The sequence below is a fragment of the Trachurus trachurus genome (assembly GCF_905171665.1).
Source record: "Trachurus trachurus genome assembly, chromosome: 13".
Lineage (NCBI taxonomy): Eukaryota > Metazoa > Chordata > Actinopteri > Carangiformes > Carangidae > Trachurus > Trachurus trachurus.
In genome coordinates this window covers 5,896,624-5,955,968 of record NC_139892.1, presented here as the reverse complement: position 1 = coordinate 5,955,968, position 59,345 = coordinate 5,896,624, and the positions used below count along the sequence as shown (strand labels likewise).

Genomic DNA, 59,345 nt, shown 5'->3' with positions numbered 1-59,345 from the left:
TTGGATAAAAAATAAATCCCTGAGTGTCTCCATGCTGCTGTTCTCTATCAACCTTTAGTGTGATACACAGTTACATTTAACTCTCATTATCTGGATGTGTTCATCTAGAAAGGTTTGTATCTGGATCAGACTGGTCCAGTCCAGCTGTGCTCTGAACAACTGGATAAAAGTAAAGACGGATTACATGATCCTGGAGGGAAAAACTAGGGATTACAACATTTTGAGCTCCTCTCACCTGCTGCTCTTCCTCCTCAGATGACGGACTCCGCCTTCATCTACGCCTTCACGCTGGTCTACGAGCCGGCGGCGTGGAGCCAGAGCGCCGTCATCACCCGGAGCCAGGGCGCCGTGGTCGGGGTGGAGTGTCACTACCCGAGGTGACCGGACCGGGACCAGAGGAACCAGACGGGAGGACCAGGCTGTGGTGTTTGTGTCTGTCTGTCTGGTGGAGAATACTAATAAAGTTTTATGGGTTCAAATCATTTAGATTATGTTTTAAAAACACACGTTGATCTGAGATGTTCAGTCTGGGGTCATGAGTGAGAAGAACATCTGCACCTCCATCACCACCTGCTGCTGAAGGAGGTCCAACTGGTCGACTGGACTTGCTGGATGGATTGATTGATTGATTCGGATCCCCATTAGCTATGCCTATGGCAATGCCAAAGCTATTCTTCCTGGGGTCAATACAACATATTTACAATGTATCAATGCAATTTATGTCCCATACAATACAATCCATGTTCAAATACAACATAAAACACAAAATACAAACAATTACACAACACAACAATACAAGACAGCTCCCCAGGTCAGTAGTGGTACTGTACGTAGTATTTACATATGATGTCAATACATGTCGGACATGACAGTCTGCTGCTCCTCAAGGCCCAGTTGTTCAAAAGGTTTTATCTGGATAAGGGTCATGCAATCCATCTTTACTTTCATCCCAGTTGTTCAGAGCACAGCTGGATTGGATCAGTCTGATCCAGATACAAACTTTACAAGATGAACAAATCCAGATAATGAGTGTTAATGTGACAGGTCTGTAAACAACAGGTAGAACAGCAGCATGGAGACACTCAGAGTGGATTGATCTGAAAATGGGATGTTTGTGGTGTTTTCTGTGCTGGGTTTTTTTTGTTTCTTCAATGTTTTTTAAACAGCCAGACCACATCTGGTAAAAATTAAAAAGAATATAAAGCAAACATACAGTAGGCTACATTAGTCAAATATGTATTGTGAATATTTCCCCATGTGTTTAAAATTCAAATTTCATTAAATTATCCAGTAGTTTGGGAAAAGATCTTTACTTCATCACTGTAATGGTTTAAAAACCAGGTGCAAAATATAAATCAATAAATGTTTATATAATGCATTATAAATATTGTTTGTTTGACCAGTTTTAATTTAATTTAAATTGCATTTTGTTCCTGAATCCACCAAACTGCGGGATAAGAATAATCCTGATGTTTTGGATCAAAGTTTTCCTGATCCTGAAAGTTTTCAACAAGACAAACTGAGGGTTTGATGCAGATTCAAACCAAGACTGGATCACGTGATCTAATCTCAGAATACATTTTTAGTTTTGAAACAACTAATTTTTAAGATTTGATCCAATCCATGATCATAAAACCCGATCAGATTTCTGTTGAACAGCCGGTCCCAGGTGACGATAAGAGAAGCTGCTCTGATGTGATGGTGAAACACTGGTGTAAGAAAGAAGAAGTGACGTTTCAACATCGTCAAAACACAAAAGTTTCAACACAGGTGAAGGAGGAGGAGGAGGACACACACACACACACACACACACACACACACACACACACACACACACACACAGTGGTCTTACCTGGAAGCCTACAGTATGTGTTCACACAAAAGAGGAAATGACCTCATGTTGCAATCTGCAGCTTCTAGAATAGAGTAGAGAATAGAGAATACTTTATTCATCCCTAGCAGGGAAATTCAAGTTAGTCCAGTAGCTCACACAACAATAACACAAAAAAGATGAACACAAAAAACATCATCTATGATGCAAACGTGATGAAACCGACCGTCTAACCAGATGTTGGTCCAGTGGTTCACTCCTCACAGCTGGTCTCAACCCTGCGATCTTTGTCCGCTGCTGCTGCTGGGTTTGTGTGTGTGTGTGTGGCTCATGATGGGATGGATGTTCTGTTTCCTACATGTTTAATCTTCATATAATCTCTGATCCACAGGAAACGCCAAAATAAAAGTCTGTTTCAACATTAACAAGAGAGTTGAAGAAAAGTTACTTTCCTAAGTAACTGATTACTTTTATATAGTAGTAATTCATTACTTTTTGAGAGAACTAACCAGTAACTGTAACTGATTACCAAGTTTCAGTTACTTTCCTATCACACTGAACATACAGTTAATGATCATACAGGAACTGGTCCAGGTCTGATGACCTCTGACCTCTGAGGCGAGTGAGAACTGATGGGGAGGAGGGATGTGTGTGTGTGTGTGTGTGTGGGGTGGGGGGGTGGGGGGGGGGGGGGAGCAGAGCTGCTCCTGTTGATCTTGGACTTTATCGACTCAGTTCTGGAAAATCTAGTTCACTGAGACGATCCAGCTGTTTGTCTTCAGCTCCTGAGTCACATGACCTGACACCACATCCTCCTCCTCCTCTTTCTCCTCCTCTTCCTCATGCTCTTCTTTTTCCTCCTCTTTCTCTTCCTCCTCTTCTTCCTCCTTCTCCTGTTGCTCCTCCTCCTCCTCTTCTTCTTCCTCATGCTTCTCCTCCTCCTTTTCCTCCTCCTCCTCCTCCTCCTCCTCATGTTTCTCTTCCTCCTCCTCATGTTTCTCCTCCTCCTGTTCCTCCTCCTTCTGCTCTTCTTCTTCCTCCTCCCCCTCTTCCTCCTCTTCTTCCTCCTCCTCCTCCTTCTCCTGCTCCTCCTCCACATGATGTTATAACCTTCTCAAACACAAATGTTCTTCTTTATGACAAATACACAACATTAATAAACAGTAAATGAACATGAACCCTGAACAATGTCATAGATTCAGTGTGTGTGTGAGGTCACGTTCCATGATGTTTTTATTACTGAGTACAGTGAACCAGTGTGTGTGTGTGTGTGTGTGTGTGTGTGTGTGTGTGTGTGTGTGTGTGTGTGTGTGTGTGTGTGTGTGTGTGTGTGTGTGTGTGTTTTGTGCGTCAGTGCAGCATCATGTACTGTAGAGAATATTGTGAACAGAACTGGTTGTTTGTCAGCTCAGATGGACCGTGTGTGTGTGTGTGTGTGTGTGTGTGTGTGTGTGTGTGTGTGTGTGTGTGTGTGTGTGTGTGTGTAGTATTGATTGGTTTGGACGTCCACCATTGTTTACCATCTGTCCCAACCGGCTGTAAGTCGTCATGGACGAGGCCGCTGTTGGTCGACGTCTCATCAGGGCATCGACCCAGCACACACTTCCTGACACACACAAGGTTGACACACACTTTCCATGAGCTGCTCTGAGGTCAGTGTAAATATTTGTCGTGTTTGATAAGTTGGTCACTTTCCACTTAAAGCAGAAGTAAGCGATCCGGTCGTTTTGGCTAATGCTGCGTTCCAGGCAGGCTTTTGAAACCGTAAATTACAGCTTCACGCCACGATTTACGACTTTGTAGCGTTCCAGGCAACCCACTCGTGATTTTCCGACCTGTTTTACCTGTGAAAGTCACTATAACGGCCACTCGTAACTTCCGACCCGTGAACTCCTACCAGATCGAACTGGTACGAGTTCACAGGTCGGAAAAACACGAGTTACGAGTTGCCCTGAACGCACCATAACAGTCCTCATCCCTACGTCACCACATTCACGGCGTCCCTTGGCTGCACACACAGCCCTGCATGCCGTTCTCTCTCCTCATTGGATAAAAACTGTAGGATACGAGAAAAGTTTTCTCCTCGGCTCAGAGCAGAGCAGAGGGACTGAGAGACCCGTGTTTCAGTCCAAACACTCTATGTAAGTGATTGCTGTCGGAAGATATAACTATTTAAGACTATATTAACACAAATATATCACTTACTTCTGCTTTAATGCAATGTCCAAACATGGAGCATACATTTAAAATAAAGTACAAAAACATAACTCAGGAGATCGAGATGTTTGTTTTAAATTATTTATTATTTTTAATAAAGCACTGCGAGAAGCTGGTGAGAAACGATATTTCATTTCAGCCTATGTATTTGTACATACATATGTGTGAAATGACAATAAAGTGTCTTGAGTCTTGAGGTACAGGGAAGATGGTGTTCAAACAAACAACTAAACAATAAGTACTTAATTTTTTTTTTCTTTTGTGCATAATTTATTCTTGTGTATTTTTATACTTTTACTTTTTTCATGACCACCCACACTGTGCAATATCTTTGACCAAGTATATACCCTATAATGGTAGAGAAGGGCCATGTGTCCTTTGCACTGTGATATTCTCTAAATAATAATATAATTAAATAATATTTTGTACATAACAGTACATATATTTTTTTATATATATATATACTCTTTGCTACTGTAGTGAATTTCCCACATGGGGGATCAATAAAAAGTCTTATGTCTTACTTTTTTATTTTTTTCATTGTCTCTTTTTCCTAACAATGGAATGAAGGGTAATTAAGGAAGTGGGACAGGGGATGAATTTATTTATGATTGTGGAAAAGGGGTGGGAGTCAATAAGCACAACTTCTTCTCACTCCTTTTTTTTAATATGTATGATTATGCTGTTGTGTTTTTGTTTCCAAACTTTGTTCTTCAACTTGTTTATGTTATTTACATACGAAGGAACAAACTGAAATTGTGCCTTATTTTGTTTTACATGTTAAAAAACTGATATTTCCTTAACGTCCTATGTGCAGATGGTGTATATGTGTGCTAACACTTGGTTCATACTGTACACTGTTTGTCATATATGACCTTGTATAGAGGGATTACACTGATCCCAGAGCAGTGGCCGGGGGGCGCTCGGCCTCGAGGCCGTTCACAGGGTTACGCAGGTCGGTTCAACCAGCAGCAGCAGCAAATGTGTTGACTTCACCTCCCACTTCTTCTTCTCGTCTGGCACATGGCGAGAAAACGAGGCAAAGGCTTACAGCTGATCTGTTGTCGTGGCAACAAGCAAAACAAGCTCAGCCTGACAGATTTTTACAGGCTCATTATGCTGGTATGAGTTCTGTGCTGGAGAGAAAGTGTGTGTGTGTGTGTGTGTGTGTGTGTGTGTGTGTGTGTGTGCGTGCGTGCGTGCGTGCGTGCGTGCGTGTGTGTGTGTGTGTGTGTGTTAGAGAGGGAGAGGGTGGGGGAGTCGAGCTGCGTAGGATACACGATGTAAAATTATAAACTAGTCATTTATTTCTGGAAACTGGGACATACACAGACCTAAAGCTCCATACAGTATAAAGGTAGATGTTTGTGTTAAAGCTCCTTCAGTATAAAGGTAGATGTTTGTGTTAAAGCTCCATACAGTATAAAGGTAGATGTTTGTGTTAAAGCTCCATACGGTATAAAGGTAGATGTCCATGTGTAGTGTGATTATAAAGCAGCTCTAGGTTCTATATTAATACTGTGAAAGTATCAAAGCATCAGTCCACAGAGAAATGCACACAGCCTGTATTCAGAAACTGAGCCTTAAAACCAGCCGTCAGGACTTCCTGTCACTTTGTGATGTCACAACAAAGCCCCGCCCCCTCACCACCTGAACAACACCATCCATCCAACAACTTGCAGGATTCATTCTGTGGCCAAACCATTCAGACTTTGCTCCTCTAATAACCAAGATTTTTTTTAAAGAAGCACAAATAAGGCAAATAAGCTTCTTGTTTCTAAGAAAACTAAACATTTTCATTCAATTTAATGGTGTTTCCATTAAGAAAAGAAGAAAACAGATCATTCTCTACATGTTTTGGATGCATGTGTTTGATTGATGAGGTATTTTTCTTTCTGTTTGTGACTCTTGGATCATCCAGCTGCAGCTGCAGCTGCTGCCAAAACAAAACACAGCGCTGGGCTCAAACCCAAACCTCCTCCAGATTTAACCCACGGTGAGCTGGAGCCCGGGGTCAGAGGTCGTCTCACTGACTCACACTCTTTATCCACTCCTTTGTTTGTGGATGTTTTTTTGTGGGGGTTCTGCAGGCGTTCTGCAGAGTCCTGTTGCTGCTGCTGCTCTGGGTTCTTCGGTGCTGTTTTCATATTTCTGCCAACTCTCCATCCGTCCTCTCGCTTCACAGACTTCCTGCCGGGAAGCAGATCTGACAGTTAACAAAGACTCTGCACAGGCTGTAATCCCTCCCTCCCTCTCTCTCTGTCTCTCTCTCCCTGTCTCTCTCTCTCTCTCTCTCCCCACAGTGCAGTCAGAGTTCAGACATGTGGACTCGTCTCCTCGGACACCTGAGCTGCTCACAGGAGCAGGTATGAGGAAGAAGAAGTCTGTGCGCTGGAGCAGAAACACACTGTGGTCAGGTTCACTCCTGTGTTTGCACTAGTTTGCACATCAGTGTTGTGTAATATTTCGACATGCTGGGACTCGTGTACCAGCCTTGTGTGCTTTGCTGCAGAGGGGGGGTGGGGGGGCGACTGCAGCATCTACACTAAAAATCTGAGTCACTTGTCTTCGGCTGTTCGTAGTATTTGTGTTCAGCTTCCTCTGAGTTCATTTAGAAGAATCAAGAGGAAGCAGAAAAACCCGATGAGTCAGCGGCCGAGGCCTCACGAGGCTCCTCGCAGCTGATTGGTTGAAAACTGGAGCTGTGTCAGAGGAGCTGCTGCTGCTGCTGCTGCTGCTGCTGCCGCCGGGGTGGAGGGAGGCTGGAGGCCTGAGCTCCGCCGGCTGAGATGGAGGTCGAGGGGAAGGTGGTTCATGGAGACGGACGCAGCGACAGCAGCTCGTCAAACAGATCGTCCAACTCTGGTTTTACTCATGAGGGAAGAAGAAAGAAGCAGGTCTGTTGAAGCTGCAGCTCCAGGCCTGTAGGGGGCGCTCTGAACGGAGCACTCACTGACTGCTAACTATGTTTTTACTGTTGCTCTTTACAATAGTGTGAAAACTGTAGCTCCTCTTTCTTCTCTCAAACTCCTCTGTTTGTTCAAAGATGAAGAGGTCATAGACTCTGCGGCATCACAAAGTACAAGTATGGGCCCAGAAAACGACTTTGGTAGAAGTTAAAGTTGCTTTTTTTTTTTTTTTTAACAATATCTTGATTGGATTTTCATTTTTTAAAATAGAAAAAAATATATATAAAAATATATATAAACATATATATACGTACAGCAACACAAAAAACAACAACAGAGCTGTGTAAAATGGTGCCATGGTACAGAAGTATATAAACATCGAGTTTTCATACTATACACACTTCCATTAAAGTTGCTTTTTTGAGAGTATTACTGAGTATCTGATGTTCGCTGTACTTGAGGATCAACAGTAATTCTCTGATATTAAATGTACTTTTTTTTTTTTAATAAATAAAATTACAAATTACACACACAAACAAACAAAGCAAAAAAACAAACAAACCCAAGAAAAAACAACAACAAAATAAACAATGATAAAAAAAAATAAAAAAAAACCTGTATGCTGTTTCATATGGTACAACAGAAATAAGCTACTAATTCATCTTTAGACGCAAAAACCACAACAACAACAACAGCCAAAACACTCCACCCTAAACAAAGTATATGCGATTAAATAAAGGTCCCCCAAACAAATGCCAGTAAAGAGAAAAACATAATTCTGCACAAAGATAGGCTACACCTCCAAGCCATAATTTAAATAAAGCATAAATTAAAATAACCCAGGAATATAGGCAATAGCATTAGACCAAACAGCTAATGTCTCAATTTTTGCACCATTAACTTTGGCTGTAGAGTTTTCCAACAGACAGATATCATAAAACATTGCAACCCAGACTTTATTCATTACAATACTTGGTTCAAACCAACTTTTAAGAATGGTCTTTTTTGCAGCTGTTGAGGCAGCAAGGATGATTCGTTTCTGTGTGTATGGTAGTATCACGTTTGGGTTGTAACCAAAAAGCCAAAATATTAAATGTACTTGAATAATGGAAGTAAAAGTAGGAGAAAATTAAACTTTATTGTTCCTCTTTAATAGTCAATCTTCAAAGTTCCCACAGCTTCTTTGACTTTTCCAGGACTTTCCAGGCACAATTCCTTCAAATCAAGGTCCAAGCAGCATATATATTTCCAGCACAATTTAAATCTGATTTTATTAGAAACAAGTAACAAAGAGGCTCCAGGGAGATCTAACAGAGTAAAAGTTAAAGTTGCAACAAAGAAACAGAGTAAAGTACAGATTCAGTATTCAGAGTATTTATACTTTATGACATCATAATGCTGCTCATGACAAAGACACCAGAAACAGAAAATAACAATAGCAGCGACGTGCAGGTGGAGCTCAGAGCACAGGTGTGGTCACAGACAGCGATCAGGTCCAGAGAAGGTGAAAACTTGGCTGAAGAAGTAATTTTAGTCGTGGCATCGTCGAAATTAACGACCCCCCCCCCCCCCCCCCCCCCCCCACTCCCACTCTGAGGCTGAATCTCTGACACGGCACAATCAGCCGGTCTTTACTGGAGCAGCTCATCGTCCTGATTGAGCTCAAGTTTCACCGATGAGGCACCAGCCGAGGCCCGAGCTCCCCGAGGATCCACCAAAGTGGGAAGGAAATACAATAAAGTGTCAAGGCCAATTAAAGTGTAAATGCATTAGGTGCAGCTCGGCCCGGGGCGGCGGCGGCGGAACGATTCGAGGAGAGTCAGTGCTGCTCGTTTTGCATAATGTAAAAACACTACTGTCTGGGTCACGAGTTCTGGTGCATCAGACTCCACCCGAGCAATTACGGCCATTACTGCGCTCTCTGTGGAGGGTCTCTGTGAGTGACGTTTTAATGGAGGGCAGTGCTGCCATCATCCAGAGATGTGCTTCATCACATCAGCCATTAGCAATTAGTTTAACATTTTAACATCTGAACACATCAGCGATGGTGCAACATCGTCGTGAGGGACGGGTCCAAGACGTGAACATTAATACGAGTCAGTGGAGCTTCCAGCTGTTCGCTCCGATGACAGCGGATCAATGAGCAGCTCATCTGCCGACTGACGACTCCATGTGACCTCAGGAGGCTGCTACATGTTTGTGGTTTAAAGGGATAGTTCACCCAAAATTGAAATTTCACTCATTATCTACTCACCCTCATGTGGACTAAGGGCTGGGAGAAGTTTCAGAGTCCTCCGTGGCTTCTCTGAGTTACAGGGGGTCTCGGCGTAGCAGTGCATGTCCATGTAATGGTTGCAAATGGATACCAATTGTCTTCGTAACAAAAGGACACACCAAAAAACATCCAAATACCTCCATGCTGCTCGTCTGTAATGTCCGTCTTGTATTGAAGCCCCAACATGAGAAACTGTCCCGAAAAAAATTAAATAAGTCTATATTTCAAGCTTGTTTGCAGCGGAGGCTCCTCTTCCTGGTTCGTCAAATTTGGACGAACCGGGTAGAGGAGCCTCGAGAAGCTTCCGCTACAAAACAAGCTTGAAATATAGTCTTATTTAATTTTTTTCGGGACAATTTCACATTTCGGGGCTTCAATACAAGACGGACATTACATACGAGCAGCATGGAGGTATTTGGATGTTTTTTGGTGTGTCTTTTTGTTACGAAGACAGTTGGTATCCATTTGCAACCGTTATATGGACATGCACTGCTACGCCGAGACCCCCTGTAACTCAGAGAAGCCACGGAGGACTCTGAAACTTCTCCCAGCCCTTAGTCGACATGAGGGTGAGTAGATAATGAGTGAAATTTCAATTTTGGGTGAACTATCCCTTAAAGGTGGATGCTCATGTATATGTGGCGGCCACAGAGCAGCGGCCATATTGTTTCCAGGTCACCCTAATCTCACCAACACAGTAGTCTGGATCCTTTAGAGGTCGCAGCCGACACGGTCTACAGAGGCAACGGCTTTGGAGGGCATCTCCGACTGCGGCGGCGCTGCCTCAACCGTTGGTCAATGGACGAACGAAATTTTAATTTGTGCCTAAAGTTTTATTTACAAGATTAAACTAAGGACGCGTTCTCCAATCGCGCAGCACCTACATACACACACACAAAACAAAAAGCAAATAAAACCCAGCGCTGTCCATGGTGCTGTGACACTCGACCCCTGAACCAGCTACAAGCACTGATCCACGTATCTGTAGACGGAGCCTAAAAAAGTGAGATCAGGAAAAGGATGGATGGAGAATGACCTGTTATTGTTATATACCAACGGAAGAATTAAATGTGTTAATTCAGGTGTTTTAGCTCTTTTCTCTGGAGCGGACAAACACAATGAGATCATGAATCAATGACGGAACATGATTTAACGATTAGTCGACTAAAGGCAAAACCTGACGAATCAAATTCAACTATGACAATCCTTAGTCTTAGACACCCCAACGTTTTTACACTTCCAACAGCTCGTCGGCTCAGTGGGCGACCACACGTCCATGCCGGGGTTACCATGGCTACAGCTGCCTCAATGTTCTAGCATGCTAGGTGGCTAATTATTAAACGCACGCAAAGAATCTTGGGATACGAGAGGCCACAAAGGAGAGGTGAGATGTGTCCTCCTAGAACCGCTGAGAGAAGGTCATATTGGGAGGAGGAGCCTTCGAATTGGGACAGGACTTTTCCCAACGCTGTGACGTCATTGTCCGAAAGATGAAGCCCTTGAACTGGGACACAGCTAGAGTGTTTTATTGGATCAATGACCTCCTTGTCTCTTCGCTCAGAGTGGAGGACGTTGAGGAACATGGAGGACGTTGAGGAACATGGAGGACGTTGAGGAACATGAAGGACGTTGAGAAACATAGAGGACATTGAGGAACATGGAGGACGTTGAGGAACATGGAGGACATGCAGACTGAATGTCCTCCTGTTTCTCTCTTGTCCCTGTGAGGACAAAGCGCCGCCACCTGCTCTCTGCACCGCTTCACCTTGTTAGTCTGTGAATAGTTGTGTATCTGGGCCAAGAGCTGCTCCTCTCAGTGTTTGGCTTCCTTTTGCTGGCAGGGGTTGAAAAGCTGTTGACTAATCAGCACAGATGCTCTGCCGCTAATTGGGACGCAGCCGGAGGGAGCTGGTTGTTTGGGACAGAGACGCCTCAGGGGATCCGGAGGAAACAGGCACAACTTTAGACATGGTACAGTGGTCAGTCCACCCCGTCCACTCTGTCCAACCTGTCCACCCGTCCACTTAGTCGGCCCTGTCCACTCTGTCCATTATGTCCAGCCTGTTCACCCATCCACTCTGAGTTGACCTCGTCCACCTCGTCCACTATGAGTCCACCCTGTCTCATTTTAATTTTATTTAATTTTATTTTATTTATTTATTTAAAAAGGACAATGTACATTAATAACATCAGTTCTTTTCTCTTTTTAAGGAAGAGAAAAGAGGAAGCCCAACGTAAATGTACCGGAGTTAGCAAGTAGCTAATTTTCACCCGCTGTCCTCTGGCAGTTTACATAGAAAGGTAACACTTTACAATAAGGGTCCCTTAATTAACGTTAGTTAGTACATTATTAAGCATTAATTAAGTGTTTACAGATATATTAACAATCATTATTATGTATTACTTACACATTAATTAATGTAGCCTATTAGTAAGCAGTTAATTAATGTTTACTATTCAAAGTTAAGCCTGCCACACACATAAAGATAATCGGGCTGATTTTGCCCCGATTTTCCCCCTTCCGACCACGGACAGACACCGCCCGATTATCTTAAGGTCTTAAGATTATCTTATAAGATTCTCTTGTAGTGTGTGGTGTGTTAAGAGTCGAAATTGCCCCGACAATCGGCTCGGAAAACGTTCGGCGCCGATAATCGTAAGTATTAAACATGTTCAATATTTACGATTATCGGGGCCGACTTCGGTGGCCGTTTCAATCAAAAGTCATCTTGTGTGTGGAGAGCCGGTGTTGTGCGGAGAAGCGCCTGCTTGCCGAGCTCTGCATGCTGCTCGCGGCAACAAGCCACTTCTCCACACAGGACCGGCTCTCCACAGAGACCCACAGTGCAGCCCTGGCAATACATGAGGTTCACACAGACATTCACGCACACGGGAGGTTTGATAGCTGATAGCAAAGACAGTAGCGCTCGTAGCCGGCAACAGCCGGCAATACAGCAGCCATGTTTAAACGATCATGTGACCACCGCTCACAGCCCGTCATGTGACAGCACGGGTCCCTATTGGACAGCCGCTTGACTGCTCGGCGTCCGGAGCCACAGACACACACAGATGGTATCGTTGTAGAGGCTGAAGTGTCCCGCTTTCATTAAAAAAAAAATTACGTCGCTCTCATTGTCCATTCCGGAAATAGACCCGAAAGAGTAGCTACAACGACACCCCTGGTATCGCTGCTGATGCCGGATTGTTTTCTTACCAGAGGGTCAAGATTCTGAAAAATCTTAATGTGTGTGGTGTGTTGTGTTTGGAATATCGCAGCACACCACACACAATACGATCAAAACTGTTCAATCACAGATTTTTTATCTTCATGTGTGGGGTCTCTCACAGATAATAAATCGGTTGAGATTTATAAAATCTTTATGTGTGTGGCAGGCTTAAGTTAATACATTTTAAAGTTGAATAATGTAATTAGTTATCATTATGTATGCATTACTCAGCATTAATTAACACATTAGTTTATTAATGCTTAATAATGTACTAACTAACGTTAATTAAGGGACCCTTATTGTAAAGTGTTACCCATAGAAAAGATTTCATTACAATTAGACAAGACACAGGTAAACAAGACAAACATAGAATCAGACACAGTATTGACAGATGAAGTAAAACAGACAGTACAATGAGAACTCGACAGAGCAAAGCACAGAGGTACGAAGAAGTGTTCTAACAAACATTCAAAACAGGCAACAAAACAAAAACCTGACATACAAAACAAAACATGGAGACGAAGAGGTAGAATAAAGTGCTATAGTGGCAATGCTTTACACTGTAAAGTACGTTAAGTGCAGTAAATCTGTTAAAATGAGATGTGAGTGCAATTTTGACTGCTTTTCAGCCAGTTTTTTAAATGTGTTTTGAAAGTGGTGTATGTATGACATTCTTGTCTTGTTAGTGGTAAACTGTTCCAAATGTGACTGCCTTTGACTGACAGTACTGACTGACTAAAGGTGGTGCGTCTTAATGGTATTGCACAATCCCCTCTTGTGGTAGCCCTCATGCAGGTGTTGGGCCAGAAGTTTCATTTTGATGTCATCTTGTTATCTTTTTAACCAAACAAACAACCAAACTAATGTCATATCATTTTCTGTTCTGTTGCCCCAGTAATCAAAAAAAAAAAAATTAAATTTTTTTTTTTTTTTTTAGCCTCATTTAGCTTAGCCTAACATTTAGCTATGTGTTACCTATCTAACTTGTTCCTAAAGCTACATAACATTTTCCAGACTGTCAGGAACTCACAATAACTGAGTCAGAGGGTGAATCAAAATCTGTTTATTCACAAAAGGTCAACTTTTCAAATAATCAGGCAACAGTACCGATCTCCTATAGGTCAGTGTTTATCAACGTTGGGTTGCCTGGAATTCAAATGGGGTCGCCTGAAATGCCTAGTAATTGAGAAAAAAAAACCTGATAAAAATATTTTTGATTAAAACATCAACTATACTTTCACTTTCTCAAATATAAATTGAGTTCAAATAAAATGCAGCATATAAAAATATCTTGATTGACAGCCGTGATCTCGGGGTCGCCAGAAATTTATGATGTCAAAATGGGATCACAAGCCAAAAAAGGTTGGGAATTAACCACTGCTGTAGGTGTAGACTCGAAGGTCCCGAAGACTGGAATGCTCACAACGATACGACAAGACGATGTGGCACAGGAGGAATGGGGAACATATGGAAGATAATGAGGGTTAAACACAGGAGAAACACAACGAGGCAAAGACAGAAAACTCAACTAAAAGCCCAACAACAGACAGTTGATGCTATGTGGTCCTGATACCAGACACAAAATGTGATCGATCTTCTCTGTTTGAACTGGGATTAGCCTCGGTCAAAGCCAAACTAAACCCAGTAGCTAGCTCTGTTTGTTAGCGTCTGTTCTATAAATGACTTGTTAGCTCAGCACTTTGACCTTGACCATTGTTGGACTTCGCATTTCCTCTCATTTTCTCATGACCCCCGTCCGGTCTGGTCTCACACTTCGCCGTGGGCCCCTGAGTGAATGTCTGAGGAGCCTGCGCCCACATAAACCACAGCAACACTGACCAACAATTCAGCCGAGTGAAGGTGTCAACTGTCTATTGATTACCCATATATCTGCCAGGATCGATCAATGCGTGATTAAATATTTACATAAACATCAGATATCAAGTTAACTAATGTGGAGGTTCCTGCTCGACCGCGGCTGCAATCAAGTTCTTGCTTTAAACACTTTACATAACTCCGTCTCTCTCTCGTGGAGGCGATATCTCAGTAACACCCTGATGGAACGAATCTTCATTTGGACTGAAGGATGAACTGATTAGAATTTGGTGCTTAGATATCAAAGGTCAGGCCTGTAGTAAATCTGAACCAGCTACAGTGAACCTCTTTAAATCTGGCGACACAAACTCTCAAACTGATATTTAGTATTTAGTATTTATTTGTTTATTTCCGGCATGTCAATTAAATCATCATTATCACACTTCATCTTAGTTCAAATAATACAATACACATGGCCGAAAGGGAAAGCGGGAGAAGCTGAAGCTTATCTAGTCCCGCCCCCATTACCCACAGAAATCTTCATCATAATCTTTTCTTTTCTTTTGCTTTTTACATTTTGACATAACATTTTATTTTACAAAATGTTATGTTTGCCACTACAGTATTACTGTACAGTATTACTGTAGTGGCAAACAAATTAGACTGAACTTAGTTCTAAAGCCACTCGAAATTTTAGCAGAAGGCAAGGTTCAGTTGGCTTGACTCATATATGTTACTCCCACATTCACATAATCACCGGAGCCAGGTCGTCCTTTTGTAGGTTTTATTTCACGACGTTTCATTAGTACACATCCAATCTTCTATTGGGTTTACAACGGTCAGATAATGCTTCCAACTGCAACATCCGTCAATAACATCTTCAAGTAACATAAACGGTCAAAAAACCTTTTTATGCTGTACCTACAGCACCTCCGCTAATCAACGTACTGACCTCTGATCTTGCCCTTTAGTCCTATTCAAAAGCGCATGCGCAGTGCTTACTTCAGGAGCTATAGGACTTTTCACAACTATCCAAAAAAAGCCATAACATAACACAACAAATACTTAAATATAAAACACACCATGAACTACAATAAAGATTTCAACTCTCTTCACAACAATATTGGCTCCTATAATTATCTATAACCAATGGGATGTGATGTACAGTAAATGGGACTATAGTGGCGGAGGGTTACAGCCATGGGGAGGTGGCTCCAGTTTACTTGTCAGTTTGGTTTTATGTCTGTATATTTATCTTGTTGAGTGTGGACGTGAAGCTACGGCGACACCTGAGGATCAAAAATCTAAATAAAGAACACTTTATTTAAAAGGTTGACATTTGTGACGGTGTCTGATTTTTTGGCCTCAGATTTCCCGTATTGGCTCTCGTGCACTTGTGACCCCTGAGTGCTCGTGTGTGTGTGTGTGTGTGTGTGGACGATGGGAGCCAAGCGTCCACCATAATGGCCTCATTGATCAGCGGACGTTTTCCCTGTCGTCCCTCCATCGCCACCAGAAATACTGAAATACTGAAAACAGAAAAGTGATCTGCTGCTGAGAGCCTTGATCGCCCCCCATCAGCCTCTGATGAGCTTTTAGTCCTGCTGCCTCGCTCTGTGTGTGTGTGTGTGTGTGTGTGTGTGTGTGTGTGTGTGTGTGTGTGTGTGTGTGTGTGTGTGTGTGTGTGTGTGTGTGTGTGTGTGCGTACATCAGCTCGTGTAATGGACTCAGTGGATTTATGAGTGAATTCTCTATTGTCTGAAAGATGTTCAGGTTTCAAACAATCAGGAGGACGAGGAAACACCAGAGGCAGAACGAGGGCAGCTCACTCAGACGTTATTCATTTTTACATATTTATGTTGTGTGTGTAACATAAACAAAACGTGGAACTCTGCAGTTGATGTGTAAACGCATTAAGATTATTACACAGAGCATCATTTGAGACTAAACTGGAAGGAGAGCACAGAGTGTCTCTTGTCTTTAAATGGTCACGTGTCATGGAGATGGGTTTCATTTTTAATGTTTCATCCTCTGCTGTGAGAGAAGAGTGTAAAACCCTGAGGGTTGATGTGTTATATGTGTTATTGTGTATATCTATATCTGGATATCTTCTCTAAATTCAGATCAAATAAGCAACATTTATAATGTAGTATATAGCCTATACATTATATATATATATATATATATATATATATATATATATATATATATATATATATATATATATATATATATATATATATATATATATATATATATATATATATATATATATATATTGTTTTTTTTAATTGTTTTTTTAAATTGTTTTTCCTTTTACAAAGCATTTTATAAAGTAACACAACATGAACATGGGGGGTTTTCTGTCACAATATTACAGCAAAATAATTAACCAATCAAGTACAACTTGATATAGAAAAGAAGCTTAAACAAAAGAAGGACGTTTCAGGGAAATGTACATTTTCCATTGCTTCCAGATGTCATTGAATTTGGATTGCTGGAGCCTCATTGAAAAAGCGATTCTTTCCATTACATATACATCGTAAATAATATCATACCAGCCTATACATTATATTTAAATTAAATTTGAAGTTTGAATTTGAAACACATGGAAAAATATTCACACATTTTGACTAATGTACTGTAGTTGTTATTTTTATAGATTGGTCTGGCTGTTTAAAAGACACTGAAGAAACAAAAAACAAGACAGAAAACAATCCAACACCCCATTTTCAAATAAATGAGTGACCTCATGCTGCCGTTCTATCAGCCTTCAGTGTGATACACAGTCCCATTCAAAACACTCATTATCTGGATTTGGTAATCTTTAAAAGTTTGTATCTGGATCAGACTGATCTAATCCAGCTGTGTTTTGAACAACTGGGATGAAAGTAAGAGGGATTACATGATCCTGGAGGGAAAAACAAGGGATTTCAAAATCCTGATCATTTTGATCCAGATTTAACCTTTTGAACAACTGGGCCCGAGATAAAAGCCTGAACAGACAGGTGGACAGGAAGGAAACAGGTGTAAGATCATTACAGGAAACATGAAATAAAGTAGAGTACAGGAAACCACACAGAGGTTATTTAATAAGTCATAAAATGTGTTGTAAGATTAACTTTAATGGTCATAATTAGTTTCTTTCTTTTTCTCCGTCTACAGATGTGACTGAAATTAACCATCACTAACTCGACATTGGCCCCGGGCCCCAAACTCCAGGGGCCGCTGACGGCTCCAGGTCGCCTGCTGGTTTGTACTGGTTGTATTGTGTTTTTTTTTTTAATTCCTCCCCAAACCGGATCTGATCCGACAGCAGCTCCATCAACACATGCAGCTCCTCCTCAGGTCAGGTGATCTTCATGTGTTAAATATCGACATAGGAACGACACCTGACGCTGACATCACACAGTTAAAACACCTGGACGCTGTCTGACCATAATATCCTCTCATGATCAGTTCTCTGTTTTAGTTTCCCAGCAGCCACTGTTCCTGAAACATGATGTCATAACAAGAATAACATAATTAAGAATAGAGTCCAAACAGGAACAAGGAATCAACGACAAAAACAAACAGCGGTAAAACTCACAGTAAATATAGTAACTGTGAAAAAGTGAATGGAAATTACCAACAAATTCCTTATTAATGGTCATATAATCAGACTCTAATGTTCTTTGTTGATGCCAAATGTTTCATATATTAAAGCAGAAGTAAGCGGAATGTTTGTGTTAATATAAGTCTTAAATAGTTATACCTTCCGACAGCAATCACTTATACAGAGTGTTTGGTCCGAAACACGGGTCTGTCAGTCACTCTGCTCTGCTGTAAGCCGAGGAGAAAACTTTCCTTGTATCCTACAACCTTTATCCAATGAGGAGAGAGAACGGCATGAAGGGCTGTGTGTGCAGCCAAGGGATGTGCGTGAATGTGGTGACGTAGGGACGAGGACCAATAGATCCATGACGAGGGCGGGGGCTGCTAACTCCATCGGCTGACAAGAACGACCGGATCACTTCCTTCTGCTTTAATATCTCTGTTTGTAACAATATAAGACCTTTTAGTTTTCTATGACAAGAAGTGAAAACAACCTGTGGATGCTTTGAAATTACAGTTGCTTTATTTGTTATTAAAAACAATGGGCATTCAGTACCTGAGGAAATCAAGTGCATATAAATAGTTAACAAGATAATTATAATCAAATAGTAATTAAGATAGTTAAATTAAAGATTAAAAGAAAAATCAATATTATTGACTCTGGAAAAACCACTCTGAAATGCACTTTGCCATGGTTTCCTCACATAAAATACAGTAGGAAGTAGGAAATTGTACTACTGTATTATACTTGTATAATAATACAAATAATAAAAACAAATAAATGGGGATAGAGTGGTGGTGGGAAAGGTAAATGACTTGTGTTTATTTTAATCAGCTTAAAGCAGAAGTAAGCGATCCGGTCGTTTTGGCTAATGCTGCGTTCCAGGTAGGCTTTTGAAACCGTAAATTACAGCTTCAAGTCACAACTTACGACTTTGTAGCGTTTCAGGCAACCCACTCGTGTTTTTCCGACCTGTTTTACCTGTGAAAGTCACTATAACGGCCACTCGTAACTTCCGACCCGTGAACTCGTACCAGATCGAACTGGTACGACTTCACAGGACGGAAAAACACGAGTCTACGAGTTTCCTTGAACGCACCATAACAGTCCTCGTCCCTACGTCACCACATTCACGGCGTCCCTTGGCTGCACACACAGCCCTGCATGCCGTTCTTTCTCCTCATTGGATAAAAACTGTAGGATACGATAAATGTTTTCTCCTCGGCTCAGAGCAGAGCATAGGGACTAACAGACCCGTGTTTCGGTCCAAACACTCTATGTAAGTGATTGCTGTCGGAGGATATAACTACTAGTGCAGTAAATCTGTTAAAATTAGATGTGAGTGCAATTTTGACTGCTTTTCAGCCAGTTTTTTTTAAATGTGTTTTGAAAGTGGTGTATGTATGACATTCTTGTCTTGTTAGTGGTAAACTGTTCCAAATGTGACTGCCTTTGACTGACAGTACTGACTGACTAAAGGTGGTGCGTCTTAATGGTATTGCACAATCCCCTCTTGTGGTATCCCTCATGCAGGTGTTGGGCCAGAAGTTTCATTTTGATGTCATCTTGTTATCTTTTTTATCACTTACTTCTGCTTTAACTCTGTATGTATATATTTTGATGGATATGTATGTATTTATTTTTTATTTTGCTTGTTTATTTTTGGATGGGGTGTGCTCTATGGAGTTGTTGAGAGACTACTGTAAGAAAGAGATCAAATCAAATCAAATCAACTTTATTTATATGGCACTTTTCATACGTTGTAACACAAAGTGCCTCACAGAAGATAAAAACAAAACAATTGATATAACAATTTTCCCATTTCAACTGCAATATTTTGCATCATTAACATTAATATATTCTATGGCTGAATGAATTCTGGATTAATACATTTATTTCAAACATGTCTAAAATAAAATAATAATTATAAAAACAAAACAATTAAGAAAATAAAAATAAAAGTAGGCCTATCATCAAATCATAGTAGTATACACACAAGTTTGAAAAAGGAGTAGGAAGTATACACTTAAAAAAAAAACTACCCCTTTATAAGTCATTAGGTTTATACATTTTTCATATTATCGCTAATAATATATGTAATTAATCATAACTTCTGTTCTAAAATCAATATTTACAGAGTAATTGTTTTATTGATTAGCTGCTGACTGAGCCTGTACTGTACCTTTTATATCCGCTGTAGCCCCGCCCAGTGGCGTGTGGGCCAATCAGCGGCGCCGACACACGGCCCCTCTCGGAGTTCTGGACCAATCAGAGCTCGCCTCTCTCCGTCAGCGCAGCAGCAAGTTGTAGCTGTAGTCTCCCTCCTTTACCTCGGCTCAGCTTCAGCTTCAGTCCAGCAGCAGCAGCGGCAGCAGCAGCAGCAGCAACGAGCCCGACGACAGAGCCTCTGTTGCGGGCTGAGTGCACGGAAAATGCCCGGAAAGTGAGCGCGGAGGTTCGGTTGGGACTGTCCGGATTTGGCGCTGGATCCAGTGGAAGTTTATTTTGCGAACGACAGATAGATAGCAGCATTAGGTAGGTAGGTTATTGAGCGCCGTGCTGTTGTTGCAGTGTCCGTCTCTCTCTCTCCCCGTCTCTCTGTCTCTGTCTCTCCTCAGCTCCGGAGCTGCGACTGTTCAACGCACATTTTTCCACCGCGGGGCCCTGAACGACCTCCTCCGACCGACGTTTCCTCGTCTCCAACAACACAACACGACACAACACGGCCGCTCTTCCCTCCCCGACGGCGGGTTATGTAAGGCGGCTGAGCAGCGGGGGGGAAAGACGGTTCCCTCCGCCGGGCGCTGAGCGGGGGGAATCGACCCTGGGCTCGCGGTCGATAACGATCGCAGCCAAACGAACGAACGAAAAGAGCCATTAGAGTCCGTTAGAGACATGACGGTCGGTCGGTGGGTCCGTTATGTTCCGCCCTCAGGGGGGTTGATCAAATCAACCACCGGAGCTCGGTTATTAACGTTGCAACACCTCGGAAAACACCGGAGACTTTGTTGGGGTTTTGTGTGTGTGTGTGTGTGTGTGTGTGTTTTTTTTAACGGATGTGGAGAAGAAGCCAACTCATGTCCGCAAAAACACCCCAACTTCAACCCATTCCCCTCGGTTCTGTCCTCGGCTTCCAGACCGGGCAGGGTGCGGTGAGAGCCCGCTGGGGAAGTTCACTAATCCTACAAATAATACAGATCATATTAATAATAATACCTAAACAGAAGATCCGAGATTGCAGGAGTCACCTCTGGCGGATCTGCAGCTTTGATGCCGAACCGGACCGCAACCAGCCCCGTAATGGCCGAACACGGTCACCGAGGAAGAGAGGAGCAGACACCGTTTAATTGCAGTCACTGTAAATTTATGGGGTTTGGTTTGAGGCTGGTCTGCAGCATTAATAGATAATGGAGTGTGTGTTGGGGCTGGGGGGTGACATGTTGTGGCCTGTGAGTGCAGTGAAACACCACGGCCAGGCCCGGTTCAGCCCAAACCCCCGAACAGACACCGACCGGTGTTAAAAGAATAGTTCACCCAAAATTCAAATTTCATTCTCATTATCTACTCACCCTCATGTGGACTAAGGGCCGGGAGAAGTTTCAGAGTCCCCCGTGGCTTCTCTGAGTTACAGGGGGTCTCGGCGTAGCAGTGCATGTCCATATAACGGTTGCAAATGGATACCAACTGTCTTCGTAACAAAAAGACACACCAAAAAACATCCAAATACCTCCATGCTGCTGGTATGTAATGTCCGTCTTGTATTGAAGCCCCAAAATGTGAAATTGTTCCAAAATAAATCAAATAAGTCTATTTTTCAAGCTTGTTTGTAACAGAAGCTCCTCTTCCTGGTCCGTCCAAATCTCGCGAGATTTGCGCCGGCGTCATTTAATGTTTTTTGGAACAGTTTCACATTTCGGGGCTTCAATACAAGACAGACATTACATAGGAGCAGCATGGGGGTATTTGGATGTTTTTTGGTGTGTCTTTTTGTTACGAAGACAGTTGGTATCCATTTGCAACCGTTATATGGACATGCACTGCTACGCCGAGACCCCCTGTAACTGAGAGTGAAATTTGAATTTTGGGTGAACTGTTCTTTTAAGTATTGGCTGACAGCATCATCATCCGATCAGTGCAGCGGCCTGTGGTGGTGAACACTCAACCATGCAAACTAAACTGGGTCCAGTGGCAGCAGCAGTGGGCCGGTTGGCTGGTTGGTTGGTAGCTATGCAGCCGGGGGAACATCTGCTGCAGCCAGGTGGTCCGAGGGGTGGAGGCCGGGGTGGGGTGGGGGGGTTTCCAGAGTTGGTGGGTTCAGGCTCCGCTCAGTGGGTCGTCCTCCACAGCTGCAGCCGAGGCCACTGCAGGGCCCCGGGCCGCCAGGGGACACCAGCACAAAAACACCTAGGCTAAAGATTTTTCCTCCGTCTGAGTCATAGTTTCCTTAAACAGTTGCACAAAACACCTTAAGATTTTCCTGAATTTCCTTCCAAGCACTTGAGTTCAGACTTGAGGGGAGTTTCTTGAAGGTGAAAAACAGTTCACTGTAAGATTTTCTCGGTTTGAATTAAGGTTTCTTACATGAAACACCTTTAAGGTCTTCACCGATTTAATGTGTTTTATTCTTAAAGCAGAAGTAAGCGGAATGTTTGTGTTAATATAAGTCTTAAATAGTTATATCTTCCGACAGCAATCACTTATATAGAGTGTTTGGTCTGAAACACGGGTCTGTCAGTCACTCTGCTCTGCTGTAAGCCGAGGAGAAAACTTTCCTTGTATCCTACAACCTTTATCCAATGAGGAGAGGGAACGGCATAAAGGGGCGGTCCTCTCTGTGTGTGCAGCCAAGGGATGCGCGTGAATGTGGTGACGTAGGGACGAGGGCGGGGACTGCTAACTCCATCGGCTGAAAAGAAGTTAGCCAAAACCACCGGATCGCTTACTTCTGCTTTAACAAACATATTAATGTCAGTGAAGTTGTTGCACAAAAGACCTTCAGTTAAGATTTTCTCAAGTTTCTTTACATATTGTTTCTCAAAACACCTTAAGCTAAGATTTCCTTTACAACCTTTCTTTTAAAATATAAGGAATAATTGCGCAAAACCCCCTTAAAGCAGAACTATGCAACTTGGCCGGAAATAGCTCGCTCCTTCGTTGGTTTCTCTTTTTTTCCCTCTCCGGGGCTCCCCCACAGTTCTGGGAGGCACATGTCACTGTCGTAAAAAAAAAAAAAACTCGCCGCCCCACCTCCTCCACCCCCTCCCTACACGTTCTTGTGTTTACTGCTGAAGGTAGAGAGCGGTGTTTGCTAAGCACGGAGCTAACGCTAACAGGGAGCTAATGCTAACACGGAGCTAACGCTAATACGGCCACACACAGACAAAGACACAGACATACACACACACATGAATAAAGGTTCCAAAACGCGAAGGCGTGTGTGTGTGTGTCATGATGTATTACATTATCTTATAAAAGATCCATGGTGTGTGTGTGTCTGTTAGCATTAGCTCCGTGTTAGCCACAAGCCGAACTTCATCAGTACAAACATGTTTCCATGGTTTCCTCCGACTTTCCGAACTCAAACCAATCACGATTCATGACATGCATGACGTCATCTGCGTTCTTATCTCGTACTGCCGTAAGGCAGTTTCTCGCGATAGTTCTATCCATTGATGAGATTTACACCGAGACGGAGGACTGATCTTGCAAGTGCGGTTTTCAGCCAGTGGGGGGGGTGAGCGCATTGGCCTAGACCCCATTCACCTCATAATAGGTCACTCTACCATCACAGTGACTCTGAGCCACAATAATTACAGCCAAAATCCTGCATAGTTCTGCTTTAAGGAAAGATGTTCACTTTTATTTAGGATTTTCTCTTTATCTTAGTGGCGTTGATCTCCATGGAAACAGTGGAGTTTTACAGCTGTAAAATGTCCTTCGCTGCTGAAAATGCCTTACTCTTTTCCCTTAACTGATGAGATCCATGAAGAGGACAGGTGTTTAAATGGAAGAGAATGAGGAAGAGGAGGGGGGAGGAGGCTACGACACCTTTCATCTCGTCACTCTCGGCCTCGGGCGACTCCATCGACTCGGCCCCACCGTGTCATTACGACTGTCGGAGCACTAATGAGCCAGCTGACTCCGGTGACCTCTAACGACCCACGGGGGTTAATTACCTGGGAGTCCACCGCTCAGTCTGGAGTGAAGAGGCCTCGTTAACCTGAGTCGAACTCCTCGTAAAGCACTCGGCCTCCCAACGACAGAACCCCGCTGAGCTGAGGCTTCCTTAAAGTGCAATTGAATTAAACCCCCTGAAGGGTTTTCCTTTAAGTTCAGAATTAAAAGGTCTTTTGCCTTATCTTAAGTAATCCTTTAATGTCAGTCAAGCTGTTGCACAAAGACCAATATTAGGCTTCCTTAAAAAAACACCTGCACAAAACATCTCTTTAATCTGGGTCATGGTCATTTCTTAAATCCTTGGACCTTAAGTGGCACTAAAGACCTTAAATTAAGATTTTCATTAGTGTCAGTTCGTCAAGAAAAAGACAGCTGTACGAAACGCCTTAGGTTAAGATTTTCCTTAAGATAAGGTTTCTTTAGACTACGTCCATGTCTTCTTCTCCTTAAAGCTTCCCGAGGCTGATCGGAGGTCAGATTGATCCCTGATCATTATTATTGATGACTTCAGTCGTGTTTTAAGCTGAAATCCTGACGAACAGCAGCTTTTGAACATCAGCGTCTCCACGGCAACACTCCCACAGCACTGTCACACCGCTTTACAAACTGCATTCATAGTTGACTACAGGCTGCCCACGCACACACACGCACACACACACACACACACACATGCACACACACTTCCTCCCCCTGTGATTGTTGCTGCTGGGTCGTCGTTGTTTACGAGCCCGTCGTCGTGGAGACGAGGCCGCTGCTGCAGGTAAAGCTGATTTATCTCGGCGCTGAATTGACTTAACGAGGGATATTAAAATTGATCGTGCTTGATACACTGAGCCGGTTGTATATCAGGTGTGTGTGTGTGTGTGTGTGTGTATGCGTGTGCGACTGCTGCGGTTTCGGTTGTGAATAACTTCCTGTTTGAGACGCACGTGTAGTTGGAGAGAAAACACTGCGGCTTCAACATGAAGCAGCTTCAGTGGGTTTTACACTGAAGGAAAGTTTTGTGTGTGTGTATAGTAGACTATATGTGTGATATGATCAGTGTTCGTGGCCTGTACCTTTTGTATGTAGCTATAACTATTCATGTTCAGTAGCTATGTGTGAATGGTGCATTCAAGTGCCAGACGGTGAGCCGGGTTTCTGAGGCTTGTTATTGTTGTTGTTGCAGCAGCTGATTAGAAACATTCCCAGAGTTCACATCACAGTAAGCTGATTTTGCTTCCTCACATGCTTGTTGTTGTTCAGAGGAAGTTGCAGCCGTCGCACCTTAATGAGGCGGCTTTCACACAGAGATCCTGTTGTTGTTGTGGCTGCTGCTGATTTCCTTCGTTCACACTTTATTAACCACTAAAGGTGTGGCGGTCTGAGGGCGGCGCCTGGGCGGAGTCAGACGCCACCAAGATGGCGACCGTGGAGCCACTGAGACGTTCTTTATTTTCAGTCTGTAAAACAAACCTTCCTGGCTCATGAGCTGCCAATCATTATGACACATCATTGAAACGCTACTTCAGACCTCCTCCTGGTGCATATTGATTATAGATAATTAAAATGAACAGTAATAACTGATATCAAGTGATGTAAACATTTTTATTAGGGGTGTGCCCAATAGATCGATGTGATACGTGATGATTCAATAACGATTATAGAGACCCCGAGGAGTTTGTATTTGGTTCTAAAAGAGTCTCATATTAATGTGGATGAATCTACGTTACCACTTGTTAATGGGTCCATTTTCGATAAATATAAAGTTTTGTCTTTATCGTTATTTTGATATTATTATTTAGTGGTCGACTCGCCCAGCATTTCCTACTTTCAGTTTCCCGGACGCTGCTCGGCAGGTCATGGGAGTAACGCCACCGAATCGCCGTAAGGTCGGAACTACGACGGTATCTGATCGTCTTCCAACCTCCGACTTTCATTCTTGATTAATAAAAACATTCTTGGCAAATGTTTTCGCTTTCGTCCGTCTTGCGCCGGTCCAAGAATTTCACCGTGCGCGCAGAGGCTCATGGGAAATGTAGTGTGAAAACACTTCGCTTCCCAAAACTCCTCGTTGTCCAGGTTGACAGGAAAACAACCTCAGCGCGCAGAACGAAAATAAAAGTGTGGACCAGTTGAAAATGGCTGCAGTGAACACAATGGTCAGTTGATGACTATTATCATTCAACTTTGACAATATAATATCATTAAAAAAACATAGCTAACCTAAACCTAATAAGCTAAACAGGTTGGTTGGTTAGATAGATTTGAACAGTTTCCTTCTTTTCCTTCTTTCCTTGAACCAGACCAGACTAGACGGAGAAGATGCATGAATCGTAATCGCATCAAACTGTGAGGTGTCTTGGATGGCACGCCCCTAATTTCTATCATCACTGGCTGTTAAATCCTTGACAGAATTTAGTGGCCTGACATCTCTGCAGTTGATTTAAAACTGTCCTGAGCAGGAAACGGTTTATAAACACTACGACAGTTGTGACGCTAAAACAAAGAATCAGAGGTGTTTTCGGCGTAGGAGCCTCGGCGTTGTGTCATGGACTCATGCATGGGGGTTCGTGGAGGTTTGTAGCTGTGAGGGATGACAGGCCTGAGGTCAGAGGTCAGAGGTCAGGCTGAGCAGGAATGCAGCAGATCAGATAACTCAGGTCTCGGCACAGTGAAAACACTGATTCACTGATCAGGGTGGATGACAGTTGGAGACCGGAGGACAGCTCTGTGGCTGCTCTGACAGTCTGACAGACTCTGGATCACATGACACCAGCACCACAGCCCAGATGTTTGCAGATGGATGGAGGACAAACAGACGGTTTGTTGGTGTCACCACTCGGCGTTTCAGTTTTTTTGAGAAACTTCAGCTTGAAATGAAAAAGGTTCTTGTGGCACGTGAGAGATGAAGAAGCCCGGCGTTGTCTCACAGTCTCCTTCTCCTTTTTCTCCTTCTGCTTCCTCCTTCTTGTACTTCTGCTTCTTCTGCTGCTACTACTACTACTATTACTACTAGTACTTCTTCTTCCTCTCCTCCTCCTCCTCCTCCTCCTCCTCCTCAGGTCCGGCCTACGCAGTGAGCGAAGCCTTCCTCCTGATTAAGTGTTGGTGTGCTTTGGTTTCACCGTGGCTCCGTGGAGAGCAGCCTCTGCTTCCTAATAGATCAATGTGGAAACTCTCCTGTGAGGAGGATCCAGTGTCGGTAACAGGAGAGAGGAGCCGCAATTAATTTAACACAAACACATTTCAGTGCTGGTGTGAGGTGAAACTCAACACTGCTGCGAATCTCAGCCGCGGTTTCTCAGTCGGACCCGAGGCTCCGGCGAAACCTGCAGAGTTACAAGAGGTTCTTTTTTTGTTTTTGTTTGTTTTTGGAGGAACAGTGGAGGAGCTGCAGCGTCCGCCTCCCTCTGTTGTTGCTGTTTTTGTCGGTTCATGTTTCTTCTCAAACTTGTTGGAACCGGCCTCGGTTGCCGTGACGTCATGTGTCAGATATTTTCAGCTGAGTCGGTCTTAAACAGAACAACGTGTCGGTCCACGGCCCAGAACCAGCAGCAGCAGCAGCAGCAGCAGCAGCAGCTCACATCTGGTCCGGTTTATTCTTCCATCGCTGATTTATTGATCTCACACTCTGTGTGTTCTCAGCTGGAAAGTCACGTGTTGATCGTGTTCAGGTCGCCACGGTAACAGTTGCTCTTCTTCTTGTACAAAAACATCATACTGTCATTACATGTGATGTGCGTTGGGTCTTGTACCGAACAATCCCTTAAAGGTCCAGTGTGTAAAATGGGGGTGAAACTATGACATCCAGCGTTGAGATTCTAGTTTGCAGCGCTCATTCGCTTGCTCGCACTCCCCCCTCCCGTCGGGAAAGTGACGGTGGCCTCCAAGGACAAAAAACCTCAGTTTGTTTGCTGTACAAACATGGCGGCGCAAGATGGCGACACTCTCTAAAGAAAGAGCCTTGTTATCCACCTTTTTCCGAACCTCAAAAACGTAAGCCGGTTTTGCTCTTCCGGTGGAATTTTATGTTTACGTTTCCATGGTTTCGGTAGTCGCGGTGAATGCATGTTTTTTTTTTTTTTCAGTGTAAATCTGTAAAACGCATGGATCATCACACCAGCTTTTAACAGTGGATATCACACAAATTGACATCCGTGTTAAAAGCCAGCGTTAATTAGATCCATGCGTTTACCGCAACTATGACAACGACTGAAAACCATGGAAACGTAAACGTACAATTCCACCGGAAATGCAAAACCGGCTTCCGGTTTTGACCACAGATGACGTTCGGAAACTTGTGGATGGTTTGTTGTGGGACATCCATAGCAACACTGATGATGACGATAGACAACAATGTTGTTAAAGGGATAGTTCACCCAAAATTCAAATTTCACTCATTATCTACTCACCCTCATGTGGACTAAAGGCTGGGAGAAGTTTCAGAGTCCTCCGTGGCTTCTCTGAGTTACAGGGGGACTCGGCGTAGCAGTGCATGTCCATATAACAGTTGCAAATGGATACCAACTGTCTTCGTAACAAAAAGACACACCAAAAAACATCCAAATACCTCCATGCTGGGGGCGGTGCGTGGCGCAGTGGTTAAGGCGGCCGCCCCATGTAGAGGCTACAGTCCTCAACGCAGGCGTCCCCGGTTCGAATCCCGCGTCGGGCAGACCTTTCCTGCATGTCATTCCCCCTCTCTCTGCCTCCCCCTTTCCTGTCTGTCTCACCATGTGCTGTCAAATAAAGGCAAAAACGCCAAAAAATATACTTAAAAAAAAAAAAACTCCATGCTGCTCGTATGTAATGTCCGTCTTGTATTGAAGCCCCGAAATGCGAAATTGTCCCGAAAAAAATTAAGTAAGTCTATATTTCAAGCTTGTTTTGTAGCGGAAGCGAGCGGATCAATCGATCGTCCGGGGGGGGGGGATTTCGGCGCGCCGTATTAAGTTTCGCTTTCACCACTTCTCTGTGGTGTGTATGTGTGTGAGAAGATGCGGAGATGAATGAAGGCGCTCGTCCGACGGGGTGGGGGGGGTCGCGGCGGCGGGGAATATCGCTGCATTTTTATTTTTTTAAGACGTTAGTTTAGGCGGCAGCTCTTTGTTGTTAAGGTGGCCGCCTTAACAGGAAAGCGTTGCGGGAAACCCTGGAGTGAGTAGATGAGATGAAATGAAATTTGTATTTTGGGTGAACTATCCCTTTAAGGTGCTCCTGTTAGCTTAGATAGGTTAGCCTATGTAGCAAAGCTGTTCCTTGAAAGCACCACAGCACCAACCCAACCCCCCACCCCCTGTGTCCTCCCCCTCCCCTCCCCTCGCTGGGACAGATGGTGCAGAGATGCAGCGTCCTGCAAACACAAACACATCACAGGACGAGATGCAGATTTCCCCTCTCACTCGTGCGACAGTGATGCTGCCTTATCTCACAGATGAGGACACACTCTCACTGGAAGCTAATCGATGCTAAAACTGAGATCGCCGTCGCTCCGTCTCTGGTCCGGTGACGGTTTGGTGCCGTCAGGACTCGGCACAGATGGACGTTGTTGTTCTCTGCAGCTCGTCAGCAGGACGCGGTGCCAAACGTCCTCCTCTGACACAAGAACATTTCTAAACATAGCTCGGATTCCTGTGTTTCCTCAGCCTCCGTTGTCTCTCTCAGGACAGTAAACGCCACTCAGCACTTACAGCGTTTTCCTGCGAGGTTATGAAGTTGATGATTAAAACTTCATGAGTTACAACGGAGCAGATGACGGCGCCATGCGTCATCCGGGCCGAGGTCCAGTCCCTCGCGTCATGTTCGATCCGACAAGTCTCGTCCTGACTCCACGGTTCACCCTGGTTTCTCTCGGTAACGATTCAGACAGTGGAAAGTTTAAGTGGAGACGCTTTTGTCTTTTTATAGCATCGCTCAGCTTCATGTTCAGACCCTCCGTCAGAGCAGCTCATGGTTGTTGAATCACTGCAGAGTCAGAACCGATTCCTGACCTTGTCACTGCCCATGATGTAATCAAGGCCTAATGAATTCAAGTAGCTCTGAGTGTCTTTACAAGTAGAAGTGGCCTATTGATGAGCAGCGATTTTCCTCAGAACCTAAATTTTCCTCAGTATAACAAGCTGAACATTGCTTATATGGGGCTCTACACAAACATTTGTTAGTTAACCCTGAAATAGTGTGTGTGTGTGTGGGGGGGGTGGGGGGGGTTATTGCCTTTAATCGATAGTACAGTGGAGATAGAGACAGGAAACGTGGAGGCAGTGAGGGGGAATGAAAGGGCTGCCCGACGCGGGATTCGAACCGGGGCCGCCTGCAGTGAGGACTGTAGCCTCAACATGGGGCGGCAGCTCTACCAAGTGAGCTAAACGCCGCCCCGTGACCCTTTCCCTTTGAAGTTGACTTCTATTGTGACCCAGAATGGGTCATACATGGAAATATTTCAACTTAAAAAAAAAAATCAGCGGACAGAAGCAGTAACTTGTTCTAGGTATATTATGACCAACACAATATTTGGTGAATTGGTCTTTCCTGCCACTACACTAATATTATGAAAAATAACTCTGATATGAACTATATCGTATTATTTAACTACTTAAATCACAGTAGTATACTGATTTGTTGAACTCATCCTGATGTAAACATTAAAACTCAATAGTTGGTAGCGCTCCAGAGAGAAGCTGAGAGAGGAGAAAAACTAGTTCTCCCTCTCCTTGTGTGGAGTGGACATGGTTTGCACAACTTCTTTGCATTTCAAGGAGCAGACACACGAGACATGTCTCGTTCTCAGGAGAGATCCTAAGACTCCGAAAACTAGTTTTAAAGCCCCACTATGTAGGATTAGTGGTACTGGTTGAGAAGGGCAACTGTCTCCTGGAGAAGCACAGTAGCCTAACTGAATTTGTTGTCGTTACCGGTAAAGTTGCCGCTGCCATTGGTGGTACCATTGCCGGTACCGATACTGTGCGATACTGTACCAAAAGCGTTTCTCTGGCACTTTAATTAGTTTAGAAACATTATTTATAAAAAAAAACAATTAGAAGAAAATGTGAAGCATTAAAAATGAACACATGAAGACTTAAATAACATGAAGTTTATTTTATTTTGAAAACATGACTTCAGTTTTCATCACCAGTTAAGGACAATCATACAAAACTCAACTGTGAAATCAAACTGATTCTCCTCATATGACTGAGGCCTGTTGCTATGACAACACTCCCTGTTATGATGTTAAATGTCAACCTTTAATGTAATTTAATAAGGTACAAATGTTTAGACATGTGGAACTGCATTATAACAAGATGTTCCTCTGTCGTTGTTTCACATACAAACAGCTAAATAGAAACCTTGCGTCTCTCTGAGCTGAGAACAGAAACCAGGTCAAAGGTCGATGGCGACGGTACTTTGCAGCATCCTTCATCCAGGTCAGGACGACCTCAGAATAAACTCAAACCAGACCAGACATGTGGTTTTGTATGTGAGGCACTGCAGAGCTCTGAGCTTCCTCTCATCCGTCACCACCACCACCCTCCGGAGTCTGGACTGTCCTGGATTGGGGAGGGTGGAGATGAGGCTGCAGGGTCAGCACACACACATTCTCCAATAAATGAACTGCAGAGGGAAAGTCCCACAGCTCACTGCAGTGTGTGTGTGTGTGTGTGTATGTTTGGTTGACACACATCAGATTTATTGTTCTAGTCTTCAGATCTTGTCTGTCATTCATTTTCCTTCCGAGCAGTGAAATCTTTGGAATAACTCGACCCGTCACCAGCTATATTCTGCAAGTCATGAAATACAGTACAAACATTCAAAAGCTCTTGAAACTCCAGTCATAAATGAAAAACAAGTTGTCATGGTGACATTTTTAGGGATTTTCGAATGTCAATCAAGCATTGACTGACACCAAGAAAACATTCCACCTTAAAAGCTGCAGCAGGAAAAGTCCGAGCTGCTCAAAGATTTAAATGGTTCGCTGATGAAGAAGAAAACAATTATTAGCCATTTACAAAGTATTACAAACATCAGTTGTAACTTTACAATAACCATTTAAGCAATGTTTACAGATGGTTAAAAACCAAATTTCCGAAGTGATACAAATAAATCTACATATTTAATCTATACATTTTTACAACCAATTTCTTAAATATAAATAATTTGGAAATCACAAATACTTAATATAGTGTTAAAAGTTATAATGAGTTATAATGAGTGCAATTATTACCGGTTAATGAATAGTTAATTAATAAGCACTATTCATTATAATTTCATTGTTAGGGTTACTATCTATTTACCATTTTATAAATGATGGTTAAACATTAATAAAGTATATACAATTTACAAACGGTCTATTTACCATTTATAAATGATGGTTATTGTAAAGTTTTACCGCAGAAATTTTGTTGCTGGAGATGCTATCTCGCTTAGCTTAGCGGGTTAGCTTAGCTTGACCTCTGGAAGTTTCCACTGCGGCTTCATTAACGCAACACAAGTTAATGAATAAAATTATTCAAAACAAACTTTCTGTTTCTTGTGTTTAATGAGCCTGCGGCTGACAACCTGCGACTACATGCTATGCTAACGGCTAGCTGCTGTTTCCATTGGGCTGGATGTTTGTCTGATGCTCTGTCAATTTCTCAGTGTGATCCCAGTTCACTGATCTGTAGAAACCTGTCACCGTAGCAACAGAGGTGACTCTCTTGACTCAGCACTAACAGTGTCTTTGTGTCCTGTGTCTCCGTCCAGGCCTCATGGAGCTGGGGACTCGCCACCTGCTGTGCACAAGGGAGCTCGATCCGTGCCCGGTTCCCAGTAAACAACCATAAAGGGTGGGAACCTCCATTTACCCCTCGGCTCCTCTTTCCCACCCCTCCCCCCCTCCTCGGTTGCCCCTGTGGTGATATTGTCCTCTTCTGTCTGCGGCCGGCGTCATGATTGGCAAGCTGAAACAGAACTTGCTGGTGGCGTGTCTGGTCATCAGCTCGGTCACCGTCTTCTACCTGGGCCGCCACGCCATGGAGTGCCACCATCGCATCGAGGAGCGCAGCCAGCCGGGCGGCATCCTCCCGCTGTCGGCGCTCGGCGGCAGCATGCGGACGACCTTGCGGACGGGCCAGAACCTCAGCACGCCGTTTATCTACAACAAAGACATGCCACTCATCTTCATCGGCGGCGTGCCCCGCAGCGGGACCACGCTGATGCGAGCGATGCTGGACGCTCACCCGGAAGTGCGCTGTGGCGAGGAAACCCGCGTCATCCCGCGCATCCTGGCCATGAAGCAGATGTGGAGCCGATCGGGCCGGGAGAAGATGCGTCTGGATGAGGCGGGCGTGACGGATGAGGTGCTGGACGCCGCCATGCAGGCATTCCTGCTGGAGATCATTGTCAAACACGGCGAGCCCGCCAACTTCCTGTGCAACAAGGACCCTTTTGCGCTGAAGTCGCTCGCCTACCTCGCCAGAATCTTTCCCCATGCCAAGTTTGTGCTCATGATCCGTGATGGACGGGCGTCGGTCCATTCCATGATCTCGCGGAAGGTGACCATCGCCGGCTTCGATCTGGGCAGCTACCGCGACTGCCTGACCAAGTGGAACCGGGCCATAGAGACCATGTACACTCAGTGCCTCGAGGCGGCGGACAAATGCCTCCCGGTGCACTACGAACAGCTGGTCCTCCATCCCGAGAAGTGGATGAGGACGCTGCTGAAGTTCCTGGATGTTCCCTGGAACGACGCCGTCCTCCACCACGAGGAGCTCATCGGGAAAGCCGGAGGAGTTTCCCTCTCCAAGTGAGTAATTCCTCCTCCTAACTCCTTCATTTCCTGTTTCCTGTCCCGGACACATCTGGTTCTGAGCCCCAGATTCTGATGGTTTTGAAGTGTAGCTTATCAGAGCGGATGCCAGTCGATCTTCTCCTGTTGACTGTGTTCGAAGAGATGGCGACTGGCGCACAAAAATCTGAAAATAAAAGTAGAGTAGACACATGAAGGCAGCACAAACAGTCACAAGATTCACAAAAATATGAAAATATGACATATTCATGGAAAAATATGTCAGTGGTCCGGTGTCTTTGAGTCCCTGTTCACACCTGTTCACACCTGCTTCAAAGGGCCCATATTATGCAAAATCCACCTTACACTGGTTTTGTAGAAGTTATATGTTCCCGTGGCCTTTCTATGATGCCAGGTGAAAAAGTCTGTCCACTCCCTTAATTGATTGCTTCACTTTTTTGAGATTGTGTGCCCAAACGGACCAGTCGGAAACGCAGCTCCTCTTGACGTCAAGAGCAGCTAACTCCACCTCCTGGTACTGCCTTGGTACTGCACCTGGGCCAGTCTATAAAAAGGTGTGTTCTCCCCGCTGAGATTTCTTTCCGGAACGATAAACAAACATGGCGATTGCGTCCTGACGAGCCATTGTTCCCAATGTCAACATTAGCACGTGGTTCCCAATGTCAACAATAGCATGTGGTACCGGTAGTGAAAACCCACACCCTCTCCTTGTGACAGGTGTGGAGTGGACATGGTTTGCACAACTTATTTGCATTTCAAGGTGCAGACACAGAAATGTCTCGTTCTCCGGAGAGCTACTGAGGGCTACTTTTAAATTAGATAACTGAGATTTAGTACCGCAGATTAATTTGAGGGCAATACACTACGAATATAACATGGTCGGACCACTTAGACCTGGTTGACTTGGACTTAGAAATGGTTAAAAAAACAGTATAATATGGGACCTTAACATGTGTCTATATTGACCATTTGTGATTGGACCTCACGCCTGGTCGTCCTTCAGAAGAGGTCAGTAGGGTGGACAGTCCTTCAGATGTAAGTAATTAAAGGGATAGTTAAACATTTTGGCAAATTGGTCCATTGCCATAATCCCTATAGTTTTAGTAGGTTTGTTGCCTTTAATGGTTGGTGCAAGCTATTTTAGAACAGCGGAGCAGAGCCGTGAGCTGCTCAGAGGAACGTTACGAGACAGTTGTTGTTTTAGAGGTAAATGCAGAGACTGCTTGCCGAAAAACTGACCCTGACGGGAACGCGCATCACCGGTTTTGCATGAATTTACCTCTAAAACAACTCTGTCTCGTAACGTTCCTTTAATTGTAGCTTGCACCAACAATTAAAGGTAACGAACCTACTCCTAAAACTATAGCCTAGGGATTATGGCAATGGGCCAGTTTACCAAAATGTTGAACTATTCCTTTAACATACAGTAGTATGTCAGCCAAAAACGATATGAAAATGGACTGGTCTGCAAAGAAACGTGATCAGAGCGTATCTACCTAAAACCCCATAGAGAAGAACTGCACAGTAAAAAAGTAACATTTGCTTCTCTCTGGTTGAGGTTGGAGGTTTTTTTCTGTGGAATCTGTAGTGACAGGAAAAGTGTTGGACATATTTCATATTGCAGTCATTTCTATGAAGTGATATAAAGTTAGAAACCAGTCACAGAGCCAAGTTCAGTTAAACTCTGACTGTTGTGTTTTCACTGGGAAAAATCTTGATGTGTTTACTGACCCAGTGTCTCTGCGGCTCCTCTGATCCACACACAGCTCTTTAATTACAACATGGCTCTGTGTGATGTTGTTCAGGAACAGATTCTCTCTTCCAGCTTTATTGTTGTTCTTCTCGTTCGTTGTTTATTGACGTCTCTGTTTTTACTAAAACAGTGTCTGTTTAGTCGTTGAGTGAGGAGCAGTGAATTCACCTCGACTCCTCCGCTGTTCAAGATGGCCGACTCAGTCAGGACACACAGACAGAAAAACAAAACATTTTTTTTTATTTTTATACAAAGGAACTTGAATAAAGATGCTCGATATAATTAGACACTGTCATTTCCCTCCGCCGACCAGCCCAGTCACAGGAAGTAGTCCCGGTCCTGGAGTTACAGTGATGAATAATGTTTCTGTGATGTCACAGTGAAGTTGACCTCTGACCTTTGAAGCACTAAATTCTAATCATTCCCCATACATCACAACTTCCTGTCAGGACTTTCAGAGTAAAACCAGGTCAGCGAACAGAACAATGGTACAGAAGTGTTGTTAAATTACACCTTAGTTGATCTTTTGAAATAAATAGAACTAAATAGAAACTACCGGTAAGCTAATTGTGGTTTAGCTGTGCTTAGCAACCACTGACCTGTCAAATTGAGTCGCTGACATATAAACTGTGACACAGCCCCACTACATATGCTACATATGGACAAGTGACACCGCCTGTAAATGCAGACAACATAAAGATGTGAGTCATGTCAGAATAAAATCAGAGTGGAAGCAGATGTGTGTTGCAGACGACATGTGTGTTTGTGTCATGACGACATGAGAAGCAGCAGCAGCGCGAGGCCGTTAATCACACACACGACTAGTCAGCCGTCTTCGTCACGTGACAGCTGATCTGGGAGAAAAAAACAAAAACTTCATAGTGACCGTGGTTCTGAACCGGCCTCGGATCCGTCCACGCTGAGTGTTTTCTAGCAGGAACCCCGGCAACACGTGGAGAACGGGTCCGATCACATTCCCACCACATTCACAGCAGAATGAGCTCGGACAAGTCTCCCAGCCCTGAGCTACTGAGCCTGGAGGGGGGGGGGGAGGGGGAGGGGGGGAGGATGGGCTATTAACATGAAGATGACTGACATGTAGGTAAGCAGAGTGCCCCCCCCTACACCCCCCCCCCCACTCCCCCTCCACCCCCCAGGAGGAGCTGGAGCTTCCTGCTGAGGAAGCGTCTCATTAGTGACGAGTGCAGCAGCAGCAGCAGCGCTGTCGGCCATGTTTTGGTTTCAGTGATGTGGAAGGTCGACTTCTGGAAACTGTTGACGGCTGCAACCCAACTCCTCTTCCAACCGCCCCCCACCCCCACCCCCCCTTCTGCCTTATACCACCACCCTCTTCCTGCCACGTGGAGGCAGAGCTCCCTCCACCCTCTGGCTCTTATTATTAACGTCCACTCAGCAGGTCTCTCTCCTCTGTCCTGAAGCTCCTGAACACATCATTGGGGATCCTCGTCTTCTTCATCTGTCTGAGGAGGAGGAGGTGGAGGATGGAAGTGATGATGATGATGTAGGTTGGGGGTCACCAAAAGAGTTCAACCACCATAATAACTATTATTATTATAACTACTACAAATGCTACTATAATTACTACTAAAAGTAATACTTCAACAACACAGCAGCTAACCACAGCAAATACAACAACTCCCACTATAGTTATAACCCTTTTCTTATTGGACACTCACTGATGAAGCTGTTTGAGGGATTTTTCTGAGGCCAGATTTTCCCTTAAAGGTCCAGTGTGTAAAATGGAGGTAAAACCGTGACATTTAGCGTTCAGATTCTAGATCGCAGCGCTCACTCACTCATTCGCTCGCACTCCCCTCTCCCGTCGGCAAAGTGACGGTGGCCTCAGAGGACAAAACAACTTCTTTGTTGTGAGACGACTGGGACTAATGGGAGTATTTCAGGAGCATGGAGCGATGAGGTGAAGATCTAAACCATTTCACCATAATGTCTGCTGTTTCTTCCTCCTCCTCCTTCTTTGTTGGTTTATTTATGAACATGAAACTCTTGAAACGTGCTCTCTGATTGGCTGGATTTTCCGTTCGGGCTGCCGTACAAACATGGCGGTGCAAGATGGCGACACTCTCTAAAGCAGTGTTTTTCAAACTTGGGGTCGGGACCCCACGTGGGGTCGCCTGGAATTCAAATGGGGTCGTCTGAAATGTCTAGTAATTGATTTAAAAAAAATTACTGATAAAAATATATTTTTAACTAATTGTTCTTTTTAAAATTATGATTAAAAACACCTTACACAATCTTAAACAACTGTATTCTATACTTTCACTTTCTCAAATATAAATCGAGTTCAAATAAAATGCAGAAATTAAAAATATCGTCGTCAGAAATTTGTGATGTCAAAATGGGGTCACGAGGCAAAAAAGGTTGGGAACCACTGCTCTAAAGCAAGACCCTTCCTATAAAAGAATAATTATAAGGCTACGAAAACCAAACAGATTTTATTTTATAGCGATTATACACTTGAACAAATATATTCATGGGTAGTAGATTCAGATTTAGCTAATAAACATTGACAATTCTTACACAGTGAACCTTTAACTTACAGGCTCTTACTGTCCTAAACGTTTTCAATCAGAATATAACAGAACTTGTCATTGCATTAGGAACAATGAAACAAGGTGTGTTCACAGTCATTGTGTGATAATTATTTGTTGTGTCGGATATCGACCAGTGATTGGTCACAGTCAGACGTGTGTGTGTGTGTGTGACGCAGTGAACAAACACAACACTGGTTCATCACTATCTACATGTATCTGCACTAATCAATCGATCAGAATCAGAAACCTCTGTCCAGCTGGTCAGCGGTCACTCGTCCCATCCTGTTGCTGCTCTTTAATATCTAATCACAGAGCGACTGGGAGGAGCCTCGTGTCAGTCATTAACATCGACCCACCGGCTCGTGGCTCTGAAGGTTGAAGCGATGGGTCCTCTGGTCGTCTGCACTGAGCTGATTGATTTTTTAGTTGTTGACCGAGGTCGTGTGAGAGCAAGCCGCTTCACCGCAGCTCAGAAATAAACAGCAAACTCTACAAACTATAAAGAGCAACAGAACCACACCCAGAGCAGCCGGCCGGCCCGCTGGTGCTGGTTCCTGCCATAAAACTGTACGACATGTCTGAGTCATGGTCGACAATAACCTCCTGGTTTTCACCCACATCACTGACCAGGAATCAGCTTTTTATAAAATCTGGAGCTTTAAATAATCAACGTTTCACTTAGTTTCACTCGGAGCAGAAGAAACTCAGTGATGGGGGGAAAAAATAAAAATCTTTAATACATGAACAAAATGTAAAATGTGAGAAAACAGATAAATGACTGCAGGAAGATCATGTCTTCAGAGCGTCTTCGTCGCTCCGTAATGAACATATAAAAAAGGCCGAAGCTCAGCGACAACCTGCTGATGTGACCAGAGGCCTGTTACCACGGCGACGCGGCCTGTTGTAGTGTGTTTGCAGTGGGCAGCGGAGATGACTCAGTGTAAACAGCTCAGTGTAAATAAAGGTTATTCATTCATTTATTGAGCCTGGCGTAGCTCGTCTGACGTGGAGCAGCCCCGCGTTTGTCATGTGAAGCTCCGCCCCCCCTTTCATTGACATCACATAGGCATTGATTTATTATTGATTAGGGAATAATCAGACATTAGGTTTTGGTTGCTCTCTGAAATAAGTGAGATGCAGGTGCTGTTCAGACTCTGTGGAGACTCTTCAGCTTCAGTCACAGCTCAGTGCTGAGGACCCTCCAGATCTCACGGAGGCCACACCATCTTCATCTTCAGTCTTCATGCTTACAGATAATTATCGGCCCTATATTGGCCAGCGCTCCAGACTGACTTTTTAAATTGGGGGAATTTTGCCCCTAAAATTTTCGTCTACTTGCGCATGTGCAGCCAGTAAATTTGCTGTGTTTTGTTTTGTTTTTAACACTGATGAAATATGAAAGAGGCAACTCAAATCTGTCGTTACAGGTGTTAAAGGCCAAGTTGATTTACATTGTGTGCCCCTACATTTTCTGTTTACACTCCTAAAATTTTAAGTTAGGGGCCACTGTGCTCCTGGTAAAAAAAAAAAAAGTTAGTCTAGAGCCCCGTTGGCTGATGATTATCGGCGTAATTATTGGCCAATATGCCGGTTAACCAACATTGCCTTGATTTAGTTCAGTTTCAGTCTTTTTGGGGCCAATGGAAATCAACTTTAGGGGGCCTATGTTGATTTGAAACGGTAACAAATGTTGATTTTTTTAAGTTTAACTGTGGTTGTCTTTGTTGTGATTACAACAGTAGTGATTATATTATTTGGTTAAGTCAGAGGTAGAGCTATAATGTTAAATTCATCTCTACTCACTACATTTAAGTGTTTCTTAACCTCCTGTGTTCATATAAACGATTAAAAATGTTATCGGCATCGGTTTCATAGAACAGGACAGGTCGTGTTGCATTTAACAGCTTGAGATGGAAAAACAGTTGTGAGGCTGAAACAAAGTCAAAGGGGTGGGGAGCGGTTGAGGAGCTGTTTGGGACCTGGTCCCTGGTCTCTGGTCTCTGGTCTCTGGCCTTTTAGTGCACACGTCATGACTCCACAAATTGATTCCTCATGAATCATAAATGAGTAGGGACCTCACCCAGAGACGCCTTGGTGAAAATCAACCAGCAGCAAATTGGACTCAGTTGTTTGTGGTGTTGTTGTTCGTTGTCCAGCTCAGGCTCACTCAGTAAGCGACTCTCCGTGTGTTTGCATCAGAGCTGCACCAGACATGTGATTTCAGTGTGAATGAACTTTCTGCTTAAACCTGCAGCGGTAACACTTTACACTAAGGTACACAAAATTAGAGTAGTTAATGAGTAACTAATGAAGAACTAATGAGGAACTAATGAGTAGTTAGTGAGGAACTAAGCTACACAAAATTACAGTAGTTACTGAGGAACTAAGCTACACAAAATTACAGTAGTTACTGAGGAACTACTGATTAATTAACTATTAGTTAATGGTCAGTTCTTCAGGAACCCCTGATCAAATTTCAGAGGAGTAGTTAATGAGGAACTAATGCGTAGTTAGTTAGGGAACTGAGATACACAAAATTACAGTAGTTACTGAGGAACTAATGATTAACTAACTATTAGTTAATGGTCAGTTCTTCAGGAACCCCTGATCAAATTTCCGAGGAGTAGTTAATGAGGAACTAATGAGGAACTATTAATGATCAGTTCTTCATTAACTCATGATATAATTTCATAGAAAGTTAATCACAACTTGATGATTAGCGAACTAGTTACTTCATCAGTACAGAATCATTACTCAATAAAATGTCCAGTAGTTAACCTTTATGACCTAAAGTGACACATAATGAGTGGTTTTTCATTTCTTCATCTTCATCTTTACATTAGTAGTTCCTTAAAAAAATCACAGACAGCAGGATTCTTTAGAAGATTTTATTCATTAATTTCAGACCACATACACATCAATATGACCATCCATTTTGCCTTTGAAATAAATATGATAGTTTGTCACATGTTTGGTAGGCTAAATGAATGTATCATGGGGCTGTGTAGTACTGTATACTGATCACACCGTGGTTCACAGTAAAGTTGTTTGAGGTGCACAAAATTTAGAGTAGTTATTTACTATGAAACAAATTTGGAATGAATGAGGAACTCACTATTATTTAATGGTGAGTTATTCAGTAACTCCTAATCAAATTACTGAGGAACTAACTATTACTTAATCATTAGTTACCCTTTTTGTGTACCTTAAGGTAAAGTGAGACATCAAAATGAGTAGGTAATGAGTACTGAATCATTACTTAGTCATTAGTTACCCTTTTTGTGTACCTTATAGTAAAGTGAGAAATCAAATTGAGTAGGTAATGAGTACTGAATCATTAGTTACCCTTTTTGTGTACCTTATAGTAAAGTGAGACATCAAAATGACTAGGTAATGAGTACTGAATCATTACTGAATCATTAGTTACTCTTTTTGTGTACCTTATAGTAAAGTGAGACATCAAAATGAGTAGGTAATAAGTACTGAATCATTACTGAATCATTAGTTACTATTTTTGTGTAAGGTACACAAACATTACAGTAGTTACTGATGAACTAATGAGGAACCAAAATAATCATTTGCCTCCATGTGCACCAAAATGACATAGAATGTAAAACAACAACAAAAACCTTTGTAACTTACTTGCTTAAAAAAAGTCATGTCTTTTATTTTGGAAACAAGATCTTCAATTCCGGTGGCTCACCTGTGCAGCTTTACTGTGAGGAGCAGTGAATTCATTTGACGACGATGAGAGAAGTAATGGACAGAGCAAGGAAGAGCAGAAGCTCCCATCTCAACTATATCAGAGACGTTCTATATCTCGAGGATGAGGATGTGACTGTACAGTATAAGTACATTTTAATGGTATCTCTCTCTTTTTTTTATATATATATATACAAATTCGGTAAGATTGCTCCTCAAATTTACTGTAAGATAACTTTGTCCAAAGTGAATTTAGCCCTCTAAAACCGACCGTAGTTTGGTTAACCGAACGTTACATTGATGCTACGCTTGCACATGTTTTACAAAACATTAAATAACTTATGAACCGTTTATGATAGAGACGAGCTGTGAACAGCATCTGAATCGGGGGGGTTATCCGCTTTCCGAGGGTCCTTGAATGGTGCCTCTACGACAACACGTGACACTGGAAGAGAAGCTAAACCGAGCATAGCATTGATGCTGAGGTTGCACATTTTTGTCAATATTTAATAACTTATGAACCGTATATGATAGAGACGAGTTGTGAACAGCATCTGAATCACTGGATTTTTTGAATGGTGCACCTATGACAACAAGGGACGATATGCGTCATGTAACCACATGGTAAGGGAACAGAGCTAAACTGAGCTAGCATCAATGCAACACTTGAGCATACTTTCATAGAGGCACCATTGAAGGACCCTCGGAAAGCAAAGAATCCCGCGATTCAGATGCAGTTAACAGGTTATTTAATGTTTTGTACAACGTGTGCAAGTGTAGCATCAATGCTACATTCTGTTAACCGACCATAGCATCGATGCTATGCTAGGTCACTTTGGAGAAAGTTAGCATAGTAAAATTTGAGGAGTCATCTTACACATCTTCCAAAAAAAAAAAAAAAAGACAGATACCATTAAAATATCACTGTACGGTCACACCCTCATCCTCGAGATATCGTCGAAATGGGATTTTCCTTCTTTTGCTTTTCCCTGCATGGTCCATTGCTTCTCTTGTGGCATGGTCAATTGCTTCTCTTGTGCCAAGTGAATTCACTGCTCCTCACAGTAAAGATGCACAGGAAATGATGATCTCGTTTCCAAAATAAAAGACAAATGACACTTTGTAAATGACCTTTATGATAAGAACATTACTTCATTTGTTGTGTTTATGTTTATTTATTTAGTTTCTGAACATTAGTCAAGGTCAGGGCTTTATTTCTTATATATTAAGCCGACGTTATATTCAGTGCTTTTATTTTGAAAGCGTCTCGCCGAGACCTCATAAACTTCCGGTGCTACGGATTTTACCGGCAGTGTGTCTGGTCTGCACTCTGCAAGGCCAGAGTGTCTTCAATGCTAAAAGTGTGCCTAACTTACATGAAACGCCCTAGCACCTGGCTAATAAGGGGCACAAGGTTTGTTTTTGTTACCTTTTCATGTTATATTTATGTCCGGCTCGAGTTTGGTCGCCGTTGATAGTCTCATGTATGTATGGAACATGTTGTGGTTAGCGGTAGCTATTAGCATTGGCCAGCTCGGCTTAGTTAGCTTAGCTTAGCTCCATCTCACTTCAATACATTGAAGTGAGATAAAGCTAAGCTAACTCGTTGATTGTTTTATTAATGCAACAGGACTGTTTTGTCTGTTTGATGTGAGGTCTGGTAAGGTTAAAAACAGTTTATTGGATTAAAAACAAACGGTTAAAAATATTTATTTCATGGTAATACAGCACTCCATTTGGATATTGTCTTTTGATTAAATAGATAAAAAGGGAGTCAACTTACATTGAGCATGTTTTTATTTCCTTTACCCTGTTTTTAACATTTTTAACTCTTCCTTCTACCCTGTTTTTAACTCTACTTTCCCTACCTTGTTTTAACAATTGTAGCACTTTGAGATCGTGCCGATGAAAAGTGCATTACAAATTAAATTTATTATTATTATTATTATTATTATGATTGTTTATGTGATAAAAGCAGTTAAAAATAATTTCATTTATGTAAAAGGAAAGGTAACTGTATTTTATTTTCTTCTCATAGCTCTTACGGTGTGTCTGCAACTGAATACGGTCCATGGAATGAAGGAATGTGAACCATCAGTTTCATCATTTGTGACCATCATTTAGCTGGGGACGCTACACACTTGTTATTTTTTATTAGGCTATTATTAAAACAAGAAAGCTACAAAGGTTTTTCTTTTCTTTCTCTTTTTATTATTATTTTTTTTTACATTCTATCATATTTTCTTGTGTGTGGACATAAAAAAAATGTTATTTTGGTGTACCTGTGCAGGTAAAATCTTATTTTGGTGCCCGTGAAGACAAAAGTTATTTTGGTGCACATAGAGGCAAATGATTATTTTGGTTCTTCATTAGTTCATCAGTAACTACTGTAATGTTTGTGTACCTTACACAAAAATAGTAACTAATGACTAGGTAATGATTCAGTACTTATTACCTACTCATATTGATGTCTCACTTTACTATAAGGTGCACAAAAAGAGTAACTAATGATTCAGTAATGATTCAGTACTCATCACCTAGTCATTTTGATGTCTCACTTTACTATAAGGTACACAAAAAGGGTAACTAATGATTCAGTACTCATTACCTAGTCATTTTGATGTCTCACTTTACTATAAGGTACACAAAATAGGTAACTAATGATTCAGTACTCATTACCTAGTCCTTTTGATGTCTCACTTTACTATAAGGTACACAAAAAGGGTAACTAATGATTCAGTACTCATTACCTACTCAATTTGATTTCTCACTTTACTATAAGGTACACAAAAAGGGTAACTAATGACTAAGTAATGATTCAGTACTCATTACCTACTCATTTTGATGTCTCACTTTACCTTAAGGTACACAAAAAGGGTAACTAATGATTAAGTAATAGTTAGTTCCTCAGTAATTTGATTAGGAGTTACTGAATAACTCACCATTAACTAATAGTGAGTTCCTCATTCATTCCAAATTTGTTTCATAGTAAATAACTACTCTAAATTTTGTGCACCTCAAACAACTTTACTGTGAACCACGGTGTGATCAGTATACAGTACTACACAGCCCCATGATACATTCATTTAGCCTACCAAACATGTGACAAACTATCATATTTATTTCAAAGGCAAAATGGATGGTCATATTGATGTGTATGTGGTCTGAAATTAATGAATAAAATCTTCTAAAGAATCCTGCTGTCTGTGATTTTTTAAGGAACTACTAATGTAAAGATGAAGATGAAGAAATGAAAAACCACTCATTATGTGTCACTTTAGGTCATAAGGGTTAACTACTGGACATTTTATTGAGTAATGATTCTGTACTGATGAAGTAACTAGTTCGCTAATCATCAAGTTGTGATTAACTTTCTATGAAATTTGATCATGAGTTAATGAAGAACTGATCATTAATAGTTCCTCATTAGTTCCTCATTAACTACTCCTCTGAAATTTGATCAGGGGTTCCTGAAGAACTGACCATTAACTAATAGTTAGTTAATCATTAGTTCCTCAGTAACTACTCTAATTTTGTGTATCTCAGTTCCCTAACTAACTACGCATTAGTTCCTCATTAACTACTCCTCTGAAATTTGATCAGGGGTTCCTGAAGAACTGACCATTAACTAATAGTTAGTTAATCATTAGTTCCTCAGTAACTACTCTAATTTTGTGTATCTCAGTTCCCTAACTAACTACGCATTAGTTCCTCATTAACTACTCCTCTGAAATTTGATCAGGGGTTCCTGAAGAACTGACCATTAACTAATAGTTAATTAATCAGTAGTTCCTCAGTAACTATTGTAATTTTGTGTACCTTAGTTCCTCAGTAACTACTGTAATTTTGTGTAGCTCAATTCCTCACTAACTACTCATTAGTTCCTCATTAGTTCTTCATTAGTTACTCATTAACTACTCTAATTTTGTGTACCTTAGTGTAAAGTGTTACCCCTGCAGCTCCTGTGATTCAGATCTGGACCCAGTTAGTTTCCATCAGACTGTGAAGAAAGGTTTTGTCACAGTATTTTCTGTCGTCTGAAGGCGAGCATTAACTAACATTTTCGACCAAACGACGTTCCGTATAAAACTAAACTCTCGTCCCTCTGTCACATTATTATCATTCATCAAATCCAAGTGCATTTCTCTGGTTCGTTGATGGAGCAAACCAATGAAATGATCTTTAGCTTCACAGTGACAATGGTGCGTTTCCTGCCTGTTCCTGCACCACAGGGAATAACAACTGCGCTGGTCGTTAGTGAGTTGTGAGGTGAGTTGTGTAAACAGGAAGTGATCAGCAAAGACCAAAGCTGCGGCAACCAAATACGTAGCCTGGGTAGACCCATGCTTGCGCACAAATTTATTCGCTCTGCAAGTCAGCCCGGAAACCTTGGACCAATTTTCGCCAATCACAGAACAGTTGAGGGTGCAGCAAGACGACACTCCGAAGCGACTTTGTTGATAGCTTGTCGGTCCAGGATGGCGACAGATGGAGCGTTAGAAAGTGTTTTAAGTAGTTTAGAGAGCAAATTTATTTTGAAAAAAAGAGCAACATTTAGCGTTTTTTCCTCATCGGATTTCTGTCGCTCTACATAAGTCATGGGGTATGATTGATACGATTGGCTATAAGCTACGTACAGATGCATTTGATAGACATTCGTAGCGCCCAACAAACAGCTCTGGGCTTTCGTAAACGACGCCTCGAATACGAAAAATGAACGGGTGGTTCCCAGACCGAATCTCTATCTACATTGAGATGAGGTCTGGTATTCGCCAGGCTAGAATAAACGGGAAATTTAAAAAACTGCTCGTATTGGCAGCTGTACATCGCGCACAACAGAAACAACAACAAAAGTGTTTGTACCAACATGTGTGTTACTATCACTCCCCCCGCTGAACCGAAAATGATCCGATCCATGTTTCAAAAAACGTGATACGATATCACCAAGATGTGAACTGAAGTTTGAAGCTAGTTTGTGAAGAATTAGTCTGTATTGTAGTTTTTATTCATCTGCTACTGCTTCACCCCCCCCCCCCCCCCACCCCCCACCCCCCACTACTAAATGGTTCCTGATACCATCTGATGTAAGAGTTCAGCCGCAAGTGGCCTTCAGGGCAGCGCAGCTCCCTCTTACCATCATCAACATCTCTGCTCCACCTCCTCCAACTACTTTGCCCTCAGTGCATTAAAGTCAACCCCCCTGACACCTGACAGAAGATGCCTACCACCACCACAACCACCACCACCCCCACCCCTCCGGCCTCGCGTCTCTATCCATCCATCCATCCATCTCCACCAGGATCTGGATCAGCGGCCGGGCCCTGGGCCAGGACCTCGTCTCAGCATTAACATCAATTACCTGGCTCTGATTGAGTGGAGGCTCAGAGACTCACTCCATTACTCATCCCAGAGCGGGCAGCCATCACCCCCCCCCACCCCTCCATCCTCTCCTCTCAGCTGCTGCTGCTGCTGATACAGAACACCACCTTGGGTAAAGGAGGTCGGGGCGATGAATAATTGACAAGCTGGAGGCCGTAAAGAGCCTCATCCTGAGGGGAAGTGGTCACATGACGGGCAAGAAGGGTTGCTTCTTTTTTTTTTTTTTTTGTCACATCAACATTTAAAGAGCAGAAGAGTTGGTGTGTTGTAGATGATTTGATCTCCAATGACAGGAAACAGACAGACGAGATGTTTACGACCAGCTTCCGTAAAACACACGCGTGTAAACGACAAATAAAAACTGTTCTCCATTATCCAATAGGTGAATTGAAATCATGACCTTAATATCAGTTTTCTTTCTTTACTGTTTATAAAATGCAGCGAACAGAGTTAACATCAGTTGAGTATCTTTAGAAAACCATTCATTTATTTGACGACTATAAATAGAAAAACAAACAACAGACCTGAGACCAGTGAGCTCTGAGGATTTAAAGAAACAAGAGACAAGTCACAGTTGAAAACGGGTTTATGGAGCAAAACGTTTTTTCTTCTTTACTTACCTTTACTAATCTGTGACGGATTCATTTCCTGTCTGCAGTCTGATACTAGTTGAATTAACTTAATTATTGTAATTTAGTTTTGATGATGGAGAATGAGCTAACAGACTAGACTACGAAAATATAATTTTCTGTTCAATGAGAACTAAAAAAAAAAAACAATGGGGTGTGGCGCAGTGGTTAAAGCGACCGCCCCATGTAGAGGTTACAGTCCTCAACGCAGGCGTCCCCGGTTCGAATCCCGCGTCGGCCAGACCTTTCCTGCATGTCATTCCCCCTCTCTCTGCCTCCCCCTTTCCTGTCTATCTCACTATGTGCTATCCAATAAAGGCAAAAAGGCCAAAAAATATACTTTAAAAAAAAAAAAAAAAAAAACAAATGGCTCGTTTGTGTGAATCTAACAAGATAACAAACCTTTGAAGTTTATTCGTCCTCTTAGGCTCTTGGGACTTGTGGATGTTTGAAACAACTCGTCCTATTAATCACACATGAGACTGTAAACCCGCTCAGAGTTCAGATTCAATTGTAAAGTAAATGGATTAGAGGAAAGTGAACCGGCAGATGGAGGTATAGACAGGAAACATGCTCTGTGTGTGTCTGTCTGTCATTCAGCGTGAGCAACTTTTTATTTTATTTGGAAACTAGAAACATTCCAGTTTTCATTCCACTGCTTTTATTTGGGGGTCAGTGAACTACACACAACCTCCACTGGTTCTCATCAAAACTCAACATAATCAATAAACTAAACTCTCACAGCAGTTACTGAAATAAATAAACTGGGTAATACATGTAGAAACAAAACAAAGGAATGTAAAAACAGGAAGAAATATTCATTTTTATCAATATGAACTACATCTAATCTTTAAATTGACTTTCTTTCTTACTTACTAAAGGTACGTTAACAGTTTTACATTTATTTTTTTCTGAATTCTTTTATTCATTGATTTGATGTCCAGCTTCTTCCACCTGCCATACAGAATTCAGTGACGATAAAATAAATGTGACATTCAGAACTAAATAAAACTGTTATTTCTGAAATCAAGAGACATGTTTTAAATGGACACTTATTGATCCCAAGTAAAATTTAAATTTATATCTGACACTTATAGGTGGGTCATAACCTGGATATTTGCTGCAGCCGATCAGGTGACTAAAGCCTGGCCCCCAATTCCAATCCGCCCCCTAAAGACTCAAGCCCTGAACCCTCACTGACTAAAGTGACGTCAGCTGTAAGACAGAGTGTGAGAGTCTGTGAGGGTCCAGATGCTGTAAACATGACTGGAACAGCACTTACCCACTCTCACGATACGTTTCCTTGACAACAAAATGTTTTTAACTCCGCCCTTGGACCGATAAATTTACTGTAATTTCAATACGCACAAGGTGTGCGAGGGAGGCGGACTCAAAACAAAATATTCCTGGACCAGATCTGATCAAATCATCATCAATAATCACAAACTGCACGTTAACACTGACAGTAAACTTCTTCTTTTCTTTTTATTTATTCCTTTTTTTTTGGCTCCTGTCCATTAACAATAAAGAGACTGGCGGAGCTCTCTCTGACTACTTGTGTTAATTTACTTTTTTTTTTAACACTTGCGTTCCGACGGCATCCCATGTGTTATGGTTTGACTTCACAACGCTATGAACTGTGGGTAATTCCCCTACCCAAAGTCAGCATCGGTGCTGACTTACGGTAAGGGGGCAGTAAGGGCTCATTCACTGACTCACTGACTTGATGATCTGACAACGGAACAGCCCTCACACACTCACGGACTTCCCGTGAACGCGCCTCTAAGTCAGTGAGTCCGTGAGGGGTCGGATTGGAATTGGGCCTGAGTCTCCTGTCTCCTGTCTCAGGGTGGAGCGGTCCACGGACCAGGTCATCAAGCCCGTCAACATGGAGGCCTTGTCCAAGTGGGTGGGGAAGATCCCGGCGGACGTGGTCAGGGACATGGCCGTCATCGCCCCCATGCTGTCCAGGCTCGGCTACGACCCCCACGCCAACCCCCCCAACTACGGCCGGCCCGACGCCAAAGTCCTGGACAACACCAGGAGGGTGAGTGCAGATGTTTTCAGACAGATGTGATGGTGGTGAACATGTTGCGTGTCAGTGAAACAAGCTGTAATGACATGTAGTACATGACGGTTAGGACTGTGGGTTTACATTACACAATCCAGATGTTGATGTTTTCTCAGAGAGTTTTCAAAAGAGTGGAGTTAAAAGCGTGGGTGGGTGAGGACACATTATCAAGTTGGATTGTGGGAAATGTAGGATGCGGTTGAAGCTTAACAGAACCAGGACACTTCAGGTCCTTCTCAGAGTTTTGGTTCCTTCGGTTCAGCTCTTGTATTGGACGTCCATGTTGGACAGTCGTCCTCCGTCTTCATTAACCTCGTTATTAACCCGTCACTGACGGCGTCTTCTGCTCCCGACTCGATTCCTCAGGTGAAAGCTGAGTGACCAGGTGACATGTTCTTAAACCAGAGTCTTAAAAGTCGCTCATACCAGTTCCTCAAAGAGCCAACGCCAACATCAGAGACTCATCGTTGCACACAGCTCCACTCACAGCGAACAGGCTGGTCTATGAACATTTACACTACCAGTCAAGAGTTTGGACACACCTTCTCATTCTATATTTTTTCTTTATTTTTTATCAATTTCTACATTGTAGATTCAAACTGAAGATATCAGAACTATGAAGGAAAACATGTGGAGTTATGTAGTAAACAAAAAAGTGTTAAACAAAGCAAAACATGTTTTATATATTAGATTTTTCCAAGTAGCCACATTATTATTGATGACAGCTTTTCTCACACTTTTTATTCAGTGTTTTACCTTCACTCTGCAGACCCATCTCATCCCAAACCATCTCAGTTGGGTTTAGGTCAATTAAACTTTTGTGTTTACTACATAATCCCATATTTGTTCCTTCAAGTAATGAAAATAAAGAACGACCATTGAATGAGAAGGTGTGTCAAAACATTTGACTGGTAGTGTAGCGAAGCTGACAGGCTTCATGTGAATGAATGATGGCTGAATGGGTAATCAGATCTCACTTAGTTTGAGTTTATTTGCTCAATTAAAAACAACTTGTCATGTGGCATAATGCATTGATTGGTCAGTAAAGCTTGGACCAAGAAAGTGTAGGCTGAAGCCATGGCTTATTGTGCCTACCCTTTTTACATCAAGATATATGATTATACGTAGGATGAAGAATAAAAACAAAAGAACAAAACCAAAACAAGACAGAACAGGACAGAATAAATTATGGTATTTGCAAAACAAAAGAGAAGACTAAGAACAAACAAGCTTGACTTCCCAGTTTTCCAATGTGTCATGATATAGCCCTATATCTGAGTATGCCTCATTAATTGCAAACAGACTTTTATGTCCTTGGTTGGCCAGCACCGGGCCGACTCTGGGCCGTTGGCGTGGGAGGCAGCAAACAGTCTGTACTGGTCTGTTTGAGTTCAGAGTCCAGAGCCTGTCCTCCGTCAGGAAGAACGTTTAGTGAATGATCCTAATGAGACGAGACAGACGACAGTCACAGGACACTTTGATCAAACACAGAGACACAGAGGAAAGTCTGATTGATGAGGCAGTTTCAGTTGTCACATGACCTCACCTGAGCAGGATTCAAGTCTGTAGTTTAAAATGACTTAAAACATTCAGATTAATTTTCTTAAAGGAATAGTTCACCAAAAAATGAAATTCAGTAATTATTGACTCACCCTCATGTTGATGAATACTCCGGAGTAGTTTTTTATTCCTCAAAGGTCATCTGGAGACCCGGGAGGCCGGTTCGTAGTCCAACGAAAACTTTATGTGAGAGTCAATAGGGCCTGACACGAAAACGTCCATAAAACTACACAAAAACCATTTAATATTCCTCCACACTGCTCGTCCGCTGCAATCCAAGTGTCCTGAAGGGAGATAGTCCAGAGTTTACTGGAAACAACGTAATTTAGGACATTTTTACAGCCTAAACAGTCCTGTATTGCGCTCTGACGTTCACGCGTGGAAGAGCAGTAATGAGAAATATTACAAGGTTTTTGTGTAGTATTATGGACTTATGTTTGTATCGGGCGCCATTGACTCTCATATGAAGTTTTGGTTGGACTACGAACCATCCAGATGCACTTTGAGGAATAAAAAACTACTCTGAAATATTCATCAGCATGAGGGTGAGGCAATAATGACTGAATTTCATTTTTTGGTGAACTATTCCTTTAACCATCTGAAGATTTTAATCATTTTTGTGAAAAGCTGTTACACACACACATACATGCACACACACACACTGATGAGGTCACTGTGGAGCCGAGGCAGAGTAATTGTAGCTTCAACAGGAACACAGAGCTGCTCATTAGTGCTTTGTTTAGTGTGAGTGTGTGTGTGTGAGTGTGAGTGTGAGTGTGTCAGTGAAAGCATCACCACCTTCCCCAGCAGGAAGCGTCTCCATGGTAACAGTCAGTCAGAGTGAGGGGGGCGGGGCTTTAACCATCATTAACCACCGTCATGTGACTGTCTGAGCCCAGAGTCATGCTTTTATTTTGAAGGTCTGTCCTGAACTCAGTTTCAGCCTGAACTCGTTTTTCCATGTGTTTAAGGGGAGAGGGGGGGGGGGGATTCATCGTGTCCAGACTCTGATGACTGTGATGGAAAACATTCAGCCGGTGGGGGGGGGGGGGGGGGGGGGGGTCAGACCACAGAGTGAGATGGAAACTAGAGGGAGGGGGGGGGGGGATTTAAGAGGAAATTTGTTCTGACGAGCTTCTTCTCCTCGTGACGACATCACTGATCCTCTGAACGGTCACATGACCCGGCTTCGCACCAATCAGCAGTGATGCGAACACAACTTCCTGGTTTCCTGGTGACCGGTTACTGTGGTTACCGCCCGTCACTGTCCCAGAAAGTTAAAACATTCCTCACCAGGACAACGAACCGTCCTGTTGTCTGTGAGTCCAGTCTGCAAAACATCAACTACTGAAATCAAATACATACACAAATAATACTGGGAACACATGTAAATCGTAAATCAATAAATGCATAACAAGTCGCTTTTATTTCAGAAATCAAATTGTGATGTGTAGAGACTTTGATCTTTTCATTCCACACTGATTTATGTCTGCAGACTTTTATTTTATATTCCACCAGACCTTAATGTCAGGGGACTTTTATTTTATAACTCCGTTTGTACTTATTTCAGGACTCCGCCCCCTCATTTGCATAGGCCAGATGGACACATGGTTAAAAGAGGCAGATGAGTCATAGCACAGGATTTTTAAAACATGACTGGACTGATCATTCAACTAATAAAATGATCACAGATAGAAACAGAAGATTCAACAGATTAATAAAATTAGTAGAGTAAAGCCTCGGTGAGTTTAGAGCTGCTGGAGAAGTTCACACTGACTTTACTCTGCAGGAGGAGGATTTTTGGACTGTGTGAACATTTTTTAATCATGAGACAAACGGAGACGGAGACAGACTCTGGTATCAGAGACAACCCCCCACCCCACACACACACACACACACACACACACACACACACACACACACACACACACACACACACACACACACACACACACATTTATTTCTGTGGGAATCAGTTGAAGTCTGAGGGAAGTTGACTCAGCAGCTGCTGCTAAAACCTCAACCTCCAACACACACTTACTTACTGTGTGTGTGTGTGTGTGTGTCTGTGTGTGTGCCTTATGAGTATGGTACGTTGTGTGTGTCTGCACATTGTTAGTGTGATTCCTCTGCATCAAAACCAGCTGCTGCAGGGTTTATGTTATTGTTCACTGGTGTCAGCCAATCAGAGGAGAAGAGGCTCAGAGCCTCTCTTCTGATTGGCTGACTGTTTTCTGAGTGACAGGCTGTGTGCATTTCTGTGGACTGAGGCTGTGATACTTTCACAGTATTAATATAGAACCTAGAGCTGCTTTATAATCACACTACACATGGACATCTACCTTTATACTGTATGGAGCTTTAACACAAACATCTACCTTTATACTGTATGGAGCTTTAACACAAACATCTACGGAGCTGTTTGGATGTTGTGATGTGTGTGAACATGTCACTGTTGTTTCCCTGGTAACGTGATGCTGAACATCTGCTTCGCTGCTCTGTGGTGACTCTCTGTTGAAACGCTCTTGAGTTTTCACCTCGTCCAAATATTTACCCCGACGTGTCTCATCTCTCCGGCTCAGTGCGTCTCAGTGCGGAGGCGGTCGTCGAGCAGACTGTTTGTTACCGTGGAGATGAGAGGACGGTGTGTGTGACTGAGGAGGCTCGACCTGTTGAGGAGCTGCTGTGTTGTTTCTGCTGAGAGCGACCAGTCGTCTGGACTCAAGTTGATCCTGCGACTTTTGGAGCCTCATTATTGATCAGTATGTGTGACTCTGCCAACTGATCAGAAATCAGTTTTGAAACTTATTTTATCCATCAATGACAGGATTCTTGATCCTGGTCCTTGTCCTGGTTCTGGTCCAGTGAATGAGGCCAACCTATAGAAGCCATAATCAATCACTCTGAAGTGGCTTTGCAGTTGTTCTTATTCCCTGAAACTGATATTGGGATCAATAAGGTCCGATCTTCTCCACGGTGATGCTGAGTCTGCAGCTTGTCAACACAGAGAAGCTCTGTCATTGGTCGGACCTTAACTCCTTAACAGCTGACGCCCAGTGATCCACACACTGATGGTCAGGGTCAGAGGTCAACAGGTGTGACTATTTACCTGTGTGAGCCAGATGGGTTAAAACAAACATGGCTGCCAGCAAACGCATAGCTAACATAACTAGTTTACTGTTCATCCAATCATCATAAGTTTTGGTCGATGTCTTCAGTCCAGCAGAGTGATGTGAGTCAGACCTATAGGGGGCGCCACAGATACTACAGACCTTGATCACATATTGATCAAAATCTGAGATGTGTCATATTGATTCCTGAAAGTGGGTGTGGCCTATTCATCTATGGCTTTCGACTCAGGGCAGGAAAAAGCTGATTCACATCATGGTCCTGGACCAGGTCCAGAGCAGACCCCCCCAATCACTCAGATTGACTCAACTGCGAGTCAGAATGAGTTCAGGTTCCTTCAGCTTGAGACTCAAACAATGACACAGAAATGCTGACCTTTGACCTTTGATCCCGTGGTTGTCTCTGATGTTGGCAACCTGTTTCCATTGGTCTCATGGAGCTGATAAACTAAACACAGAAAATTACTTAATACTCACAGTACACAGAGTACTCACAGTACAGGACACTCTTCTTCTTCTGTTTGACTGACGTGTCAGATGCTGATTGGTGGTTGTTGTTAAGATTTGTTGTTAAGTTTATAGATGATGAACGTGTGCATCGTTCACACTGGTGAGAGTGAACGCTGCTCACACTTTACAACAGTTTGACATCACATAGCATGACGTCTACATGGAGATGGCCCAGCATCAACTGTCTGTTGCTGCACCAAAGACATTCATCCATCTTCAACTGCTTATCCGAAGTTGGGTCGCGGGGGCAGGAGATCGACAGGGGATCCCCAGACCTTTTCCCCTGTGACACTGTCCAGCTCTGACTGGGTGATCCTGAGGCGTTCCCAGGCCAGGCTGGAGATATAATGTCTCCACCTAGTCGTCGCTCTGCCCCGTGGCCTCCTCCCAGTTGGACGTGCCAGGAACACCTCCCATACAAAGGAGCAGCGGATCTACTCTGAGTCTCTAATGGGTGACTGAAAGTCTCATCTTATCTGTAAGGGAGACTCCAGCCACCTTCCTGAGAACACCCATTTTGGCCGCTTGGCTGAGGAATCGTAAATGTGTCATGGTTGTATCCGCAACCTTGTTTTATCGGTCATGATCCCTCGCTCATGACCATAGATGAGGGGAGGAGCGAAGACTGACCGGTAGATCGAGAGCTTTGCCTTTCGGTTCAGCTCTCTTTTTGTCACAACAGTGTAGTACAACGACTGCAATACCAATTTCAATCTGGACTAATCTCAAGTCCCAATGTCCTCTCACTTGGGAACAAGGCACTGAGATACTTAACTCCTTCACTAGATGTAAAGAATATAGGGAATTGCCCTGAGAAATGAGCTCCTCACCCTATACTAACGTAGCACTTCCCACAAAATATTCCCGGGGACCAGGTCGTATGCCCTCTCCAAATCCACAAAACACAAGTAGACTGGATGTTCACACTCCTGGGCCACCCCCAAGATACCTGCAAGAATGAACAAATAGGGGAACCACCATCCTGGCCTGCTACTCTTTTTGGCACTGCCCCAAACTTCCACGCATTGTTGAAAAGGGGGTGTCATCCAGGACAGCCCCACAAAATCCAGAACCTCTAATGTTGCTGGGCTCTCCAGCTCTGCCTCTTCCTCAGAGGGTGGATTTGATGGACCAGTTGGTTTGAAGAGTTCAACAAAGTGCTCCTTCCACTGCCTATAACCACCTCAGTCAATTCAACAGGGTTCCATCATTGCTGTAAACAGCTTGGATGGTCCCCTGCTTCTCCTCCTGAGGTTCTGGACAGTTTTCCAGAAGCACCTTGGTGCTGTCTGCAAGTGCTTCTCCATGGCCTCTCTGAACTCCTCCCACACCCGCTGCTTTGCCTCCTTCATGGCTGAGGCTATCACCCGTTAGTAGTGCCAAAGTTTCCCGGGACAACGTCTCACAGAAGGCCTTCATCTTCAGTTGGACAGCTTCCCCGACCACCCCAATGTTTGAGGCTTACCACCCCTTGGGGTACCTATGGGCCTAAGACACAGCTCACAGCTGCAGCTACTGCAACAGAGGCTTGAACATTGACCATTGTGATTTGATGTTACTTGCCTCACAGGGAAGAGACAGAAGCTCCACCAGAGGTGGGAGTTGAAGTTCTCTCAGGTAGAGGCCTCTTGCAAATGCCTCTGCCACCCGGGTCTGGGTCGCAGAGGCCCCTTGGCCACCCATCTGGCAAATCATCCGACCCCAGCAGTTCCTCCTGTGGGTGGTGGGTCCAAGGGATGGGTAGGTACCCATGGAGCCCTTTCGGGCTGACCCTAGCCTGGCACTGTGGAATACCTGGCCCCCAGGTGCTTTCCAGCAAGCCCCCTGTCCAGGACCCGTGACCGTTCTTTTCCTCAATTTTGTCATGGGGTCTTCTCGAACCATTCTTTGTCTGGCCCCTCCCCTAAGACAAAGTTGCCATGGGAGACCCTCCCAGGATCACATTGCTCCAGACCACATGTCTCTCAGGTTCATGGGGACACTTCTCCACCACGATAAGCTGATAGCTCAACATGACTCAGCATCTCACTGCTTCAATAGATTTGACATTTATAGAGTTAAAGTGACTCGTCTGTGATTCTTCAACAATTCATGTAGTTTGTCAGTGTCAGTGATCTGATGGAGATGGAGGAGGTTCTACTGAAGAACAACACAGGAACAAAGGAACCACAACTGGTTCATTTTCATGAATGTTGATTGAAAGGTGATTTTTTTTGATGTGATGATCAAAGGTGATTTCACATGTAGATGGATCAATGTAATTTATGATCAATAAGCATCAATGACAGTGAGGTGCTGCCCAGTGCCGTCACCATGGTGATCCAGATGATGAGTTCTAAACCTGGTCTCTGTTTTCCAGGTCTTTAAAGGTGAATTTCAGCTCCCAGATTTCCTAAAAGAACAATCACAGGTACAGTAACTCTTCTGCCTGTTGCTGAGCTTCTTCTCTTCTCCACATTCAGCTTCTCATTTATTTAGTTCAGTTTTTTTTAGTTGAAACCATCTGTGGCTCGGTTCAAGGTCTCGTTTCAGATTTCCATCTGCTCTCAGTTCATGTCTTGATTTCCTCACCATTTAATGCCGCGGCCTCTTGTTTTGGTCTCAGTTGTTTTTTCTGTTTGTGTGTGTGTGGCAGCGCTGCCCTCTGCTGGTCGTTAGACGCACCTACACCTGTTTCCTCCATGTTTTTATTTCAACTCTTCTGAAGAGAGACTCTGCTTTGTGTTTGATCATACTGCACTTGTTGGGGTGGGGGCGTGGAGCCAGTGTGGGGTCTTGATTTAACAGGTGTCAGACTGATGTTTCCTGAGCAGATTTGACCTCTGACCTCTGTCCTCTTCCACAGATCCAGAAGTCTGCAGAGAAACCCAACCCCAGTTAGGAGCAGAGGGGGGAGGGGGGCATCACCTCAGCACACAGGTACGACTGGACATGACAATTACACATAAACATAAACAATAACAAAAAATAACATCAACAAGTGTCTAATGTAGGAAACTGTGTGTAATGTTCTGCAACAACTGTGTTTAAGAATTGCAACCAAAGTGCAAAGCAGAAAATGTGTTTAAGGTATGGTCACAACGTGTTTTAGCTATTGTTACAAGAAGTTTTGGTTTTAAAGCTAAGCATTCGCCTTTTGGGTGTAAGCAATTGGCAAAAGCTGTAACGAAATAGAATATAAACTAATGATCTCAAATAAGAACACACACACTAGTGATTAACTGTAAATAAAAGTTTGAATAATGACGTTTCTTAATATCGTCGATCTCTTTTGTCAGATGATGAACAGACTGTTGTGAACATGTGACTCAAAAGATAAAAGCTGTTGATGTCAGAGAGAAAACAAGTTCATGTTTGAAACGCTGCACAGAAACAGTGTGAACACTGGTTCTTCTCACTGAAACTGAGACGACTGACAGAGACTCTGATCAGAGGATTCAAACTAAACTTCATTAGATCAGAACTGAAGCATCTCATGTTTTCATCTCCGTCCTCTTCCTGTTTCAGGACTCGGTGCCGTAGAAGAGAAAATCATGGACGTCGTCTCAGCATCTCAGCGTCTGCGTCTCAGAGATCACGTGACCACAGTCTCCTCCACCAATCATGGTCTGTGGAGAATCTGGGCCTTTCATATTGTACTGTACAAAACAAACTAATCCTGGTTGTCACAGCCACAGAACGTCTGCTGATTGTTACTTTGGTGTCACATCACACTCCATGATTTTTACAAACCATCTCTGGCTGTTTAGAAAAAACAAAGAACCACTCTGTGATCCTGTTGTACGAAGCTGCAGTGACCTAAAAATCACAACAAGTATTTATGAATGGAAAATTAGCTTTTGGAAGATGCAATACCTATTTTAATGTTTCATGTTGTTTTTCATGCCTTTGTATTGTGCAGTGTCATGGGTACTGATCAGTTTGAAGTATGGAGCGAGATAAAAACAGCTTTTTTTAAACCTTCTGTGGGTCTGAGTCTTTTCTGTTGAACAGGGGAAACACATGAGGGACAGAGACAAAACTAAAAGAACTGATAGAAAGTCCAGACGCTTGTTGATCCTTCACAGATGCACAGATACAGATTAATTTTTAAAGGTCCAGCAGTTCCTCCTGTGGGTGGTGGGTCCAAGGGATGGGTGTGTAAAATGGGGGTAAAACCGTGACATCTAGCATTCGGATTCTAGTTTGCAGCGCTCATTTGCACTCACCCCTCCCGTCTGCAAAGTGA

General features: G+C 43.1%; 1 protein-coding gene across 3 annotated transcripts; it reads left to right on the top strand.

Moving 5' to 3' along the window:
* Window positions 1-20,226: 20,226 nt before the first annotated feature.
* tpst1 (tyrosylprotein sulfotransferase 1) lies at window positions 20,227-59,070 on the top strand. 3 transcript variants are annotated; one of them, XM_083985019.1, is made up of 6 exons: window positions 20,227-20,404; window positions 32,768-33,809; window positions 49,697-49,895; window positions 57,477-57,527; window positions 57,963-58,036; window positions 58,625-59,070. In XM_083985019.1, exons 2-5 carry the CDS (start codon window positions 32,953-32,955, stop codon window positions 57,996-57,998), a joined length of 1,143 nt encoding a protein of 380 aa, XP_083841145.1. In that variant the 5' UTR covers window positions 20,227-20,404; window positions 32,768-32,952; the 3' UTR covers window positions 57,999-58,036; window positions 58,625-59,070. The 3 variants fall into 3 exon arrangements, with proteins under 3 accessions (XP_083841145.1, XP_083841146.1, XP_083841147.1); XM_083985020.1 differs by having other exon boundaries at window positions 20,227-20,408; XM_083985021.1 differs by lacking the exon at window positions 57,477-57,527.
* The last annotated feature ends 275 nt before the right edge of the window (window positions 59,071-59,345 follow it).

What these genes read in the sequence shown, in the direction of transcription:
- tpst1 (XM_083985019.1), top strand. Translation starts at nt 32,953, where the DNA reads ATGATTGGCAAGCTGAAACAGAACTTGCTGGTGGCGTGTCTGGTCATC. An exon ending in GGAGGAGTTTCCCTCTCCAA is followed by an intron (nt 33,810 to 49,696) that starts GTGAGTAATTCC and finishes CTCCTGTCTCAG; the next exon opens with GGTGGAGCGGTCCACGGACC. An exon ending in TCCTAAAAGAACAATCACAG is followed by an intron (nt 57,528 to 57,962) that starts GTACAGTAACTC and finishes CCTCTTCCACAG; the next exon opens with ATCCAGAAGTCTGCAGAGAA.